General features: G+C 43.0%; 1 protein-coding gene and 1 long non-coding RNA gene across 4 annotated transcripts in view; both read left to right on the top strand.

Moving 5' to 3' along the window:
• The first annotated feature begins 7,840 nt into the window (after nucleotides 1-7,840).
• IYD (iodotyrosine deiodinase) lies at nucleotides 7,841-35,303 on the top strand. Of its 3 annotated transcripts, none has more exons than XM_061130115.1 (5): nucleotides 7,841-8,096; nucleotides 23,187-23,378; nucleotides 26,802-26,961; nucleotides 32,247-32,403; nucleotides 34,851-35,303. In XM_061130115.1, the coding sequence occupies exons 1-5, from the start codon at nucleotides 7,925-7,927 to the stop codon at nucleotides 35,031-35,033; spliced, it is 864 nt and encodes a 287-aa protein (XP_060986098.1). In that variant the 5' UTR covers nucleotides 7,841-7,924; the 3' UTR covers nucleotides 35,034-35,303. The 3 variants fall into 3 exon arrangements, with proteins under 3 accessions (XP_060986098.1, XP_060986099.1, XP_060986100.1); XM_061130116.1 differs by having other exon boundaries at nucleotides 23,187-23,300; XM_061130117.1 differs by lacking the exon at nucleotides 23,187-23,378.
• A 34,946-nt stretch (nucleotides 35,304-70,249) lies between these two features.
• The window catches only part of LOC133047248 (uncharacterized), a 6,425-nt gene continuing 4,585 nt past the window's right edge, over nucleotides 70,250-72,089 (top strand). The window contains exon 1 of the long non-coding RNA XR_009690700.1: nucleotides 70,250-70,346. This is a non-coding gene — a long non-coding RNA (uncharacterized LOC133047248). The remainder of the gene's footprint in view (nucleotides 70,347-72,089) is intronic.

The following is a 72,089-nucleotide window of genomic DNA, read 5'->3' on the forward strand; positions in this document are numbered from 1 at the left end:
ATAGTAACTGATATTTTTTAGTCAGTTTGAGAATTTTGCTTGTTTTTCCCCTGGAAATTGCTGATTTTATTGAGCTTTAAAATGTATCCACACTGAATTGTATGAAGCTTGATGTAATTTAAAATGTCCCTTTGTAACTATTTGAGATACAACCTTAGTTCTAATTTTGTTAAATTGCGTTTTTCTTATTTACATTTGCCTGTGTATGCTGTGTCCTTTTTTCTCTAAAGAATCTGTGCCATTATTTATTTAATAAATAAATTTTTTTAGAGAAATGTTTAAAAATTGAAATACAAGAATTTAAGGGTAACTGTAGTGGTGGTGCTAGGGGTAAAGAATCAGTCTGCCAATGCAGGAGACACAAGAGATGAGGGTTCTATCCCTGGGTCAAAAAGATCCCCTGGAATGGGAAATGGCACCCCACTCCAGTATTTTTGCCTGGAAAATTCCATGGGCAGAGGAGCCTGGCAGAGTACAGTTCATGGGGCCGCAAAAAGTTGGACACGACTGAGCACACACACATTGCTAACTAGGGGGAAAAAGAAATTCCAGAAATTTGTATCATATAGTGCTTCATTAAGAATCAGCCCGATGTGTTCTGGGCAACTCATTTTACAGTTAGTTTGTCAAATTGAATCATCAATAGGGTTAAAAAGAATAACATGGTACAACAATGTTCATAGGTGCATTAATCACAATACCCAAAAGGTAGAAGCAACCCAACAGATCCATCAACAGGTAAATGAATAAATGCAGTGTATACACTCCATGAAATATCATCTGGCTTTAAAAAGCAAAGGAATTCTGACATTAGCCACAATGTTGAGCTATGAAATAAGCCAGACATGAAAGGACAAATATAATTTCAGTTATGTGAGGTACTCAGAGTAGTCAACTCTGTAGAGATAGAAGATAGTATGGTGGTTGCCAGGGACTAGGGCAGGAGGGAAGAGGGAGTTAATGTTTAATGGATATTTTTAATGTTTACTGTTTAACAGACTTCCTGACTGGGATGATAAAAAACCATTCTGCAGGTGGGAGGTGGGAATGGTTGCACAACAACGTGAATGTCCTTCTCACCTTCGTACTGTTCACTTAAAAATGGCTAAAATGGTAACGTTTATGTTTTGCATAAACTTTTACCACCATTTTTTTAAAAAAAGTATATTTTGCAATTAGAATATTATGCAATCAGCTTTAGGCTTAGTTTAGATGAATCATTCATAAAACAAGAGTATAGTAACTCACTTCATCTATTAAGGAATAGAGAAACAGTGATGCCTAGCCTGCAGTATTAAAGAGATTTTAAGTCATTATGTTGCAGAAAAGCACTGAATGCCTTTCTTGGTCTGCAGAAATATTCTTTTATGCTAATATTTCAAGGAAATACTAAAATAGGGAGATCGTCCTGGATTATAGCATGGAGCCCATGGAATCAGAAGAAGAGCTCCTGTCCTCTCTCCCCCTGGTTCTCCCAGTGGACAGAGAGGGGTAGAGGTGGAAGTCAGAGTAATGTAATGGGAGAAAAACTTGACCGGCTGTTGCGAGTTAAATTAATCAACATTAATATCTAATCAAAAACTTAAATATAAGGATAATTAAAAGATATAACCTTTGGACCTCTAGACTTTCCAGAGTCTAGACGTATGAATAAAAGAGGTTTCTGATCTCCCAACATTTGTGTTGAGCAATCTCAGCCTCCCAGCTGGGCAGATGAGTCATTGATTATGAATGGGGTGCTTGGCTTAGAGAGAAATGAGTACAATTTCTCCTGCTCTGCCCACTTTACAATCAGATAGGCTAAAAACTTGGAGACTTACCATGATTTGATTAATGTTTCACAGTGAACTTACTCTCACCAGAAGAGGTGGAAGTATCTTCATTTCCATTTTACCAGGTGTTATGGGTTGAGTGGTGCCCCAAAGGGATATGCTCGTGTCCACCAGGACATACTGTCTTTGCAGGTGTAGTCGAGTTAGGATGAGGTCATAGGGTGGGCCCGAGTCTAAAATGACTGGTATCCTGGTGAGAAAAGGAGAAACATACAGACGCAGATTTACAAGGGGAAGGGGAACTGAAAACACACTGGGAGAATGCCATGTGACTCCACAGGCAGGACTAGAGTGATGTTTAGGAGCATCAACGCTTGCTGGCCTCCACCAGAAATAAAAAGAAAGCCATAGTCAGATTTTCCCCTGGAGCCTTCCGTAGGAACCCCGCCCTGCTGAACCCTTGATTTCAGACTTCTGACCTCCAGCACTGAGAGACAGCATATTTCTGTTCTTTCAAGTCACCCAGTTTGCGGGGCTTTCTTACAGCTGCCTGAGGGCTGCCCCGGTGGCTCAGACAGTGAAACATCTGCCTGCAGTGCAGGAGAGACAGATTCGATCCCTGGATCAGGACGATCCCCTCGAGAAGAGAACAGCAACCCAGTCCAGCATTCTTGCCCAAAGAATTCCATGGACAGAGGAGCCTGGTGGGCTACAGTCAGTGGAGTTACAAAGAGTTGGACATGACTGAGTGACACACACATTAGGGAAGGAACACACCAGACATTCTCTTAAATGCCAAGCAATCAATGCCTCTCCTACAAGTCACCTTGCTTTGTTAACATTCTGCCTCGTAATTTCTTCTTGGAGGAGAAATAAGATGGTGATGATAATTCCATCATCAGATGATAATTTTTTTTTATTGTGCAGAAAAGCAATAATGAATCTTTATTGGAAGCAAACACAGTATCGATAAATGCTAAGGAAAGTGGCTCTGGAACATAACATTTTTCTGTGAAAAACTTTTTCTGACTAATATCACCACAGAGTTTTTGTCTTCTTGTCTAGATTGGATGCCACATCATTTGTGGTTAAGCTCTTTCATAAAACAGCATTGTTTTCAAAAGATAATATAATACAGAGATTGAGGAATTGCTGTCATTTCTCATCTGTGGGCCCCAACCCGTGACCAGGCAGTACTGCTTGGATATTGCTTGAGTGAGAAAAAGAAGCACTCGGGAAATCCCCCAGTCTCAGAAGTCATGTTTTGATAGATGCAGAGCCAGTCTCACTTGATGAATTACGTTCCGGAACAATCCCCAGCTTTGTGAGCGCTGTGTTGTCATTTCAGCTTTTCCCCTGAGAGCTCTTTATAGCAGTCTCACCACTTAAATGCTCGTTGGGTTAAATAACGTGAAGTCCGTGAAATCCCAAAGTCTTTTCCCAAGAGAATGAGACAAAGTACAGACTGGAATATGCTGGGAGAAGGAGGGATGTCATTTCTGATTCCTGCTCTGTAATACCCCCACATCTGGACCTGGTCACTTCCACCATCTCCAAACTTTATGCCACCATTTCCTCCTCCTACTCCCCAAGTTTTCTTCCCCAATGGGTCCTCAGTTAGCTCTCATCTGAACGGCTGCAGTGGTTCTTTTTCGATTATAGTTGATTTACAATGTTGTGTTACTTTCAAGTGTACAACAAAGTGATTCATATACATGTGTGTGTGTGACACACACACACATATCCTTTTAAGATTCTTATTCCATATACATTTTTACAGAATATTGACTATAGTTCCCTGGGCTATGGCTTCCCATAGCAGAGACATTACTTTGCCAACAGAGGTGCATCTAGTCAAAGCTATTTTTCCAGTAGTCATGTATGGATGTGAGAGTCAGACTATAAGGGAAGCTGAGTGCCAAAGAATTGATGCTTTTGAACTGTGGTGTTGGAGAAGACTCTTGAGAGTCCCTTGGACTGTAAGGAGACCCAATCAATCCATCCTAAAGGAGATCAGTCCTGGGTGTTCATTGGAAGGACTGATGCTGAAGCTGAAACTCCAATACTTTGGCCATCTGATGGGAAGAGCTGACTCATTGGAAAAGACCCTGATGCTGGGAAAGATTGAAGGCAGGAGGAGAAGGGGATGACAGAGGATGAGATGGCTCAATGTCATCACCAACTCAATGAACATGAGTTTGAGTAAACTCCGGGAGTTGGTGATGGACAGGGAGTCCTGGCGTGCTGCAGTCCATGGGGTTGCAAAGTGTTGGACATGACCGAGTGACTGAACTGAACTGAACTGAACTGAACTGATGGCTTCTCTGGTGGCTCAGCCATAAAGAATGCATCTGCCAAAGCAGGAGATACGGGTTCGATCCCTGGGTCTAGAAGATCCCCTGGGGAAGGAAATGGTGACCCACTCTAGTATTCTTGCCTGGAGAATTCCATGGACACAGGACCCTGAAGGGCTACAGTGCATGGGGTCACAAAAGAGTCAGACATGACTGAGCAACTAAACAAGGGAATATGAGGAGAGAATCTTTCTTGAGTCCAGTGGTTCTCATACTTCAGCAAGTGTCGGCACCACCTGGAGTGCTTCTTGAAACAGAGTGCTGGGCCCACCTCCAGAGTTTCTGATTCAGTGGATCTGGAGTAGGGCCCAAGAGTTTGCTGTTCTAACAAATCCTCTGGGGATGTGGATGATGGGGATCCAGGACTACCCATTAAGGACCTTGTTTCCACTTGTTCATGGTGCTTTAGCCACTGTGTACAAGCTCTTCATTTTTCCTTCAGGGTAGAGGAGATTTTTTTTTTAATTAAAATATTTTTGGTACAATATATACAACATTAAGGGCTTCCCTGGTGGCTCAGATGATAAAGAATCTGCCCACAATGTGGGAGACCTGGGTTCCATCCAGGATTGGGAAGATCCCCTGCAAGAGGGCATGGCAACCCACTCCAGTCTTCTTGCCTGGAGAATCCCCATGGACAGAGGAGGCTGGCGAACTACAGTCCATAGGGTCATGCAAAGAGGCAGACACGACTGAGCGGCTAAGTACAGCACAGCACACAACACTGAATGTACCATCTTCGCTTTTTTTCAGTGTACTGTTCAATAGCATAAGTCCATTCTCACTGTTGTGTAACCATCACCACTATCCACCACCGTCCAGAGCTCCTTTTGTCTTACAAAACTGGAACTCTGCACCCATTAGGTGATAGCTCTCCTTTTCCCCTCCCCCAGCCACAGTGAACAGTTTATTTTCTGTCTTTATGAATTTGGCTACATTAGATCTCATACACATGATTTATACAAGGTTTATCCTTTTGTGACTGGATGTTTTTCCACTTAGCAGATGGCTTCAAAATTCACTGATGCTGCACCATGGGTCAGAATTTCCCTCTTTTTTAAGGTTGAATAATATTCTAGTGTCTCTACTATATTGTTTATCCATTCATCTGTCCATGGACACTTGGGTAGCTCCCATCTCTTGGCTATGGTGAAAAATAGTACTGTGAATATAAATGTGCAAATATCTCTTTGAGACCCTGCTTTCAATTTTTGTATGTATTAATATATATCTAGTAGTGGAATGGCTGGAACAGTGGAGTTTCTTATCAAGTGCCTGATTCCTGTGGATTATATGGGATAATGTAGATAAAGAATCAACATAGTGATCACACATAGAAACATAAACTTCTGCATCACACAGTCCTCTGGTCATTAGATCTATATAAACTAAATATCCTTTGATGGTGTTGAAGTTATTAGTGAGTAAGGACTGTGTATAGGTGAGGCCAGTTAGATTTAAAAACATTCTGAATTTTTTCCCCTAACTTCATGCTTGAACTGAGATAAGATTTTGGTGCAGACATAGGAATATCTTATTATTTTTGTTTTTTTAGCCATAAGGTTCTTCTTTAAAAAAAAAAAAAAGACAGCTTTTTATTTTGCGTTGGAGCATAGCTGATTAACAATATTGTAACAATTCCATGTGGGGCAGCAAAGGGACTCAGTGTGTACCTGTCCATTCCAAACTCCCTAACTATCCCTTCCCCCACTCCTTCTCCCCATCCTTCCTCCTGGCATCCACAAGTTCATTCTCTAAATCTGTGAGTCTGTTTCTGTTTTGGCCACAGCACACGGCGTGTGGGATCTTAGTTTCCCAACCAGGGTTTGAACATGCCCCTGGTAGTGAACGTGCAGAGCTATAACCAGTGGATCACCAGGGAAGTCCCCAGCTGACAGTGTGAATACTTGATATAACACTTGTTAAATAAGTACTTGATAGAAATGCTTGATGACAGGCTGTTTGTGTGAATCATTAGAAACGGTGCTGCCTCACTCAGTGCTCCGGGAAGTCTCTTTTCTGGAAAGTTCTCTTTCACCTCATTTCACTTACCCTGCAAATACACTTGCAGGGTGTTACTAAAGCAGAAGGATTCAAGGACGGGGATAATTAGATTCACCACCAGCACTGGAAGTAAAGACTCACATGTGTGTCTTGGGAAAATATGTTCTCTAGAGTAAAGATGTTCACAGTGCGGTCTGCAGACTGACCAATCCATCCACTCATGATCACCAGTCAAGAAACGAGACATGAACACACAGTAGAATGGAAATTCAGGCAAAGTAACCATGTCACTACACTACACACTGTCTAGGTCAGCTGACTTTTTTTTTTTTTTTGTAGCAAGAGTTTCTCAAGGAAGGGAAGAGTGTGTAGATTAGATTCTGGCGCAGGCTCCCTGATTTGCACTGTCCCAGGTCACACTGAGTTTGATGAAACAGTAGAAGCTATGTCCTCCGTGGGGTCTTGTCTTGTCTCAGATGAAATAAGGGACCAGGCATACTTGTCTGTTATAGCACTTATTGCACTGTATTGTAATGGTCTTTTTTTAAAATGTCACATTTATTTAGTATCTATTTTTTAGGTATAAAAATACATGTGCTGTGCTGAGCCAGTTGTGTCTGACTCTTTGCAACCCCATAGACTGTAGCCCTCCAGACTCCGCTGTCCATGGGATTTTTCAGGCAAGGATGCTGACATGGATTACCATTTCCTTCTCCAGAGGATCTTCCTGATCCAGGGATCAAACCTGCATCTGCTGCATTGCAGGCAGATTTGTTACCTGCTGAGACATTGGGGAAGCCCCCATAAAAATATATAGAACCTGCTAAACCATGAAAAAGAATGACGTTCTGATCCATATCAAAACATGGATGAATTTTGAAGACTTTTGGCTAAGTGAAACAAGCCATTCACAAAAAGACAAACACTGTATGGGTCCACTTACAGAAGGCTCCTAGGATAGTCAGAATCATGAGGCAGGAAGTGGGTCTGAGGTTACCAGGGCCTGTGGGAAGAGAAAGTGGGGACTTACTGCTTCATGGTTAGAGGGTTCCTATTTGGGATGATGAAGCAGTTTTTGGAAGAGTGGGGGTGGACTTACAACACTGTGAATGTACTTAATGTCATTGAACTGGAGCCTTAAAAAGAGCTAGGATAGTAAATTTTATATTATTATATTTTATCACAATAAAAAAAGTAGAAATAGTAAAAAAAAAATAGTACACACTGGTTGAAAAGAATTCAAATAATATAGATACACATAAGCCAAAATGTGCACGAGAGGCCTGAGATAGACAATCCTTTGCCTAGTCTCTAAAACCACAGGAAAACATCCCAGATTTGGGAACCACTCAAAAGGGCCATGGAGGTTGGTTGAGAAGGGCCAACACTTAGCTACTCCTAGCACCAGGAGACACATCAGTCGAAGACACATTGCTTTCAGCAAAATCTACAGGAGAAAGGTGAAATACCTTCCACCATGGCTGGCAAGATCTAGTGCTTCAAAGTATATCCTCGAATCCTGGCAATGATTGTCTAAGAATATATTGATTGAGTACACAATTTAAAAAAGTGCGCTCACCCATGCATTGCCAGACCCACAGCACACCCTGATGCACGCAGCTGTGATCTTTGCTCCTTGGCAAAATCCTCGTGGAGTCAGCAGGTTCACTGTTCCTTCCCTGGGCAAACCCCTCCCTCTCTTCACTCATCTCCCAGCGTTCCGCACACCTGTCCCTGTTTGTTTAAACCCCAGCCTGGGAAGCATGGACACCCTTCAGGATCAGCCTCACCACCATGTTTCTTCTGACTCCAGTCTTGGTGGCAGTCGTCTGCATTTTGATGGTGTGGATCTTTAAAAATGCTGATGGAGGCACTGAGAGAAGGAACGGGGAGCCTAGGGCTGAGGCCCGTCCCTGGGTGGATGAAGACTTGACAGGAAGCACCGATGTCCACCAGGAGGAAGCAGGTAAAGACACTGACTCTGCTGCTCCAGTTCCACCTTCTGTATTTTTACGATGAGGTCAAGTGGGTGGCGGGGCTTATGGAGAGAAATAAATGCAGGCAGGTCAGTTTCATCATCAATTTCTATTGTGCAAACAAATTAGTGTGTGACAGAGACATCACTTCTCTTGGGTGTCAGCTTGTCATTTGCTGTCACCAAGTAAAAAGCTGGATTGTCAGTAGAAGAACTGTTAAAGGGCTGGCTTTCCCCAGCTCCTGTCCTGACTGGCTGCTAAAATCTTTCTGCAGGGGGCACAGCATGGGCTGGTGTGGCCATGAGTTAAGTAGTCAGGTTTTGATCAAGAACTTTGAAATAAAAGAAGGGGCAGCTGTGTAGGGGCTCACTACTACTCATTACAGCAACCCTGTGGGTTAGAGACAAGAGTGGCTGTGGTCCTCAAAGTTAAGTGTCTGATTCAGTAGACAAGGCAATGAACGGACAACTAAAAGAGAATAATAAAGAGACAGGCGGAACTGATTGATTATAAGGTATTTTGAGAAGGCTCGGGATCTTGGCGAGGCAGTTACAGAAAGACTGAACCAGGCCTGGTGGATTACTAGGATATGAATAGAAAGGATGAGGAGGTTGAGAGGAACAGAAGGAGCCTGAATACAGAACCACTAGGAAAGATGCTAAGAAGACGGAAGGACTATGCTGACCAGCGAAGGGGCTAAAATGAAGTGGGATGTTGAGGATGGGCTGGGGCATGGTTGACCCAAGAGAGACAAGGTGATGAAGGAGGCAGGCAGGAGGGGAGAGGTTTGGGGGAGCTCTGAGTGATCTGTGTTTGGGGAGGGTCTGAGGTGGTTCTGTGGGCTGGATTTGACTCAGAAGAGGCTCAGTGACTCTCAGCTGGAGTAGTAATGGCTCCAGTTTTCAGTCGCTCAGTCGTGTCTGACTCTTTGCAACCCCATGGACTGCAGCACGCCAGGCCTCCCTGTCCATCACCTACTCCTGGAGTTTACTCAAACTCATGTCCATTGAATCGGTGATGCCATCCAACCATCTCATCCTCTGCCGTCCCCTTCTCCTCCTGCCTTCAATCTTTCCCAGCATCAGGGTCTTTCCAAATGAAGCAGTTCTTGGCATCAGGTGGCCAAAGGATTGGAGTTTCAGCTTCAACATCAGTCCTTCCAATGAATATTCAGGACTGATTTCCTTTAGGATGGACTGGTTGGATCTCCTTGCTGTCCAAGGGACTCTCAAGAGTCTTCTCCAACACCACAGTTCAAAAGCATCAATTATTTGGTGCACAGCTTTCTTTATAATCAACTCTCACATCCATACATGACCACTGGAAAAAACAAAGCTTTGACTAGATGGAACTTTGTTGGCAAAGTAATGTCTCTGCTTTTTAATATGCTGTCTAGGTTGGTCATAACTTTTCTTCCAAGGAGCAAGTGTCTTTTAATTTCATGGCTGCAGTCACCATCTGCGGTGATTGTGGAGTGCCCCCCCCCCAAATAAAGCTCCACCCTCCCTCCAAAAGAGGCCACCTGGAAGTATATGTGTGCATGTGTGTGTAAGTGTGTGTGCGTGTTCTGAGTTGTCCTAACCTTAGGATTTGGGGGTGGGGTACACAGCTGGTGCTCCATGCTGGAAGCCATGTACCACTGGCTATACCATGAATGGTACACTGAACATACCACACAGGGTCCAAGCCCAGGCAGCCTCCTAGCAGGGCTGCCTCTTACTCTCCTCCTTGGATGCCAACTATGCCAGCTGAGAAGCACTTCCCTGAATGAGGGGAGATCCACTCTGAAGCTGGGTAAAGATCTGCTCCGGTAACAATGGGCGGGGCAGTGGGGACAGTGCGATGTAGGAGAAGAGGTGGATCAGAGGGACGGTCAAGGAAGAACAGTGGGCTCTGGCAATAAGTTAGATGTTGGAAGAGGAAGAAGAGGGCAACGATTTGGAGACTGGAAGAATTAGAACAACGCTGTCATATGAGGGTGAGGGGAGGGGACCCGGTTTAAAGGGGAAGCTGTTGAGTGTAGTGCAGGGCGTGTTGGACTTTAGAGAACAGTGGCTCATTGAAGTAGAAAGATAGGGAGGTTTCTAGGTGAGAGATCCAGGCCACAGACACTGATTGGAGAGTCACTAGCTTACGGTGATGCTCAGAACTTGGAAAACAAATGAATTCACTAGGGGGTATTGCTAAAGAGAAGGCTGAGGAGAGAACCTGGTGGGGAGCACATTTTTCAGATGAGAGGAACTACCTGGGAGGAATGGACTTGGAAGACAAGATGTAGGGAAGAAGGGCCAGGTTAGTAGTCATAACAAGCCCTCCCAGGTACTTTCTATATCCGAGGTCACTTTTACACAGGGTGAATCACTTAGTCTTCATAATACAGGGAGCAGGCACTATTATCATCCTTATATTACAGATAAGGAAGGTGAGCTCAGATCATCTAAATCATCTGTCCAAGCAGCTAGTGGTGAAGCCAGGACCCAGCGGGGGCTGGTTGCAGAGTTGCAGGCTTACAAGCTAGACATCTTTTCCAAAGAATGACCCAGAACAGAGCAGGCAGGAGATGGCCCACAGGGTTAAACATTCCCTGAGAGATCAGAAGTAGTGTGTGCATTGAGGAAAGCCCACTGGCTCTGAAGACCCAAGGGTTGAAGGGATACAAAGGGGTCAATGTGGCTGGTGGGGAACCAGGGACCTGGGACCAGGGACCTGCGCCTGATGGTTGGGACCAGACACCAAAGCTTTGCAGCCCTGTTCTGCTTCTCTCCCTGTTGATTCACTTTCCATTCTCTATTCTTTACAAAGAGGAATGAAGTGAACGTGTAGCGGCCCTCTCAGCAGCCATGAGCAAATTTTCCCCGAGTATAGAGTTCACAGTCTCTTGTTGGGATTTTTACTGTCTACTTAAGTGATATTTCCTGAGGTCACACGGGCACACAGGTGGTAGTTAGGGCTAATGTTTAAACTCAGTCTCCTCTGCCACCCAAGTTCCTGCTCTTAACCACTGGGTGGGTGGACACAGTCTAAGACAGGATATTCTGCCAGTACCGTGGCTCCAGTGAAGGAGAGGAGAAGGCTACCATTGCCAAGGAAACACGAGATGGCTTTGATAACAGTGAATAGAGACCAGGGGCAAGCCATTTTGAAAATTCACAGAGACAAAACAGTAAAATAAGTTTTGTAGGCCATTCTAGTGTGAGTTAAGGAAAATATGAGCACCCATCCAACCTCTGCCAGCTGTGACTCACCAGATTCCTGTTCCACATTCACAGATCGGGGAGTCAGCCTGTGTGGGGTAGGGGGCGGGTCATAGAGAGGACACGCTGATTAGATGTCAGACACAGATTTTGTCTGGGGACCAGTCACACATGGTGTCCTGATGGTGATTTTCGGTTCCCTCTTCATCTGTGGCAGAGGCCTGAGGAAGAGAAATGACCCATATTTAATCTCAAACAGGAAACCTCAGATTGCTTCCCCAAAATGAACTGAAGATACCACACAAAAACCCTCCAGTCAGTCCCAGATTCATGAAAACTCATGGAACTGGAAGTAGGAGGAAAAGACAGGAAACACATTCAGATGTGTCCATTTTAACGTTAGTGGGGATTTTCTTTACTTGGCTTTGCTAGCCATCCAAAAGCTAGTATTCTAACTGAATTTTTATTGTCCCAGTCACTGCTAATAAAGGCTTTGCCAAAAGTTTTATCTAATGTGCTCAATACCTGAGAATAAAAATGTTCCTCAGACTTAGGAACAGATAGATTTTTATGTACCCATATGCAGCTGTTTCAAACCTGTTCATTGGATCAATGACAGCTCATTTCAGTAAAAGCTTATCAAGTCAACCGATTAGAGATGAATTCATTCTAGTACCAGCTCCTCTGCATGCCAACCAATCAATAACAGTCTCAACCAAGTAACACTGTTCCTACAGATGATATCAACCCTCTTACATGCCTGGAAGTCAACCAATGCCTGAACTCCATGTTTTCCAACCAAGTGGTATGCAAGAACTAGCCTGAGATCTTAGAGGTTCAGGAAATTTATGGGCCATTGTTCACTTGCTAGTAGCTTGAAGTCAGGCCATGATGGAAGTGCTGACTCTATATTATAGCACTGGAAATTGGCCAGTGCTATAATTCAGTGATCTTTTTCTCCCTACTCTCAGAGAGCTGGTTTACCAGCACACCACTGACAAAAACGCTATGTAAGAGCAGCACTCGTGACCCACCTAGCTTTCCTCTGCTATGAGAAGCAAGGAATTCAGCTTCATCTTTGCCTTTCATCATCTTTTGACACCCATGCATACTTCTGCATGACTAATTTTAAAAGGCTGGTTTACCAGGCCTCCTGTAAGACATTATGGTCCTAGGATAAAGGAGAGGTAAATTCGAATTCAAATGAGAGAAGATTAGGGACAGGAAAGGATTTGATGGAGATGTCATCCTTGGGATCAAACCTGGGTGAGTGCTGCTGGGGAGAGTGAAGGTCAACACAGGACACTGGGGACCCCAGAAGAGGCGGAGGGGCTCAGAAAACAAGTTCTGTCCACTTCACCTGGGATAGCATTGCTCTTATCCAGATCTTTCCAGCTGAACATTCCCAGACTCCCCAACCCCCGCCCACCATTGTTGTTGCTAGTGAGTCAGTTTACACTGTAACAAATGGCAGAGAGGCCCACACAGAAAGGAAAGCGATGGCTGAGGAAGTGGGAAGGAGAAGTTCTCTGAGCCAATGTTGAGCCCCAGAGCTGTTCCCATTGTCAACTGCCAGAGCTGCGTCACCCAGAGCCTTATTAACATGGTTGCTCAAGGCTCCTCCAAAATTGCAGGGAGGGAACAAGGATGATACGACACAAATTGGCCTAGCGGTTTCATAGCCGGAAAACATTTGGCCCGTTTGCCAAGATTTGGAAGTGGAACTGCAAAAACACAAAAGCAGTTCACATAGAAAAATGCAGCCAGAAAAATGCCTCCAAGTTAAACATTAAAGGATAAACATGACCTAGAATTACTTGGCCATTAAACCTAATTAGGGAGCAATTTGGTTCCCTGGCATTCAAGCCACGATACAAGGCAAGCTGGTTTTGGTGTCAATAGCAAACTCCATGTGTGATAGCACAGGACTTCTGTTAAAAGCAGACCACAGCGGTGTGCATTTATTTTGGAATATGTGGGCTCCACCACTTGAATGAATCCACCAGAGTGGTTTAGCTGGTCTGGGCTGGAGGCAGAAAAGCCACAGAATGGAGGCTCTTCCCTCTCCTTTGGTGAGGCCACATTCCCTGGGGGCGGGGGCGGAGGGGGGGGGTGGTTAGGAGTTCAAGAGGAAGGAGAGAGCCGTGCCTTTTGTGTCGGTTCACTGCCCTGCAGTCCCTCGGAGCTTCTCTCCATCTGGCTCGGCTGACTGCTTTCCCCAGGTCGAGTGTAGACTTTCTGTCCTGGGAGAGGCTCCAGGAAGAGCAGCCCCCCTGTGCTCTGCTCAGAAAGCCCTTCAGGACAATCCAACCCAGTGGTGGTTGGGACCGTGTGTCTGCCGGCTCAGAGACAAGGCTGCGCTGATAAGGCTTGAGAGGCTGCCCCTTCATTCTGCCCGAGTAGGAGCGCCTACCCTGGACTTCAGTGGCTGCAGAAACTGCCGACTCATGCCCCTTCACTGCCTTTAGCTTCTGCAAATGGTGGATGGACCTGAAGTTAAGGAGGCCTTTCATGCATTCGCTCATTTACCATTGAGTAAATGAGTTTGCTGGACTTTGGACACATGGTGGGGGAGTATCATTGGTGTCGAAAGTCTTTGCTGATGCATTTGATAAAGTTGACCTCATGATATCTGGGTTTGGTTCAGGGTGGAACGTTAGAAAGCTGGTAGGTGTTAGTGGCCACTCCCCTATCACATCTAGTACCTTCTGATTTAGTAACTGGGCCATCTCATTAAATGTGTACGGTGTGGGCCCCCACTGCCCCGAGCTAGTAAAGTGTAAGGAGTTTCTCACTGCTAGCAATGAGCTACCATGATCCCTACTAGTATTGTAGTTGGGTTCTCAATCTCCCCCAAATCCCCTTTTCTCCCTCTTGCCTTCTTTTCCCCATCATCACATACCCAGGAGTGAAATGTGTGGGTGCTCGCTGGGGCGGAGGACTCTCTCCTACCTGAATTCCACCTGGAATACCCCAGACCCTCAGGGCCAGGCCCTGGCTCTTCTTGGATTCTTCTCGATCTTCTGGATCCTCGTTTCGATTGTCATTCTCATCTTTATTTGAGGGATCCCTAAGCAACATCTTACCTCCTGGACATTGACTGCAGTCCCCCCTAATCCTGAGGGGCAACCATCCAAGACCCCAAGTGGATACCTAAAACTGCAGATAGTACTGAACCCTACGTACCCTAACCTTTCCCTATACATACATGCCTATGGTAAAGTTTAAATTCGACACAGTAAGAAAAGGGGATCAGTCCTGGGTGTTCATTGGAAGGACTGATGCTGAAGCTGAAACTCCAATCCTTTGGCCACCTGATGCAAAGAGCTGACTCATTTGAAAAGACCCTGATGCTGGGAAAGATTGAGGTCAGGAGGAGAAGGGGACGACAGAGGATGAGATGGCTGGATGGCATCACCGACTCAGTGGACATGGGTTTGGGCAAACTCCGGGAGTTGGTGATGGACAGGGAGGCTGGCGTGCTGCGGCTCATTGGGTCGCAAAGAGTCGGACGCGACTGAGCGACTGAGCTGAACTGAAGAGAATATCTGAATTGCCAGCATCATTACTCACGTGCTTTGAGGTCACTATTAAGTAAGATCAGGGCTACCTGAGAACAAGCAGCACCCCAGCAGCTGACCCGATACCTGTGCTGTGCTCAGTTGCTCGGTCGCGTCCGACTCTTTCCGTGACCCCACGGACTGTAGCCCACCAGGCTCTGCTGTCCATGGGGATTCTCCAGGCAAGAATACTGGAGTGGGTTTCCATGCATTCCTCCAGGGGATCTTCTCAACCTAGGGATCAAACTCAGGTCTCCAGCACTGCAGGCAGATTCTTTACCATCTGAGCCACCAGGTAAGCCCTAAGGCTACTAAGTGTCTAATTAGGTGGATATATGAACAAAAGGATGATTCATGTGGGTGGGGGGATGGGGCGGGACAGGCATTAGATTTCATCATCTTACTCAGAATGGTGCATAATTTAAAACTTCAGTTCAGTTCAGTCACTCAGTCATGTCTGACTCTTTGCAATCCCATGGACTGCAGCACTCCAGGCTTCCCTCCACCACCAACTCCCAGAGCTTACTCAAACTCATGTCCATCGAGTTGGTGATGCCATCCAATCATCTCATTCTCTGTCATCCCCTTCTCCTCCCGCCTTCAATCTTTCCCAGCATCAGGGTCTTTTCCAATGAGTCAGCTTTTCGCATCAGGTGGCCAAAGTATTGGAGTTTCAGCTTCAGCATCAGTCCTTCCAATGAATAGTCAGGACTGATTTCCTTTAGGATGGACTGGGTGGATCTCCTTGCAGTCCAAGGGACTCTGAAGAGTCTTCAACACCACAGTTCAAAAGCATAAATTCTTTGGCATTCAGCCTTCTTTGTAGTTCAACTCTCATATCCATATATGACTACTGGTATAAATTGCTTATTTCTTGAATTTTCCACTTAATATATTCAGAACACAGTTGAACCTGGGTAACTGAAACCTGCCTCAGAAAGCAAAACCTCTGTACTCGGGGGGGCAGGAAGGGAGGAACATTGATTTAAGAGTTAAGAAACCTAAGCTATAGTTCTGGCTCCATGAGAGATTACTGCATGTTTAGGACAAATTAACTGTATTCATCCATTCCATCTCCTACTTTTGCCCCACCTTCCCCAGATGATTTATCTCTCATCCTTCTGACTCACTTAAGAGACTGTGAAGTGTCTTAACAGTTGTGTTCAGTTGATCTACCCTTGGGGTTTTTTGCGTAATTCATTTCTATGGCTTTCTTATTAAAACAAAACACACACACACACACAAATCCCTTAATTGTGAAGTGTAAGGTAGTGATTGGTTTAGTCACTAAGTCATGTTGAGCTCTTTGCAACCTCATGGACACAGGGATCAAACCCGCATATGCTGCATTGCAGGTGGATTCTTTATCCTGAGCCACCAGAGAAGCCTGTGATATGTAACATGCTGGCTGGAAACGTGTATAAAACATAGATGAATGGCTTAACAAATAATTTGAAAGCAAAAATCCATATAATTATCACTTAGATCAAGAAGTATAAATTTCTAGTACTCCATAAACCCATATATTCCCAGTCACACCTCTTTCATCCCACAGACAAAACTATTATTTTTAATTTTATGGGAATTACTTCTTTGTTTTTCTTTATAGATGTATCCCCTAAATATGCATTCCTAACAGTAGCATTTTATTGCTTATATTCTTTTCACTTTGTTCCTTTGCTTAACAGTTTATTTGTAAAATTCATTCAGGTTAGGCATGTGACTGCAGTTCATTCATTTTTGCTGCTGTATAGTATTCTGTTTCACGAGTATATCACAATTTATTTATTTTACTGTTGAGGAAGATCTGGGCTATTTCCAATTCAGGACTATGATAAACTATGCCTGTAAGAACATTTTAATACTTATTTCCAGGATACACACACATGACTATCTCTGGGGTATGCATGGGATTGCAGAGTTACAGTGTGATGGGCATGGAAATGTATCACCCTTCAAGTAAAGACTTGTTGCTCCTTCTATTAGGAGTGTTGTAAACAAATAGCCTTCAACTGTCTGCATATTCCAGAGTTTACCTTTGCTTTGCCCAAGATTCTGCCTCTCCCAGGGTGGTTTATATGCAGGTGGTTGGCTTAGGGGTATAAAGGCCCAGTCATTTGGGCCTAGTTGCGGACAACTCTGATGGGCTATTTTTCTTCCAAAGATGCCCTATTGTTGGCTAAGCCATCATACAAGGCTTACAATGAAGTATGATGTCTTCTGTCCAATCGTGTTTCTTCCCTCTCCTTTCCACAGGTTTTGTTCCCAAAGGTACTTCCTGTAAACATCCTACACACTAGTTGCAGTTTGAAACTGCTTCATGATCTGTCTGATCATTCCAATATCTTAAGTCTCTGTAGGTCTATTTCTGATGCCTGTGGTTTCTATGGTTATTATTCATGACTTCTTATTTTCTTGAACACAGTTATTTTTTATTGTACACTGGTTATTCTTTTGGAAAATTACTCATAATTCTTTTTGAGACCTAAGATATAGTTAGGGCTTCCCAGGTGGTATAGTTAGGCTTTCCTCAGTGGTAAAGAATCCACCTGTCAAGCAGGAGACAGTGGTTCTAATCCTGGATCAGGAAGATCCCCTGGAGAAAGAAATGGCAACCACTTCAGTAGTCTTGCCTGGGAAATCCCATGGACAGAGGAGACTGATGGGCTATAGTTCATAGGGTCCCAAAAGAGTCAGACATGACTTAGCAACTAAACAACAACAACAACAAGATATTGTTACTTACTCCAGGGAATAGTCACATTTGCACCTACAAGTTGAGCAACTTTGTCACACTAGGACAACTTTAATATGAGGTTAAGACTTACGGTTCCTTGGATCACTCACAGGATATTATCCTAGGCTCTAAGACACAAGGGCTGGATTACTTACATTTTAGTCTTACTGTTGGAATATAAACCTTCAAGCCTTGGGTGGCCCTGGGGTTTTGACTTTTGTCACCATCTCTTTGTCTGAACTCAGCCTCATGGCTGCTTCTTGGCAACTGGAAAATATTCTCTGGACACTGAATTGCTGGTCTACCTCTCCTGGTAGTAACCTTCACCTAGATTTTTAACTATGATGTCCTATAGTCACAGATTGGTAGTGGTGTTTTAGTTGCTCAGTCGTGTCCACCCTTTGCAACACCATGGACCATCGCCTGCCAGGCTCCTCTGTTCATGGGATTTCCCAGGCAAGAATACTGGAGTGGGTTGCCATTTCTTTCTCCAGGGGATCTTCCCAACCCAGGGATCGAACCCAAGTCTCTTGCATTGCAGGTGGATTCTTTACCACTGAGTCACCAGGGAAATTACAGATTAGCTCTTAATATGTAGAAGAAAACGTTCTAAATTATATTTTACTAAGCATTTTAGTTTTTTTTACTTTACAGAGTTGGTTTAAATTATGTAAATAACCATTACTGGCAATGAGAACCCTTTAGTAAATGTCACAACAACTACAATATAATCATAACCCCAACATCAGTTAATCCATGGCATCAAAATGGATTTGTATCTACTCAAGGAAGAAAGTCACAATTAACTGTTTTTTGTCACACAGCTGAAGGCATGGGATATAATATGTCTTATCAGGCAAATATTCATTGGGTTTTGGGTTGTGAATGAGGAAGATATATGATAGCATTATATTCAGTTTTCTAAAGGTACAGTTTAGGTAGTACAGTAATAATTCAGGTAAGCCATGCACAGGCACACAGATAAATTTTGTAGTTTAAAACACTCTAAACATATTACTTTAATGAAAGTAAGTGCTGAGCATTTTTGGGAATTTAATCATAGTGGATTCTGATTACCTGCTGTTATCTAAGTAGGAGTTGCCTTCTACTGGTTATATGGCTTCTCTGCACCAATCCCCATCAGGCTGAAAAATATCAGATCATGTTTAGGAAAGACTTCAGCCTTTGTATAAAAGAACTATCTACTCATTAGATTCCACTGATATTTTCAGTGTCTATTTCCTTGGCAGCCTTCTTGGTGAAGCCTCATTTATCTGATTTAAATCTCCCTGAAGAGTCCAACTCACATCAATTTATTCTGATTTGATGTACAGAAGTCCACTTTCTGTACTGGTCTCTTTTTGGCATCTTCTGTCTCCAAGATTCTAGTAGTTGGTGAAGCCCAACAATAACCAGAAGTCCAAGACTAACTCAAGTTAAGCATATGTATACATGTAGAATATATATATATAATATGGTAGAATATACTATATATATAAAATATGGTAGAATTATTATATATATGTATATAGATATGTTATATGGTAGAATAAATTATATATATATATGTATATATATATATTATATGGAAGAACATGGTAGAAGCAGGCAGGTGTAAAGATAAATTTAGTGTAGGTAAGTGGAACAGATTTTTTCCTTATGGTTAATATTTTTGTGTCTTATTTAAAAAATTCTTCTTCTCTACACAGTCATGAAGATAGTTTCCTACATTCTTTCCTAAAAGCTTCAAAAATTAGTCTTTCATAATTAAAACTCTGGTGAGAATAGGCAATATTAATTGATTTTCAATATCTGATGGAAGAGTTTAAATGTTTCACCATTAACTATGCAGTTGGTTCTGGGGTGTTTTGTTTTCATTTTTTCCCCATAGCTAGACTTTATCAGATTAAGAAAGTTCCTTTATACTTCCAATTTACTAAGAGATGAATGCCTAATTTTATCAAACACCTTTTCCGTATTACAATGAATGTAATAATTGTGAATGTAACAAACATGGTTTTGCTAACGTTGGTAACTTGCATTCCTGGGATAATCCCAACTTGGTCAAAGTGCATTGTTTTTTATATATCATTGAATTCTGTTTACTAATATTTTGGTCAGGACTCTTTGCATCTATATTCACGAGGAAGTTGAATCTGTAGCCTTTCTTTCTTTTAATGTCCTAGTCAGACTTGGTAACAAGGCTGTGTGTGTCATAAAATGAGTTGGGGATGATGTTTCCTCTATTTCTATTCTTGGTAAGAGTTTGAGAAAATTTAGCAATAATTATTTTTTGTGATAAAGAACCAGCTTGCCAATGCAGGAAACTAAGAAATGAGGGCTCGATCCCTAGGTCGGGAAGATCCCCTGGAGGAGGGCATGGCAACCCACTCCAGTATTATTCAGGCTTCCCAGCTGGTGCCAGTGGTAAAAAACTTGCCTGCCAATGCAGGAGACATAAGAGACAAGGGTTCAATCCCTGGGTTGGAAAGATCCCCTGGAGGAAGGCATGGCAACCCACTCCAGTAGTCTTGCCTGGAGAATCCCATGGACAGAGGAGCCTGGAGAGTTGGACACGACCGAAGCGACTCAGTATGCATGCATGCATGTTCTTTGAGTGTTTGGTAGAGCTAACTCCCTTATGAAGCCATCTGGGCCTCTTCCTAAAGGAATCTTTTTTCCCCTCTGGCTGATTTTGAGATTTTATATTTGATTATAAAAGATGTGGGTTTCTTTTCTCTTGTACTGCTGCTGCTGCTGCTGCTAAGTCGCTTCAGTCGTGTCCGACTCTGTGAGACCCCATAGACGGCAGCCCACCAGGCTCCTCTGTCCCTGGGATTCTCCAGGCAAGAACACTGGAGTGGGTTGCCATTTCCTTCTCTTTTACTACCTGGGATTGACTGGGCCTCTCGAATCTGTAGATCTGGCATTTTCCATCAGTTTTTTGTTTGTTTGTTTTTTGTTTTTTTTAAATCAGATGCATGTATCTGTCCCTGGGATTCTCCAGGCAAGAACACTGGAGTGGGTTGCCACGCCCTCCTCCAGAGGATCTTCCACACCCAGGGATTGAACCTGAGTCTCTTGTGTCTCCTGCATTGCAGGTGGCTTTTTTTCTGCTGAGCCACCCTGGAAGCCCTTTTAACAAATAGTCTCCTTCAAATATGGCCTCTGCCTCATCCTCTTTCCCATCTCCTGCTGTGACTATCATCAGACATAAAATAGACATTCTCATTCTGTTTTATTTTTCTTGATCTTTCTTTTATGTTTTCCATCTTTTGGTCTTTCCTTGCTCTATTCAAGATATTTTCTTCTGCGTTATCTACAGTTCATTAACTCTTTCTTTAGGTATGTCTAACCTGCTGTTAAACTCATCCACCAAGTTCTTAGTTCTATTATTTTATTTTTCAATTCTAAAACGTCTATTTTAAAATATTTTCCATGTAACTTTTCATTTTTTCCTATACCCTACAGATTTATAAATGCTTGTCTTTTTTTCCCTCTAAACCTAGCCATCAAAGTTTTTCTACGTTTTGAGTCTGACGATTCCATATTTGGAGACTTCAGGTGTCTGATTCTATTTTTAAAAATCTGCTCTGCTATATTTTGTTTAAGGTGTTTTGGTTTTGTGTAAGTCTGGTTGTCTTTGGTGGGTTGCTGACAATTGTACTTAAAATTATCTCTATGTTGGCATTTGCTTCTGTTCGGTGATGGGGCTATTTTCAGGCAGGACCACATTGTTCGAAGTTCAAGTTTGAGGCATGACTCACAGAAATGCTGTAACCCCTTGGGGGCTGACTTATTTACATTTCTTACTTTTTCTAAGGATGTGGTCTTGGGACCCCAGCTTGTTAGACTTCCCATTGTATATGGGTCTGGGCTTTGATTTCTGTCTCTCTTGATCCCTGAAAATATAAAAATAAACATGTAAATATATAGGGATTGGCAGGTACTAACACGGCAAATGCAGCTTTTGCACTTATTTACCTTCGCACGTTCCTAATTTCCCTTAAGTTTTGGCCTGGGTATATCTTACTATGCTGTTAGCAATTTAATGATTTTACAATAGGTTTTAAAGCAATACTTTTTTTTTTTCAAGATCTTAGTGATGTTCAATGATTCCTAGTGGCTCAGATGGTAAAGAAACTGCCTGCAATATGGGAGACCTGGGTTCAATCCCTGGGCCAGGAAAATCCCCTGGAGAAGGAAATGGCTACTCACTCCAGTATTCATGCCTGGAGAATTCCATGAACAATAGCCTGGTGGGCTACAGTTGATAAGGTCACAAAAGGGTCAGACACGGCTGAGCAACTAACACTTTGGACTTCCCTGGTGGCTCAAACGGTAAAGTGTCTGCCTACAATGTGGGAGACCCGGGTTCAATCCCTGGGTTGGGATCTCCAGAAGGAAATTGCAACCCACTCCAGTATTCTTGCCTGGAAAATCCCATAGACGGAGAAGGCTGGTAGGCTACAGTCCATGGGGTCGCAAAAAGTCGGACACAACTGAGCGACTTCACTTTCACTTTAGTGATTTTCAGCTGGTGGGAGATTGCTTCAATAAGCTAGTTCACCATTAACAGAAATTCATATTTCTCATCTTTGGGGAAGCAAAAATTTTCTTTTTCTTGATTTGTAACCAGTCTAGAGTTTGGAGGACAGTCAAGATCAGAGTTCAGGATTCTCAGACCCTTTTCATATTTTTATGATGTTTTTGAGCTCATATCCTTAGAGATATTTTTGAGAACTTGATTTCCCTTTCCCCACTGGCCACCTTGTGACTCTAAAAGAGAAAAAGACATTTCCCTCTATTCTTCTAGGTTTTTTGCTGAGACATCTCTTCTTCGTAATAAATACAGATTAACAAGAGAAAAACAGAAATTTAACAATAAGTATATTTCTTGTATACATGGGAGAGATCCAGGAAAACTGAGTAACCCCCCTGAAATGGCTCCAGAAAGAAAGTGAAAGTCGCTCAGTCATGTCCAACTCTTTGTGACCCCATGGACTGTAGCCTGCCAGGCTCCTCTGTCCATGGAATTCTCCAGGCAAGAATACTGGAGTGGGTTGCCCTTCCCTTCTCCAGGGAATCTTCCCGAGCCAATAATCAAACACAGGTCTCCTACATTGCAGGCAGATTCTTTACCAGCTGAGCTGCCAGGGAAATGGCCCCAGCCACCACCTTAAATATCAGTTTCAGATAAAAACAAAAGAAAGGTGTTGGGCGCTGGGCAGAGTCAATTATGGGAGGTTATCAGAAAAAGCAGAGTAAATAAGGGTAAAGTTGTTACAGAGATTTACGGCCACACCTTCTCTATTGACAAGAGTTTATTGTGGTTTAGAATCATCCTTCTCTTCCTGGTGCAGAGAGGAAGATACTTCCAAATGGAGAATTTCTTTATAAATGTAAACCTCTGCTTACCAAAGAGTGACTTCTACTCTGGTTTTCAGAGTTTCTCCTGTGTCTTCTGTTTCCTAAAAATAGTCAACTCAAAAGAATTCTTATGCTAATGAGGCATATGGGGGCGGGGAGGGGGCATTCCCTTTCAAAACCAAGAGATCATTTAATTTGCTGTCTTGTTCCTATTTGCAGAGGCTGATGAATGGCAAGAGTCAGAGGAAGAGGTGGAACATATCCCATTCTCCCACACCAGATACCCAGAGAAGGAAATGGTTAAGAGATCCCAAGAGTTTTATGAACTTCTCAGTAAGAGACGGTCTGTTAGATTCATAAGTCACGAGCAGGTCCCAATGGAGGTCATTGATAATGTCATCAAAGCAGCAGGTCTGTACATGCGCAGTGGGTCTTTGAGAATGTCCGCTGCAAGAGATAGTAGTAGAGCAATGTTGACGTTCAAACACAGCAGATAAAGCCTGGAGTGACAGGTTTACCTGCAAAGTCTTGTTAGTGCACAGTGAGGCCAAACACACCAAAATGTAGGAGTTTGGAGCAGAGAAAGGTTTATTGAGGAGAAGGGTGGTTCATTCCCTAAAAGCCCCCTGCGTTCAAAGCTTTTTTTTTTTTTTTTTAGTTTTTCTTTTTTTTATTATTATTATTTTTTTCCATTTATTTTTATTAGTTGGAGGCTAATTACCTTACAACATTCTAGTGGTTTTTGTCATACATTGACATGAATCAGCCATGGATTTACATGTATTCCCCATCCCGATCCCCCCTCCCACCTCCCTCTCCACCCGATTCCTCTGGGTCTTCCCAGTGCACCAGGCCTGAGCACTTGTCTCATGCATCCAGCCTGGGCTGGTGATCTGTTTCACTTTAGATAATATACATGCTGTTCTCTCGAAACATCCCACCCTCACCTTCTCCCACAGAGTCCAAAAGTCTGTTCTGTACATCTGTGTCTTTTTTTCTGTTTTGCATATAGGGTTATTGTTACCATCTTTCTAAATTCCATATATATGCGTTAGTATACTGTATTGGTCTTTATCTTTCTGGCTTATTTCACTCTGTTTTTAAAAACCAGGTGAGGGAGAGAAGTCGAAGGGTATGTGATCCACTCAGGCACAAGTCTCTGACTGGTTGATGGGTGGTGTCATAGTGGTTAACTTCATCAGACCTTAGGCTCCAGGAGGCCTGGGGCTATGAGCTCATGGGGTCAAATAGTTAACACCTTCCATTTGGTGGGGGGTTTCACCTCAGAGAGTAACATGGAAACTTACATTACCATAGGTAAAATACGTAGCCAATGGGAATTTGCTGTTTGTCTCTGGGAAGTCAAACAGGGTCTGTGTATCAACCTAGAGGGGTGGGATGGGGAGGGAGATGGGAAGTAGGTTAGAGGGAAGGAGGGGACATATGTACACCTATGGCTGATTCATGCTAATGTCTGACAGAAAACAACAAAATTCTGTAGAGCAATTATCCTTCAGTTAAAAAATAAATAAACTTAAAAAAAAAAGTGATGTCTGGGGTTAAAAAAAAAAACCAGCTCTGGAAATGTGCATCAGATACTGTTATCTAGGTACTTCAAGAGGAGCTAAAGCAGAGGATATGGGAAAAGCCCATCCTAGAAAGGCCCCATAGGGTCCTTCTTGGTTACAGTCTTACCCACATGTTGACTGACTTCTAGGGACATGATGACTTCCATTTTCTACAAACTTCTAACTATTACAGACTTTCTGGGAGCAGATGTGACAACAGTTCAAAACTTCTAAAATTATTCAACATTATTAAGTGTTATGAAAAATGAAAATTTCTGAACATATTACACAATGGAAGAGAAAAAACATCCTGTTACTTTCCCCTCCCCTTAAAACACATGCATACGTGCATGAGCACACACACACCCAGACACACACTCACACAGACACATACTCACATTTATATATTTCTCTTTTGGGGACCAAATTTCTTATATTACACACCATGATGCTCTGTTCCAATGAACTAGCAAACTTCATGTGAATTCACAAAGTAAATTGAAGCAAGATAAACCCATTTTTAATGTAAAGTAATAAATATCTCCCTAGAGGAAGAAATGAGAATTACAGACAAGGGGAAGGATATATAAGAGAAAGTCCCCTATTTGAGAGTCTCCTCTGACTGGGTTCTTATTCCTACACAAAATCACATTTAAGTTAATTTTCAGAAATTATTGCATGACCATTATAAATCTATTGCCCAAATTAAAAGGAAGTAAGAATGAAAAATTTTATTTCAGTTAAGAACACAAATGTACGAGATTGCTGAGTCCTTTATCTAACTAATAACAGTTACTAAATATCCTCTGTGTGTATATCTGTATTTAACTATGCATGCACATGACATTCAGAGAAGTTTGGCTTAATTGAAAACATTGGGGGGCAACCCATTTCTTGTGTTCAATGGCACCAATATTTAGTGAACAGACAACATGTACAAAGTGAACTGGAATCTCTCTGTTCAGAAATTTGGGCTTTATGTTTGATTCCACTTGCATTTAACATTTCAGTTATGCTCTCTCTATCACGGGAACTGGTGGATGGTGAACTCATGAAGGCTGGCAGGCTTGAGACCCCTTCTATAGAGTTTATGCCATTGAATTACTCATTAGGAAGAAAAAAATACTTGCTTCTGAAATATCCCACACCGTGGTCTGCTTCCAGAAACAGTGAGCAATTTCTAGGACAGAGAGGTGACATCCAGACCAGAACCTGGCTCGCTCCTTAGCTAAAATCCTAAAGAGAACTGAAGCTCCTTGAGTCCACGATGTACTGTGAAGCTTTGTTGGGGATACCGGGACTGATCCAAGTGTGGTCTGAGGTTTCCCAAAGCCTGTGAGAGCTGAAAGACACCACTGTTATGTGTCTGAGCGCCCAGGGCCAAGAAGTTTCATGTATTCACATAGGACCACAACCCCACAGCACCACCCTCAGAACTGTGATATAGACACTAAACAGTTTATAGTTCAGTTGCCTTTCGGCGAGTGCTCTTTTAAAAATCTATTAATTTATTTAGTGGCTATGCTGGGTCTTCGTTCCTGTGTATGCTTTTCTCTAGCTGAGATGTGCAGGCTTCTTGTTGAGGCAGCTTCTCTCGTTGGAGCACAGGCTCCAGGTGCAGGGCTTCAGTTCTTGTGATACATGTGTTCACTAGTTGCAGTCCCTGAGCTCTCAAGCAAAGACTCAATAGCTGTGGCACATGGGTTTAGTGGCTTCTTCATATGTGGGATCTTCCTGGACCAGGGATCAAACCCATGTCCTCTGCAACGGCAGGAGGATTCCTATCCACTGAGCCACCAGGGAAGTCCTGGAGAGTGCTTTTAACCATGTAAAAATTTTAAACGCTTTTTACCATTTAAATTTTTTGAATTCCAATAACCTTCACGACTTAACACTTTTTTTCAAGAATACCAAAACAAATAGGATTTTGGAGGATTTTGCCTGATAGAGCTTGCCCTCTGAGTTTCCTTACTGGTCACTGTATAGTTTTCAAAGGACGTCTTCTCCCACATAATAAGAGAAGCAGTGATAAACTCCCATAGCCCAGGAACTACTGGCCTTGATCTCAGCCTTAGTTGGTTCAAAGACCCTGACAGCGAGGCAGAACAAAACAGGATGTCAGCAAGACCCCGGAGGTTACCACTGGGCACATTGTGCATTAGGTGATCTAACGTTATCTTGAGCAAATATGAATTATAGGAATTCTTAGCTAACAGTCACATTTTCCTGCAGTTTTAATTTCTGATGTTAATTGAATGTGTGATAGGAACAGCCCCAAGTGGGGCCCACACAGAGCCCTGGACATTTGTGGTTGTGAAGGACCCAGACGTGAAGCATAAGATTCGGGAGATCATTGAGGAGGAAGAGGAAATAAACTACCTGAAGAGGATGGGACCTCGGTGGGTCACAGACCTGAAGAAATTCAGGTACAAAAGTGGGAAGAATCAGGCATGTTTGGTTTGGCTTCTTAAAATGAGATAACTAAGATTCAGTTTCCTGGTTTGTTTTAGGGGTTAAAAAGTTTCATTTTACCTGTGAGAGAAATAATGGAAGTGCAGTCAGGCCTCACCTCTGTGTTGCCTTGAGCACACATATTGGGCAGGTATTAGAGATGCTGGCTGGGATCGAATCTCAGTTCATGTCTCAGCTCTGGTTTTTCCAAGTGCAAGACCCTGGGTGTCTGCTTGCTGTCTCCAAGTGCATGAGTCTGGATTCTGCAGAGAAACAGAATCAATGCAGAGACAGAGCCAAAGACAGAGAGAAATAGAAACACACAGAGAAATAAATTTATCATATTATTACATATAATATTATTTATTATAGAGCTTCCCTGGTAGCTCAGCTGGTAAGGAATCCATCTGCAATGCAGGAGACCCTAGTTCAATTTCTGGGTCGGGAAGTTCCCCTGGAGAAGGGATAGGCTACCCACTCCAGTATTCTTGAGTTTCTCTGGTGGCTCAGCTCAGAATCCATCTGCAATGCAGGAAACCTACGTTCGATCCCTGGGTTGGGAAGATCCTGTGGAGGAGGGCATGGGAACCCACTCCAGTATCTTGCCTAGAGAATATCCATGGATGGAGGAGCCTGCAGACTATAGTCCCTGAGGTCACAAAGAGTTGGACACAACTGAGAGACTAAGCACATTTTAGCACATTATTTATTATAATAGACAATTTATTTCTTATTTATAATTGGCTCATAATTACTTGAGCCAACTTATTATATCTGGCTTAAATGATTATAAAGGCTGAGAAATCCCGAGACCTGCACTCAGCAAGCAGGAGGCCCAGCAGAGCTGATGCTGCTATTCCAGTCTGAGTCCAAAGGCCTGGGAATCAGGGGAACTGATGGTATATGTTCCAGTCCAAGTCTGAGTCCAAGGGCAGGAGAAGACTGATGTCCCAACTCAAAGACAGTCAGGCAGAAAATTATCCCTTACTCCACCTGTGTTTTCTCTACTCTGGGCTTCAACAGATTAGATCAGGCCACCAACACTGGGAAGGTTAATCTGCTTTACTCAATCTGCCAATTCACATGTTAATCTCATCCAGAAACATCCTTTCGACACACCCAGAATAATGCTTAACCAACTATCTGTGTTCCTTGTGTCCCAGTCAAGTTGGCACATTAACTTAACCATCACATTAAGCTTCTATTTTTTTCACCCAAAATAATGTTAAAAACTTGGTATCAGGATTAAATAAGAAAGAGGCTAAGAGTAGGGCCCTAGAAGCTGGAGCGCTTGGGTTCAAATATGAGATCTACTATTTATTAAACTCTTTGTACCTCAGTTTCTTCATCTGCAAAATGGGAATAAGTCTAGTGTCTATTTCATTATGAAATCTGGATATGTTTGTAAGCATGCAGAACAGCGATGACACATAGTAAGTCTAGTAAACAAGTAAGCTCTGACCCAAATAATTATTAGCAAACAAAACTTTGAGGATGCACTTTTCTACTATCTGGAACATAAGACTGTGAAATTCTCAGGATCTTGAATGAATAAATGACATCTTGCTATAATGATCACATATTCCACATGATCTCGCTGAGCAGGCTTTAGTTTTAGTACATGCTCAATAAAAGTACAAATTTAGTGCAGGTATAATATCCATTAGGCATTAGTAACTTTGCAGGCTTTCTTAACTCCAGGGAAAGAGGATTGGAATTCAGTGTAACTGGCTTTACCATGAAGCTTCAATGTATTAGAGCAGACACATGTGAAGTTTCATTTTTTTCTAGAATCTGCAACTAACTATGCCTTGTTGAGCCCATTTTCCCCGTTGAGGACCAGTCATCCTACATTATATCTAGGGTGAATTCAGTAATTTCTCAGTCATTTTCACAGTTAAAAACACTCCATTTTTTTTCAGACTAGGCCTTGTTATTTTATTTTTTAATTAAAATGTTTCTTTAGTTTGTTGTTTATCTTTTCAGCTGCACTGGGTCTTTGTTGCAGCACATGAGCTTTCTCAAGATGAGGCACATGGCTTAGCTCGTTGCAGAGAAAGTGAAAGTCGCTCAGTTGTGTCAGACTCTTTTCAACTCCATGGACTGAATTCTCCAGGCCAGAACACTGGATTATGTAGCCTTTCCCTTCTCCAGGGGATCCTCCCAACCCAGGGACTGAACTCAGGTCTCCCGCATTGTAGACAGGTTCTTTACCAGATGAGCCACAAAGGAAGCCCCCATCAGCCTCGTCATTTAGAACACTGGTCGCAGGGTCCTCTTTACAAACCCTGCACTCGTCACAGGCGTTTCGTTTCCCCTCTGAAGTCTTCTCAGGTTGAGCATGAGGAGGGGTGGGGCGCCAACCATAGCCCTTGGTGTGTAGAAGGTAGGAGTTCTCATGCCCCAGGCTGTCAGCTGTGGGCCTTTAGTGGCCACTTTCAGCACCAGCCATTCAACACCCACTGTGACAAGAGGCCTGAGGAAAGGCAATGTGCTCACCATCTTGTGGAGTGAAGCGGGGTTCTCCTCTGGTAGACAAGGCTGGGTGACGAGAAGGCTGGCCTCTTAGACCTGCTCCTTTCATTTCTTTGGCCCCAGAGGACTTTTTTTTTTTTTTCCTGAGATAACATCTAAATGCTATCAAAATGGATGTCTATTGGCAATGTAACTTAGATTGTATTCTGGAATAAGTGCAGGGTATTAATAATAAATACATAAATCTTACAGCACATTCATGAGAAAACACAGACAGGTAAAGTCCAGTCGAGCCCATCCCTCTCAGAGAGACGTTTTGCTCTTGTGTGCGTGCAGTACCTACAACACACTGCCAGCCCCGTCTCTCCTCAGTGAAGGCAGAATCGGCTGCTCTCTTGTCTCCATGCGCAAAGCACTTTATACACACCTTCCATGCATCTGAAATAGCCATTACCACACAGGATTTTGGGCTTCCCTGGTAGCTCAGCTGGTAAAGAATCCACCTGCAATGCAGGAAACCCTGGTTTGATTCCTGGATTGGAAAGATCCCCTGGAGGAGGGCATGGTAACCCACTCCAGCATTTTTGCCTGGAGAATCCTCATGGGCAGAGGAACCTGGTGGACTACAGTCCGTGGGGTCACAGAGTCAGACACGACTGAGTGACTAAGCACAGCACACAGTACTTTAATTGCTGGCTTGCTTTTCTTCTCGTTTTCATTTCTGTATTTTAGAAACCTCTGTTGTACACCAAGATACTCATGAGAGTCCAATGAGCATTACGGACTTTCTCTGCAGACAATATGTACACACAGATATGTTCATAAAAACTCTAGGGCCCAGCCTTGTATCACTTAGCATAGTGCTAATGTATAGTAGGTAACTGAATAAATGTTTGCTAAATTGCAAATGAACACTCACCTCACTCACCTCCTGATATCCAGTTTAGGTCAGTTCTCAAACTCAGGGCTGTCATTAAAGCCTATAATATACAATCTGGTCCAACTTACCTGTCAAGCTTTGTTCTCCTGCTGCTGGTATGAGGCCCTCCGCCCCAGGCAGAAGGTGTTTTCTTAACAGGCGGCGGCATGTGGCAATCTGTATTAGTTCTAATACAATGTCATAATACATTCCTGTAAAATTGAACAAACCAAAATGCTAGCCATCAATGTATGCCCTGGCAGATAAGTACGAAAATTGTAAAAAATTACTACCCTGCCTCCAAAACTAGTAAATTGCTTATTCTTCACCTTATATTTAAAAATTGTTTTGAATTATTCACTGTAAAATAAAATATAGTTGTGATAATAACACTAGCCATCGCAAGCATGGCACGATGTCCTGGGTACTATTCTAAACACTTGATTTATTTGCACTGATTTTACCATCACAAAACCTTTTGAGGTGAGTACATTTTACACATGAGGAAGATGAGCTGTGAGAAAGGGAGAGACTTACCTAACATGGCAAAGCTAGTTGACTCCAGAGTGTTCTGGTAAACTAGTAACAGTCTCCCTCCTTCTAAAGAGGAAAAGCATTGATCCTAGTCAAACGTGAGTAAGCTGGTTGAAGTATGGTGAAGTAGCTTTGAACAAGCAACCTACAGTAGTTAAGTAGGGTAAAAGAAACCATAGAAAAATATACATGATATACATGTGAGTTTAGTGTATTTTAAACAAGGAAGTATTATACTTCCTAGGTTAAAAATGAAATCAATGATTACTATCTCTTGTTTACTGATGACATTATATACCCTAAGGGAAAATTCTAATATATAGCGTTGAATGAGGGTCTTCCCTTTGAATACCTGTGCTAGAATGAAGCATTTGCCAAAATATATGGGCAGGGTAATGAAAGACATGCTCTTAGCTGGAAAACAAAAAGGGAAACTCAGCGTTTATACCTCCCATGAGTTATGTCCCTCTCCCACAACGGTTCCCTTCCTTCTCTCCATAACTGGGCTAAGAGCATCACCATCTGGAGACTCACTTCAGACTCACTGTCACCTTTTCCATCTCCCTTTGCATCCTTGTATCATATCTGCCAGCTCCAGCCTTCACAGCTCCCCAGATTCTCCTGGGCCATGGCCATCATCTCCTCTCTGGTCTCCCTGGAGCTGGTCCACACCAACCTGGCTCTTTCTGAAACAGATCTGATTATGTGATGCTTCTGCTCAGAAACGTGGTCACTTTTCCTGCCCCGCTGAACAAAGCCCTGTGCAAAATCTGTATGAAAACTGCCAGCCCTCCAACACATGCTCCACCACTCACACCATCCTCCAGCCTATCAGGCTTCTGAAATCCCTGGCTGGCCAAGGATTCTCCTTCCGCCTCTGCCCTTTGCTCATCTCTTCACTAGGGTGCCCTCCCCAATGTCCTTTTTCCACTTGGCCTTCAGCATCCCTCCTCAAGAGAAACTTTGGATACATTCTGACAATCTTCTTATTTAAAATTAGCATTTCATTTTTGAGCTCCTAAGGCATTTGGCTTATTTTTCTTTCATAAAACTTACCAAGTTTTTATTTTACTAAATGTGACTTATTACCCTCTGGGTTATAGGATCCTTCTTTGTGTCTTTTCAGTCTTGCCATATGACTTTTTATGAATATTTGTTTATTGACTTTGGCTAGAAAAAGATAAATATGACAAAAGAATAATCCTGGTCTTTTTCAATTTTAACGTAAAAGACAAGTAAATGTTTTTATTTTTCATGTCAGTAAGGTGGTAAGAGGGGAACAAAAGAACCATTAACAGAAAATATTCTTCTGAATCTTTTTCTCTCCTTTAGGACCAATTGGATTAAAGAATACTTGGACACTGCCCCTGTTTTGATTCTCATTTTCAAGCAAGTCCACGGATTTGCTGCAAATGGCAAGAAAAAGATTCACTACTACAATGAGATCAGCGTTTCCATCGCTTGTGGCATCCTCCTGGCTGCCCTCCAGGTATGCCGCCCTCCCTCTCTGTCCAAGAGAGAGAAGTGATATGTGGGGCCGACTGTGGTTTTATTTGCAAATTTCAGCTGAGTTTCTAGTTCAGGGACTAGTACAGTTTCATCTAAAGTTGAATTCCTAAGGCAAGTTACTCTGATGTATAAACTACCTCTGGAAAGCTGGACTGGTGAGGATGATGGTCCAAACAATCCAGAATCCTTCCTGGAAGTTTACTTACAACATCAGTTAAGGGTCAAAAGAATGGTCATTGTGTTTGCCTTCTTTTGTAAGGACAAGAAACTTTAAGGATTTTGGTAAACACACATGAGGAGCTTCGGAACTTGAAAGTTGCAAGGCCTGGCTTCTCAGCTGTGTTCATTGTTGTCTGAGTCAGTGGGATGATTAAAAAGCCATAAGGGGGACTCTATTATGGAGCTCCTATCCCGAGAAGTTGTTTATATATTGCATTAGAAACATGTCCATGACAAAAAAAAAAAGAAGAAGAAACATGTCCATGTGCTTAAAAAAAAATTCCATCTATATAGTAGCTACAGTAACACTAAGCATGAAATTGAGCAGGAATTGAGGTCTGCCTTTCACAAGATTCAAGTCATTCATACACCAGATATTTTCTGAGCTCCTTCTACGTGGCAGATTCCAGAAGGCACCAGAAATAGTTGCCTCCTGTATGAACAGTATACTCTAGTGGGGACTGCGGTCCTGGGAAGGGGTGGAGAGATGGTAAACAAGTGAAATAAACAAAGCAAACAGTATTATAAGAGCGAATGAGCCAGCTTTCAAGGGATCAGGGGACAGTCGACGGCAAAAACCTATGTGCTTCTTCATTATCTCAAAGGAAAACGTGCTTGCTGAAAGCCTGCAAAATAGTCACTGTGGCATAAAAAAGGGGGAAGAAAAACATAAATAAAACATTTTTTTAAAAAAATCAAAAACACTTTAGATGACTTGAAAAATGGTTACAAAGGAGCTGGCATCTCCTTCCTGATTCTGAAACAGATAAATAAAGGAGGTGCTGTACAAACGTCACAAAGGTCAGACCGCCGGGCACCGCCGCTATCCTACATAGGTTCCCGGAAGAAGCAGTTTCGCCTTGTGCCGCTGGCTTCAAGCATCGGCTTCTGCGCGTTTGGCTAGGCAAACCTCTCCACTTTAGCGTGGAGTTTGCTGCCCTCTAGCGTTCTGTAAAGTGTAATGAGTGTGGGTTTTGTGATTAGTCGTTTTGTGAGAGAGGAAGGAATCTTCCGGGAGCCCGCCTGGACAGATTGCTCAGGGACTGTAGATATGCTTGACTCCCAAAGACAATTCCAGAACTTCCTTCTGGCCCAGGCTTCCCGTTGACCATCTAACAGGAAAATCAGGGGGAGGATAGAGAGAGCCAACTGGAAAAGTGGCTTGAAGCTACACGTGATTTTTATCGAATGTTTATTATTCAAGGGGACTGGGCAGAGGTTGGTGGAATATGTCCTCTACCTCTTAATGTACCTCTTGGCCACTGGGTCCTCCATCGCTGGACGTCAAGTATTCTCAGCTGGGGTGATGCTTTGCTTCCACTTGTTGGTTGTACAATCACAGGAACTGCTTTTTGTCATTCCATTTCTTTGGTGTGAGTCACTTCAGTCGCTCAGTTGTGTCTGCGACCCAACAGACTGCAGCACGCCAGCCTTCCCTATCCATCACCAACTCCCAGAGTTTACTCAAACTCATGTCTATTGCGAGTCAGTGATGCCATCCAACCATCTCATCCTCTGTCGTCCCCTTCGCTTCCTGCCTTCAATCTTTCCCAGCATCAGGGTCTTTTCCAATGAGTCGATTCTTTGCATCAGATGGCCAAAGTATTGGGGTTTCAACTTCAGCATCAGTCCTTCCAATGAATATTCAGGACTGATTTCCTTTAGGATTGACATGCTGGATCTCCTTGCAGATCAAGGGACTCTCAAGAGTCTTCTCTAACACCACAGTTCAAAAGCAACAATTCTTTGGCTCTCAGCTTTCTTTACAGTCCAACTCTCATATCCATATATGACTACTGGAAAAAACAGAGCTTTGACTAGACAGACCTTTGTTGGCAAAGTAATGTCTCTGCTTTTTAATATGCTGTCTAGGTATGCTGACATATAATATGCTGTCTTGGTGTGATTAGATACCTCAAATTTCTTTCAATGAAACAACCATTCCCATTTTTTTAAGCACCAGTGAAGAATAAGACTGGTGCTTTCTTCTCTGAGAAGCTTCACACTGTGTGGTTCAGAGATGGGGTCTGGGGAGGTCGAGGAGGGTAGGAAAGATTCAAGACACCATTGCCCAAGCTGGTAGCTTCTTTTCTGCCCAACTATGGGACAAACAGTCTTACAGGGACTAGAACGTGCCCATGCTACAAGCAGAGCTGGGGTTTTGCCTGCTGACTTTAAAATGTTTTTTCTTTTTCTCTCCTGTTGTAGAATGCCGGACTGGTGACTGTCACCACCACGCCTCTCAACTGCGGCCCCCGTCTGAGAGTGCTTCTGAACCGCCCCACCAATGAAAAACTCCTAATGTTGCTCCCTGTGGGGTACCCCAGCGAAGACGCCACGGTGCCCAACCTTGCCCGGAAAACTCTGGATCAGATCATAGTGACTGTGTAGGCAGGACACAGGCAGGCAGACGCTGGAAGATGCCCTGCTCCCCTCTCCGGTTCCTCTTTTCCTGGGCATTCCGTCTCCCTGGCAGTCCACCCTGCGGGGGTGGCCACTATGTAAGTCAAGAAGCCTTTCCACTTTCTCCAGCACTTTGAGTCTGAGAAGGCCTGGTTCCGATAGTGTGATTAGCTGAACATACAGAATAAGGGATGAACAGGTATGTTCCCTTCCATTCCTTATCCACTTTGGAAATGCATTAAATGTTTATTAAGAATATGCCCTGGTTTTTAAGTATTTCTAAATTGTTCCAGAAAAATCATGGGGGATTTTTTTTTTCCTTTGCTCTTTAAAAATTCATAGAGGAAAGAGTTACCAGAAAATTTAGTGTAGTCCCAAGAGTTCAGCTGTGTGATGATTTCTGAATTTAAATTTAGATTGATCAAATCTTTCTGGTGCTTTCTGGTGGCTTTTAAGCAAGGATTATTTTTAAGAGGAAATCTTTCTGAGCTTCATGGATACTCTGCTAGTTTTCAGTAAGTAACCTTCAAAATATTTAAAACCTCACAAGCACAGAACAGAACAGCGTCTGCTTGTGCAGGTGAGTTGAACGGGCCACCATCCGGGCATATAAATGGTTAGTCGCACTGTCCAGCCCAGTGAGTATTGAAGGTGGCTCGCACCAGCTCCTGGAAGCTGATGGTTAAATATTCATGAATTTTTCATGCCAGTTATTAAACCATTTGTAGCTTGAAATTGCCGACGGTGGGAATACACCATGGCAATTGGCAAGACACACAACTCAGGACTTGCTTTCTTTTTCTTAAAGAGCACTGTTTTCCAGACACTAACAGTGTTCCTCGTGTTTTCCACTCTCCTCTATGAAACACACTTATCTTTTTTCTCCAGATGGCAGTCACACTGTTTGGAACCCATGGGGCCACAAGGTGCGGGTGGGGGGTCACTGCCAGCTCCAGCCCTTCACCCGTCACTTCTGTCTCCCTTCAAGGGGTGCGGCTCACATTGGCACAGGAGTAGCTCAGATAATTGCTCATCAAGCAACTGTACTCAGACTTCTCCTGCCTACGTCACTTCTTATGTGAGTCACACAGTGCATTGATAGGATCATCACTGGTGTCACTGATAAGAGTCAGGGCTGGCGACAAATCTGTATCAGAGAAAAGGAAGACTTTTTCCCCCTTTAAAATATAGAGGGGCTCCCTGGCAGTCCATGCTTTCACTGCCGAGGGTGTGGGTTCAATCCCTGGTCGGGAAACTAAGATCCTACAAGCTTTGTGGCTTGGCCAAGAGAAAGAAAGAAAGAAAACTTAAAAAAAAAAAGTATATATATACACACACACACACACACACACACACACACACAGAATTAGGTATTATAAGAACCTGTGCTTTTGACCTTTGAAATCCTTTGAAGTAGCCAGATGTCTCTTTTAGAAGGTCCAAAATCTTCCATCTAAATCTTTTTTTTCTCTAGACGTTCTTTTCCCCAAGTCTACACATTTTACTAAATGCATCCCTTCCTATATTTTGTTTCTATTCTTTTTCAAACAATTATTAGTACTGTGATAGGTGTTTGTCCTGAACTCTTCACTGTAAACGAACATTGTTTTAACTGCATTGCGGCTTTATTAGACCTAATCACAGTACTTCCAGTTGTTTTTAAAAGGGCAGAGATACTCTTGAGTTCCAATGGGAGAACAATAAACACTTTGGTATCACAATGCAAAGAAACTGAAGTTGTATTTATGAGCTTGTGTTTGTTCTGTTTTGAAGCTGTTTGAACCCAGGGGGTTCTTTGCTGGTTTCAATGCACCCTGCTGAAGAGGTGAGGGTACAGGGGAAACTTGCCTCCCGGATGTGGGGTGGAAAGGAATCCACTCCAGTGGTGGGGGTCTGGGTACAGTTGTTCAAGTGCAAAGTCCCTTGAGAGGAAAGGGGAAGTCCAGTCACATGAGTTAGAGTTCCTGAGCAAAGAGCTGATCTGGTTGCCTTCTAACCACGCCGTCCAGAAACACAGCCCTGATGTGTCATGGATGCTGAATTGAGTTGCCAAGGTGCAGCTCTGGGAACTGCTCCCCTAGCTTTCTCTTTGGGGGATAGGATTATTCGTAATTCTTCATCTGGATAGCCCAGCATAGACAGGCCTGGATTCAAGTTCCCCTTTGACTTCTCCCCAGCTGGGTGGCCATGGGGAAATGGATCTTTCTCAGCCTTATTTTCTTCATCTGTGAAATGAGGAGAAGTGTAGTGCTTACCTAGGACTATTTTGATCGAGTGTGATGATTTACATTATAGTTCCTGGCATAGGGTATGTGACACCTGGTGCTAGCTTTTACTGAGGGCTCTTGATATTACTTCCCTGGTGGCTCAGACAGTAAAGCATCTGTCTACAATGCGGGAGACCTGGGTTATATTCCTGGGTCAGGAAGATTCCCTGGAGGAGGAAATGGCAACCCACTCCAGTACTCTTGACTAGAAAATCCCACGGACGGAGGAGCCTGGTGCAGGCTACTGTCCATTGGGTCTCAAAGAGTCGGGCACAACTGAGCGACTTCACTTTCTTTCTTGGTATTATTTAGTTATGACTAACCTAAACAGCATATTAAAAAGCAGAGATATTACTTTGCCAACAAAGGTCGTCTAGTCAAGGCTGTGGTTTTTCCAGTAGTCATGTATGGATGTGAGAGTTGGACTATAAAGAAAGCTGAGTGCAGAAGAATTGATGCTTTTGAACTGTGGTGTTGGAGAAGACTCTTGAGAGTTCCTTGGACTGCAAGGAGATCCGAACAGTCCATCCTAAAGGAGATTAGTCCTGAGTGTTCATTGGAAGGATTGATGTTGAAGCTGAAACTCCAATATATTGGCCATCCAATGCAAAGAGCTGACTCATTTGAAAAGACCCTGATGCTGGGAAAGATTGAAGGCAGCAGGAGAAAGGGACAACAGAAGATGAGATGGTTGGATGGCATCACTGACTCAAAGGACATGAGTTTGAGTAAACTCCGGGAGTTGGTGATGGACAGGGAAGCCTGGCATGCTGCAGTCCATGGGGTTGCAAAGAGTTGGACACGACTGAGTGACTGAACTGAACTGAACTTGATATTATTATGAATGTTAGTATTGCTCTGATTAATACTATGTGCTATGCACATTTGACCATGAAAATTAAAACCATAAAATGACACCCTTCAAGAGTCTTGTCCTTAATTCATTAAATCATCTTAAAACGTGAAAGAACGCTGTCTGCTGTCTCAGCTTGAGCCTGTTTTGAGGATGGAGGTTGATTTGACTATATCTGATGGGTTCTGGGAGCCTCTGGATGGGACTTTGGAATCTCTTTAATAGTAAGATCTATAAACAGAGGTCTATTTTTCTTTGTTTGTTTAATTTTTAATTTTGTATTGACATGTAGCCACTTAACAATGTTGTGATAGTTTGAAGTGCATAGCAAAGGGACTTAGCCATAGACACACATGTATCCATTCTCTCCCAATCTCCCTACTCATCCAGCTGCCACATAACTTTGAGCAGAGTTTCCTGTGCTATATGTAGGACCCGGCTGGTTATCTGTTTTAGATATAGCAGTGTGTACATGTCGATCCCAAACTCCCTTTCTTTTCCCCACATCCTCCCCCGCTACCCCGGTAACCATAAATTCGTTCAATAGAGATCTATTTAATAGTAGGGAAAAGCATCCTTGGAAAACTTTTTTCAGGGAAGAGACAATGAAGACACATAGTAAGATACCACAATGACAATCAGTGTCAGAGAAAAGAAGCAAATCTAAATGCGGTGTAGACAGCTGCTCCCAAGGTATATATTGTCCCTATTTGTTAAAGAATCTGCTTGCAATGTGAGAGACCCAGGTTCGATCCCTGATTGAGAAGATTCCCCTGGAGAAGGGAATGGCAACCCACTCCAGTAATCTTGTCTGGAGAATCCCATGGACAGAGGAGCCTGGAAGGCTATAGTTTATAGGGTCGAAAGAGTAGGACATGACTGAGCAATTAACACATTTGTTAATCATCTCAACATTTTGTCACAGATTCACCCTATGCAGACTTGTATTCCTTGCTCTTATCTGTTGGCTGTGACTATTTTTTCTCTCTCACTTTCACCATTATAAATCCAACTGGCCTTTCTTGTTTCTTCTGTCCTCGCTGCTCCCTCTCCCCCATACATTATTCTGATCCTGGTAATAAAGGCATAACAATGACAGGCGAGGGGAGACCTTTCTTAGTCAGTTGGGGAGAGAGGAGGAGATGCTGCAGCCTCATATGTCAATATCACCATCAAGGTCACGTCCAAGAGTCCATGGTGGCAACGGGTCCAATGGTTGAGCACAAGAGTTACTCAGCCTGGGTTTATTATTTCCCTGCTCTGCCAGGCATCTAAAGGGAAAAGTCCTTGGTTTTGATTAATTGCTTAATCAAGGCTCGTATCTGATGTGTAAAATGGGGTGAGTCATACGTTACCTTGTGGGGTCTGGCATAGTCTCTGGTACACAGCATTTAAAAGTGATAGTGTCTTGATGTGAAGGTGATGGTTGACATCACTGTTGTCTTCAGGCAGCCCTACTTTGGGTTCCAAGTGGGCAAAGATTAGAAGGGTGGGTGAAGGACCCCTTCCTCCCAGATGAGAGACCTGGCTGGGGCTCAGGTGGCAGCTGCAGACCAGGTGAAGGTGGCCCAGGGTGTCAGCTACACCGAATCAGAGAGCTTCCCAGCAGATGTCACCACTGGGAACCTGAAATGCTTTTTTGCCCCTCTGTTGTAGTTAATGTTATCAATTCGATATGCAGTTGGGTAATTACTCTTTACATGCATTTTTAACATTTTTAATTAAAAATTACAGTGGAGGAAGAGAAAATTGGAAGCGCTCACCCTAGAGATTGCATACCTTGGCCCAGGAGTGATTTCCTTACCCCCACAGCCCACTGGTTGGAACTAAGTCATGTGGCCCCGTCAGAAAGCCAGGAAAGGTCACCACCCTGTGTCCAGAAGGAGAGGGAACTGAGATGGGGCTACGCGAGCATTAGAAGTCTTTTCTTCTCAAACAAGTAACTTAGGACTTCAGAAATAAAATTGGATACAAAACAAACGTGTGGAGAGAGAAAGGAAGGCTGAAGAAATGGACAAATTTAGAATTAGGATGGTGCAAGGCATAAAGGTTCTCTTCTGAAAAGTAAACATTAAAATCGGTTGATACTTGTCTGACGCAGCTTTTAAATACAGCATAAATTTAGGCAAAGAAAATTAATATAAATGTATTGAGAAGGAAACTCAAATTCCCTTCTTCCTAAACATTCCTCCCTCTGCCCACAAAATGGAAACTTCTGTCTCAGAAGTGGGCTACACTGGTGGCTCAGACAGTAAAGAATCCGCTTGCAATGCGGGAGATCTGGGTTCGATCCCTGGATTGGGAAGATCCCCTGGAGGAGCACATGGCAACCCAGTCCAGTATTCTTGCCAGGAGAATCCCCGTGGACAGAGGAGCCTAGTGGGCTGCTGTCCACGTGGTCACAAAGAGTCAGACACGACGGAGTGACTAAGCACATCTCAGAAGTACTGAGGGAAGGTCCCTATTTTCATGTCACTTGCTCATCCCTATGAAGGAAGAAGGACTTCTCTGGTTAGTGAAATTGGGGGAAAAACGAGTTACTCTACATGTCCAAACCAAGCCAGGTTGTACTCCATTTTAAGCCAAATGTACAAATTACAAGTGAGTATTCACCTTATAAAGATGATCCGCCAGTTAATTTCTCTAACTGTTGGTGTTTTAAAGAGTATTTGAACTAGCATAATAAAATAAAACAATTTTTTGTAAACATTTTTAAGAGTATCTATAACCCTAAAGAAAACATTTATCAATGAATATTTTGCTAGAGGGATATGAGGAATATAACTGTTATTTTGCCAGATATCAACAGAGTGCTCACCTTAGAATTTCATGTTGTTGCTGTTCAGTCACTAAGTTGTGTCCAACTCTTTGCAACCCCATGGATTCCAGCACACCAGCCTTCCCTGTCCTTCACTGTCTCCCGGAGTTTGCTCAAACTCATGTCCATTGAGTCGGTGATACCATCCAACCATCTCATCCTCTGTTGCCGCCTTCTCCTGCCCCCAATCTTTCCCAGCATCAGGGTCTTTCCCAATGAGTCAGCTCTTCCCATTAGGTGGCCAAAGTATGAATTTCATGAAATGGGAACAATTGTAATGTTTCAAACCACACGGATCAATAAATAATGATAAGTCTAAAACAAATGTGGCCCCAGCTCTGCTGTGGTGGCCTCACTTTCAGACACACACACACACACACACACACAGACACACACACAAAAGGCCAGACATTCAAAAAAGGAGGAACTTCTCTAACTTTTAGAGATAAATGAATGAAGAGAACAGGAGGTGGGGATGGTAAGGAGATCAGACCCCCTGGGCTGGAGTGGACTGAAGGACTGATGCATCTGAGGGTGGACCTGATCAGCGCCCCCTTCAGGTGACTCAGATAACACCCAGGATGCACAGTCTGCAGGGATAACAGTGCCCCCGGTCAGACACCCTGTGGGTTAACTGGTAGTTCTGATGAAAAGTGAGATGCTATAATCCCATGTGGGGAATTCCTGAAAAGTCACAAGGAAGAGGAATGGTTCATGTTATTCTTATGAGTTTAGAATCATGGTGCAGAACCAAAAGTTCAGGATTCAATTCAAGACCATTAAAATGTCCTTAGAGCAATCTGGAAATATCTCAGCAGTGTCTGCATAGAAGCCAATGATGTAATAGAGGAAGTCAGCTAACTCGGGTGGAGGTGGAGTTGACAACTTTTTTCTACTCTAAGAATAAAGAATAATAACTAAGAGGTAACTGGAATGAAGCTTCTAAAATCAAACCCCTCTGAAGGTGTCCCCTGTTGTCATGGTAACCACAGAAAGGGTCAGGGGCCTGGCTCTCCTTCTGATTTTGGCTCCTCAGCACCCTTGAATTATCTGAGATTCCACCATATTGTGGTCATGAGTCCTTGATGAAGTAACTTTGACTCCCTTGAGGTCAAAAATCTGTTCCTTTGTTGAATAAGTGACTTCCCAAGTCTGATAATGTTTAGAATCAATACGGAGATGATGAAATAAATCAGTCCCATAATACTGATATTCCCAAACTTGCTTATGTTTCTTATTAAGCAATTACATTTTTTTTAAACTTATGATTCCAATTTAAAATGTGAAATTGATTTAGGCTTATAATTTTATGTTGAAAGGTCTAAGAAAGTTTACAGTGTAGCTCATTAACAGTATTAAAATAGATTCATTATATTTATCAATTTAACTTATCAGGTTTAGAAGAGCTGTTTAAGTGTATGAGAACATTTTGGCTTAATTAGTAATAAACTTGCCAGGTCAATTACATGAAGTGCTAAAACAGAAAATCAACTATGATTAAGTCTATAGAAGGAGCTTAAAATGTTTAAGAGATTATAATAAATGATTCTGGTAAATGAGACAGATGCTTTAAGGGAGTTTTATTTATTCAACTTGAGTTTTAATCAAGCATTGATCAAAGCCCTTCTTCCCAAAAGTAATTAGTTTTAAATTATTTAAATGCACTGTGCTGTGCTTAGTCACTTAGTTGTGTCTGATTCTTTGCAACCCCAATGGACTGTGTCTGTCAGGCGCCTCTGTCCGTGGGGATTCTCCAGGCAAGAATATTGGAGCAGATTGCCATGCTCTCCTCCAGGGAATCTTCCCAACCCAAGTATCGAACCCAGGTCTCCCGCATTGTGGGTGGATTCTTTACCATCTGAGCCACCAGGGAAGCCCAAGAATCCTGGGGTGGGGAGCCTCTCCCTCCTCCAGGGGATGTTCCCCAGCCCCTGTTACGTTTGTTATGTGTAATGAACAAACAAACAAAACCAACCACAGTGGCTTAAATAAGTAGAGGTGTATCTGTTCCTCATAATGATAAGTTTGGATACAGGTCCAGGGTTCAATGAAATCCATGACAAAATCATTCAGGACTACATCCCACAATTTTCAATCTTGTGAAAGTAAAAGTTGTTCAGTCGTGTCCGACTCTTTGCGACCCCACGGACTGTGGAATTCTCCAGGCCAGAATACTGGAGTGGGTTGCCTTTCCCTTCTCCAGATATCTTCCCAACCGAGGACTTGAATCCAGGTCTCCCGCATTGCAGGCGGATTCTTTACCAGCTAAGCCACAAGGGAAGCCCAAGAATACTGGAGTGGGTAGCCTCTCCCATCTCCAGGGGATCTTCCCCACCCAGGAATTGAACCAGACCATGAACTGAATCTCTTGTGAGCCAGCATTTAAATTCTTTTCTGTTCATTCTTTCTCCTTGTGTAAATGTGAATTTCTTTAGGGTATATACATCAGCAGAAAATTGCTGGGTCAAAGAGCATTCATATTTCAATTAGATATTTCAACTAAATTGTTCTCCCAAGGTTCCCCGGCCCCAGATTTTGAAAACTCACTTATTGAGCATCTCCCATGACAAGACTTGACTTCTAAGACATCTGATCCCCCATGCATGCTCCACCCTGTCTCTGCAGAGCAGTGGCTGTGACATGAATATTTGTTGAATGGCTGAAGATATGATGGCCCAAGGGGGTACAGTGCCTTGTCCAGGGTTACAGACTGTCTTGAGGACAGCGCAAGGATTCAAGCCCAGGCTGCTGACTCCTTGAAACATGAGAGGAAGCAGTTATTGTAAACACAGTCCCTTGGGCTATGGGTCCAAAGTTCTGTCCCCAGGAAGAAAGTCTGGAGTAACTTTATCAGAGAAATGCAAATCAAAACCACAATGAGGTACCATTACACGCCAGTCAGGATGGCTGCTATCCAAAAGTCTACAAGCAATAAATGCTGGAGAGGGTGTGGAGAAAAGGGAACCGTCTTACACTGTTGGTGGGAATGAAAACTAGTACAGCCGCTATGGAGAACAGTGTGGAGATTTCTTAAAATACTGGAAATAGAACTGCCATATGACCCAGCAATCCCACTTCTGGGCATACACACTGAGGAAACCAGATCTGAAAGGGACACGTGCACCCCAGTGTTCATCACAGCACTGTTTATAATAGCCAGGACATGGAAGCAACCTAGATGCCCATCAGCAGACGAATGGATAAGGAAGCTGTGGTACATATACACCATGGCATATTACTCAGCCATTAAAAAGAATTCCTTTGAATCAGTTCTAATGAGATGGATGAAACTGGAGCCCATTATACAGAGTGAAGTAAGCCAGAAAGATAAAGAACATTACAGCATACTAACACATATATATGGGATTTAGAAAGATGGTAATGATAACCCTATATGCAAGACAGAAAAAGAGACACAGATGTACAGAACAGACTTTTGGACTCTATGGGAGAAGGTGAGGGTGAGATGTTTCGAGAGAACAGCATCGAAACATGTATATTATCTATAGTGAAACAGATCACCAGCCCAGGTTGGATGCATGAGACAAGTGCTCGGGACTGGTGCACTGGGAAGACCCAGAGGGATCGGGTAGAGAGGGAGGTGGGGGATCGGGATGGGGAATACATGTAAATCCATGGCTGATTCATGTCAATGTATGACAAAACCCACTACAATATTGTAAAGTAATTAGCCTCCAACTAATAAAAATAAATGGGGAAAAAAAAAAAAAAGAAAGTCTGGAGTGAGTTCACACTGACAGCTCAAGGGCTCTCCTGCGTGGCTGAGCTGGTACAAGCCAAAGACACGTGCCATTGGAGGTGGGAGGTACAGGTCTGAAGATTCTTCAGAAGGTGAGCCTCTGATCCAAGAGTATAGGAACAGAGCTGCCAGGGACCATGAGGGCTATGGTGATGTGGGGGATCTTGGCCAAGGGGACAGAGAAGGGAGGGGGACAGGCCACTACACTGGCAGAGGGAATGCTGACCCAGTGGAGGCTGCCTTTGGAAGCCCTGAGAGCACATCAGTCTTTAAAAGATGAAGAAGGAACGCCTAGAGTTCTTCCCTTCAGCTCCCTGCAAGTCCTCGCAAGGCAGCCATGGGGGCTGCTTTGGGCTGAGCCGCAGAGCCCTGGGGGATGGCTCAGACCCAGGCTCAGCCTTGGGAGCTGTGCGTTTGAGGTCTTAAAGTTTGTGTTTATTCTGGCCTTTCTTCCTACTTGGATTTGCGTTTGGTTTTCATCCCACACTGTCTTGGATCCAAGCTGGAATGTATACATCACTTAGCAAATGAGCCGACAGCAGGGCTACCAAAGGGATGGAAAGTAAAACCCCCAAAGTGGGGGTGAAGGGGAGCAATTGGAGAGAGGGAGTGATCATGGGCTGCAGGCAGAGAGGGATGGGGATGTGAGTCACAGAGGCAGTAACAGGGTCTTCTCGTCCTTGAGAACAGCTCCACCAGACTGGGATACCTAGAGAGAGAGAGAGTGAACTAGACTGAGCATTTGGCCAGAATACATGAAAGAGAACCAGCCCAAGAATCCAGCCTCACAGTGTCCCACTGTCACTCAGATTCCTGCTTAGTCCTATTGGACCATTTTCTGTGCTCCCCAACTCCCCATGGTTGCCCTTCCTGATCAGACCCAGGTAACCTTTCTGTATACTTCTCACAGCTTTATCTCCCATCCTTTAAGGCCCAACTTGCTGCCACTTTGCTGAAGAAGTCCCCCAGATTCTCCAATGAGATTTCCAGAGGCAAAGACCAAGGTCAGACCCTCTCCTTCAAGCATCGGTGGTGTCCCTTCCCAGGGCACTTGCCACCCTCCTTCTAGACCCAAGCTCTCTACTAGACCTTCAGCTCTTAGAGAGCAGGAACCAAGCTTGGTGTCCCCTGGGCACCTGGCACGTGGCCTGGCCCATGGTAGGTGCTTGGTGATTATTGTCTGATTCTATTCACATTGTGCGGAAGCCCTGCAATTTGATATTATCACTCGATGACTGGGAGACCTCACCAAAACCTTTTCTGCATTTTCAGTGGGAAATTCTTGGGGGTAAAAAAAGGAAAACCTGGGTCTGTCAGATTTGCTGGTGAGATAAACCAGTTACCACAAACCCCACGTAATTATGGGCAGAGTAGAGGTAGGTATTTGGAGAGGGGGGTGGTGGGATGGGATTAAACTAAGTGCTGTCTCTTCACTCTTTGGCACTCTGAGTTTATAATTTAATTTCTGGTCATAAACGGGAGCATTGGACTTACTAAACACCATGTTTAATAAAGAGTTTTGGTCTGAAAAAGGAAGTGAAAAAGTGAAAAAGGAAGTGAAAGCCCATTTTCTGCCCTTGGAGAGGGTGGATGCCACCCATGTAGCTGCCTTCCAAGAAAGGTATTATGAAGTGTATCAGTCAGGTCCGGCCTAAATGGAGATCATTTATTTACATAAGAGGATTTAGAAAAAGAAATTGGTTGCAAAGTTGATGGAAGCACAGCCAAACCAAAGTAGATGTTGACAGGGGTGATGGTGAAGGTCTACCCCGAGGGGCCACCTGGAGGAAGCTGGGAACATAGATGGCCTGCCAGGTAGAGACCCCAGAGCTATGCAGCTCAGGACACAGTCTGAGACACACACAGAGAAGTACCCTGACTCCACCCTTCCCCTGATGCTCCAAACTCCCACCAGTGCTTCTCATTGACTGAGACTTCCTTCTTTTCTCCCTTCCTCCTCCTTCCTTTCTTCCCTGGTTTTTTTTTTTTTTTTTAATTTTTTTAGAACAGGGAACCCTTTTTTTCTGGTGCTCACTAATATATCTAGAAAAGAAAAGAGCATATTTAAAATTAAAATAAAAAACTATTGATATATGGTCTTCTTTCTTTACCTCTATAGTATTAATTTCTGAAAGAATAAATATTGAGCTAGTGATCCCAGGAGGCTCTATGGTCTTAGGCTCAGCCTATTAACTATTGAAACAAAAAAGGACCATATCAAGCATGTGAGCGTCAATGATTCAGTTCATAACATTGAAATGGAGAAACTTTCATCAGAAACTCGTGTACCTAGAAGCTAGTGGACTTCTGATCTTCAATTAGGTATTTAAATGTAATTAAATAAACACTTCTGCAATTTCCTTAATTAAGGTCTAAGGGAGTGAAGTGATTTAACTTATGCCAGTTTTTATCCACTGCGTGAATATTTTTTTTTAATGTTGAAGGTCAAACTCAGAGTTTCCTAGCTTAGAGGCAAAAACTAAACCAGAGACAGCGTGAACTCTAGTAGTAACCTATAAAGATATAAAGGTAAAAATTGTGGGGGAGAAGCTGGAGGGAAAATAAAGCTTAAAAGAGGCAGATGTCCACTAATTAAAACTAATATGGGCATGAATATCAAAGCTAATGGATGGTAGCTTTAATTCTTTATGACTTTGTATCCAAACCCTAGTTTTCAAGGCTACATCCATATTTGAGGCAGGTGGTTATTTGTTAAATGCATGAATCTCTTATTTATTGCTTCCCAGGTGGCTCAGTGGTTAAAGAATCCACCTGCCACTGCGGGAGATGCAGGAGACACTGGTTTGACCCCTCGTTCAGGGAGATCCCCTGGAGTAGGAGATGGCAACCCACTCCAGTATTCTTGCCTGGAAAGTTCCATGGGCAGAGGAGCCTGGTGGGTTACAGTCCATGAGCTCACAGAGAGTCAGACATGACTGAACAACTGAGCAGGCATGCATACACGGGTATTTGTTAAATGCATGAATCTCTCTTCCTTATTTTTTAATATATCTACTTTCAATAAAGATTGAAGGCAGCTGACACTACTGAGACTTCTTTTTTAAAAAAGCAAACAATCTGAAAGAGACACATGCACCCCAATGTTCATCGCAGCACTGTTTATAATAGCCAGGACATGGAAGCAACGTAGATGCCCATTAGCAGACGAATGGATAAGGAAGCTGTGGTACATATACACCATGGCATATTACTCAGCCATTAAAAAGAATTCCTTTGAATCAGTTCTAATGAGATGGATGAAACTGGAGCCCATTATACAGAGTGAAGTAAGCCAGAAAGATAAAGAACATTACAGCATACTAACACATATATATGGGATTTAGAAAGATGGTAATGATAACCCTATATGCAAAACAGAAAAAGAGACACAGATGTACAGAACAGACTTTTGGACTCTGTGGGAGAAGGTGAGGGTGGGATGTTTTGAGAGAACAGCATCGAAACATGTATATTATCTATAGTGAAACAGATCACCAGCCCAGGTTGGATGCATGAGACAAGTGCTTGGGCCTGGTGCACTGGGAAGACTCAGAGAGATTGGGTAGAGAGGGAGGTGGGAGGGGGAGATCGGGATGGGGAATACATGTAAATCCATGGCTGATTCATGTCAATGTATGACAAAACCCACTACAATATTGTAAAGTAATTAGCCTCCAACTAATAAAAATAAATGAAAAAATAAAAAATAAAAAAATAAAAAAGCAAACAGAAAATGGGAGCAATAGAGGCAATAAGAAAGGCAATTTCTGTGATATTTTGCTTTTCCCACCATTCTTAGGGTCAAATGACCACATTACATTGTTATCTAAACATAAGACCTTTTGACAATAGTCTGGGTATGGAAAGGCTTTTCTAAAGAATATTTCAGTGTTTGCTCTTCATCACAGAAAACTGAAGTCTTTGACAATTTTAATATGATATATGGCATATTAATCATAGAAGAAGCCACATACCACAGTCATTGAGAAAAATGGCTCACTTCAAAATGATGAATTACATTGAAATATTAAACCAACTCCAAGCCTTACAAACAAATAGGTATGATTTAAAATGCCATTTTCCTTTTTCTAAGCCATATTTCTATGATTGATCATAAAAAGTAAACTCGAATACGTGCCAGCCAATTACCAGAAGATCTGTCCTTCTCAAAGTCAAGGTTAGAAGGAGAGATTCTGAGAAGCTCACTGACATTCTTCTAAAACGTATGTGTGAGATTCACTCTTTCTCATTTGGAATTATTAATTTATAGGATGAAGACTTAACAGTGAGGATTCTTTGTCATAGCTGACAATTAAGAAGCAAATACAGATAAAACTGTTGAGCCAACACAGGCCGGCCAGGATCGTTAGACTGCAGAAAACCAGTCATCTCAGAAGCAGACACTCTCTGCTACCCTGAGCGGTCAGAAGCCGCCTATACCAAGAATCAGGAGACAACCTCTGGGCTCTTCCTCTTTGGAGAGTGGGTAATCACTCCTACTGTTTGGTGTTACAATCAACTGAGATGATTTATATTTTGAGGTTATAAAGTATCGTCTACATACGAGATGCGATAGTCACAGTGAAGACAGAAATGATGGAGATTCATTGCAAACTATTCTTACTCCTAAAGAATAACCCAAAGTATATCCCTCTGAAATGGATCCATTTATCACTGGTCTCTATTTGGACAGACAGCAAGTCAAATAAACACCTTACAGTGGAGTCAAAACAGTTCCCTAATCTCTGAAAATCAAAACTTTTCCCAATGATCTGAAGTCTCAAAACACAATAGATCCAATCATGGGCTTCTGGGGGAAATATAAACAAATGTATAAAATGTATTTTAAACACTCAACAACTACAATGATAATATACTAAAATGGTACTTTTCAAAAATCAGTCTATAATGTCTAATCTCATAGCTTAATCCCAGGGCATAAATTGTTAAGTAGACTTGCTCCAAATAAAGTGTACTAGATTAAAAAAAAAAATCAGAAGGTTGGCACTCTTCATCTAATAAAAAATTAAAATAGAAAAAAGTTTGTAATGTCTTCACAAAGCTCATGTGTCTTTGCTTTGATTTCAAAACACTGTTTTAAGCAGCAAGCAGGTAACTTCTTCCACACACCCTCTAAAGGTAAAAAGGAGATGTGTATAGAGTTTATGCACCTTTCCTGGTGGCTCAGCGGTAAAGAATCCGCCTGCCGATGGAAGAGACTCTGGTTCAATCCCTGGGTTGGAAGCTCCCCTGGAGAAGGAAATGGCAACCCACTCCAGTATTCTTGCCTGGAGAATCCAACTGACAGAGGAGCCCCGAGGGTTACAGTCCATGGGTCTCTAAGAGTCAGACACGACTTAGCGACTAAACAACAACAAAAAAATAGAGTTTATATCAAGTATGGAAATGACTCACTTGACAGATGTTTGGATTTATTAAAAATCTCAACCCTCTGGTTCACAAGTTGAAATCCAGAGGGCAACATTCCCCACCTCTAAAGGCCTTCACCAGCTGTCACAAACCCACCCTAAAGATCCAGAGCAGTCCTCCACAACAAAGGTCTTCAGACCTTTACTCAGGTCTATTTACTCTACAAACAGGTCTAAAAATCATATTTGTTTAATTCCCTAGGATACAGTGAACGAAATAGGAACCTGGAAGGTGACAAAAAACGGAAGAAGCAACATTAAGAAAGATGTGACCGTTTACCAGTGAGGCAACAGACAGATAGAAGCCTCAATGCACTTAGCTGCTAGCAATCTGGGGACAGTTAATTATCTAAAGTGCTTACAACTTCAGTAGTGTTTAACAGTATCACTGTTTCAGAGCATATAAACCTCTAGATGAATATTAAAACATTGGAAGACAAAACATTAAAGTTTTATTTTTTCCTGTGGAAAATTGGCACATGTATAAAGAATATGAAAAAAAATCTTCCATTGATCTTATGACTTAGAAATAATCTTTGGGAACCTTTTATTTCTTCCTAGTTGCCAACATGTGCAATAAATTTGCAGCACTAAGAATGCATATTAGTTCATTTTCTAAAGGCCTAGCCTAGCTCTTCAAACAGAAGCTTAACTGTTGGGACTCCAGCAAGGAGTCCACAGAGCCAAGAGGATTCTGGGTATTCCCTCTCTCCTCTAGTGCTGGGAGGTGAATTGCTCTTCTAGAAGAAATTATATACATTCAGCTAAACAGCCTGAAGTGATTTTTAAATTATGTTTTCACTGATGTACATTAAACTTGTTGTGATGAAACAGGAAAATCTGTGACCCACCTCATTTAGCCACGTCAAAAGGAACTGTGGCATCAGCAGTTTCACATGTATCAGAATTTCCATGTATCTATAGATTTTTGTTTTGAAATGTTATTTTGGTAATTTGGAAAATGCAGGCAAGTATTGAGAACATAAAAACACACATGAATCCAGCACTTTATATTAGTGAGTATTTGCATTGTGTAATTTTGTATTCTTTATTTTAAAATACAAGAAACAAAGCATTAGAAATGCATGTTAAGATCTCATTAGACCCTCTATGGTCTCAAGGTCTCAAGTTTTTCCTTTCTTTTTCCGAGGCAACCATTCTCTGTGGGTCACTTTGAATGGAAGGTATTAATCACCAGCAGGAATCTGTGGATGCCGATAAGGAAATGGATGTTCTCAGTAACACATTATAATAACATTTCATCTCTTTTCTGGGTGAAAGTCATGACTTCATAAAAGGTGACAAGGTGCATAGCGATTGGCTTTCTGGCTCCATAGTAGACTTGACTTGAGTTTCGATGCTTGCTTGGCTAGTTATTAGACACGTGACCCTGAATGATTTACTTAAATTACGCCTGTGCCACAGCTTCCTCATCTCTAGGAGATGGGAGATAATTGTACCTGATAGGTTTGCTTTAAGGATGAGATTTATCTCATCTCACCTATGTAAAATACTTAGTACAGATCCTAGCACATAGAAAAACACAGATCCTAGCACATATCATTACAAGAACTTAGCAGATGAAGGATGATGCATTAGAAAATGAGTTATTAACTAAGCAGAAGGTATAATGAACAGCTTTTTCCTTCCCCTTGACCATAGTTTAACATAACTAATTAGTGAGATTTTAGCAAGACAGGAGATGTTCTCATGTGTTTGGCAAGTGGTCCTATCAAAAAAATTCTAAGCTGGCATTCGAAAAGGAGATTCAGTCCAACTCGATTCAACAAAACTTCCTGAGTGATGAGTACTTAAAAGAACAATGAGAGTCCAATCTAATAGGGAGACACGTGAACAGGTGTTTGAACTGCATAGTGGTGCTGCCTGTGAGAACAGATGCCGTCCAGGAGAGCAGGCTGGATGTATGGTTCATAACCATGAATTGATCAAAGACCAACAAGAATGTCTTTCTAATTTGTGATGGGCACAAAACCTGAGAGAGGTAGTGAAGTAGAAACAGACTCAGGAGTCCAAAAGATTGTCACAATCTTTGGAATTAGAGACTAAAATTTGAAAGATGAGATTTAAAAAGGATAGGGTCCTACATGCTTTGGAAACCAACTGCCCAAGAATAGGGCAGTGAGAGCAGGTCATTCTAAAAAGTTTGAGGGGTTTTAGCTGATTGGCTCAAACACAGTTTGAGCAAACATATGACACAGTTGCAGAAAGGCATGCAGTCTCAGACTACGTCATTAGAGGAAGCACAGCATCACAGCCAAATAATGCTCTCACCGTATTCCCCACTGTCCAGAGCGTGCTGGGCTCATGCCTCAGTGATGCATGTTTAGCGGGATATAGACCCATTTTAATATCTAGAGGAAGACATTGGAGATGGTGAAGGAGTGGAATCCATGACTTTATAGGACGGGTAACAATCTGAAGATAGTTAGCTTGATGCAGAGAAATATTGAGGACAAGAACATGCTACTGCTGTTAAGTCACTTTAGTCGTGTCCAACTCTGTGGGACTCCATAGACGGCAGCCCACAAGGCTCTTCTGTCCCTGGGATTCTCCAGGCAAGAATACTGGAGTGGGTTGCCATTTCCTTCTCCCACAAGGACATGACAGGTGGTTTAACGGAGTTCAAGATTTTTCATGTGGTCTCAAAATCTACATGATGTTACAAGAAGGCAAGCTGGTCTAGAAATTATAAATAAAATGGGAAGCCTTGTGAAGAAAAGAGTTCCCTGTCATTGCATGAGTGAAATGAAATGATTAACTGTCAGGTAAATTGTAGAGAAATTTCTGCAATTTAGAAACTGTAGCATCAGTTGAGGAATCTTCTCTATGGCAGTTTTCACTCCAAGACTCTGTGATTCTATAAACACCCTGGTAGCAGAATACTTAGGTAAACAAGCTGGGTAATTATTCTCATCTGGGTTAGATGAGGGCCAAGTATGTAGTTGACCTTAATATAGAAACATAAAGTTCTTTTCTATGCCCAAGATCATCTCCTTTGTTTTCTAGTCTGTATTTGCATTAACGTGTGTTGAGTGTGCGCTCAGTCACTTAGTCTTGTCTGACTCTTTGCAACCCCACGGACTGTAGCCTGCCAGGCTCCTCTGCCCTTGGAGTTCTCCAGGCAAGAGTACTGGAGAATATATTTCCTTTTCTAGGGGAGCTTCCTGATCCGGGGATCGAAACTGTGTCTCTTGCACCTCCTGCATTGGCAGGCAGATTCCTTACCATTGCACCACCTGAAATACTCACTCTTAAAAATCAATGGTCACTTCACACCCAGTAGGATGGCAATAATAATAATGGTAATTTTAAAACAGAAAATTACTAGTCTTAGTGAGGATACAGAGAAATTAGAACACTCATACATTTTTTTGGGACTATAAAATGGTACAGCCACAGTGAAAAGCAGCTTGGTAGTTCTTCAAAGAGTTAAACATACAATTACCATGTGACCCATCAATTCCACTCATATATATAAATATACACTCAAGGGCATTGAAAATGTATATTTATATAAAAATTTGTATATGAATGTTCATAGCAGCATTATTCACAATAAAGCCAACAGTAGAAATAATCCAGATGTCCATTAACTACTGAATGTATGAAAAATGATGGGTTATATACTCATACAATGGACTATAATGCTATAAAATGGATGAACTTTGAATGTGCTAAGCCAAGAAGCTAAATACCAAAGACCTCTTACTATATGCTACCATTTACACAGAGTATGTAGAATAGGCAAATCTGTAGAGATAAAAAGTAGATTGATTACTGGTTGCCAGAGGCTGGTATGAGAAGAGGGAACAGGGAGTAAGGTATGGGGTGTGGGGTTTTTCTGGGGAGTAATGGAAATGTTCTAAGATTGGTTTGATGTGATGGTTGCACAAGTTTGTGAATGAAAAATAAAACTTTGAACTATATACTTTAAAATGGTAAATTTTATGTTATATGAATTATGTCTCAATGACAACAAAACAGTAAATAAACCAACAAACATCATCAACTATTTAAAATATTCTAGTTTCGTGTTTTAAAAATCCATGTTTTAAAAATTTGGCACGTTTCCACTTTTCCAGTATTTCCAAAAGTTGCTGAGATGTTTTCCCCAGTCTTGCTTCTTTCTCATGTTGGCTATTTTACCTTTCTGTACATTTCTATGCTTTTGTAGATTCCATATAAAATGTGCAATCATTTCAAAGCAACTTGCAAAAAAAACCCTGGATATTTTCTATTCTTTCTTCCCTGAGTTCCTTCTGACTGTTTCCTTGTGGGTGGTACAGTTGAGAGTGTTTAAGTGGCTGATCAGAGAATTGCGCAGAAGTAGGGAAATTTGAGGGCTGGGGACAACTTTAGGTGGATATTGATGACATTCAGAACACAAGTCAGAGAGAGCAGGAGACCCCAAGTAAATAGCGAATCAGATACAGAATGAAGTAAGTCAGAAAGAGAAAAACACATACCATATATTAATACATACATGCAGAATCTAGAAATCCTATTTGCAAAGCAGAAGTAGAGATACAGACATAGAGGAAAAAAATACGGGCACCAAGGGAGAATGTTGGGGGTGGGATGAATTGGGACACTGGGATTGACATATATGTGCTAGTATGTATAAAAGTATAAAATAGATAGCTAATGAGAACCTAGTGTACAGCATAGGGAACGCTATCCAGTGCTCTGGGGTGACCTAAATCAGAAGGCAATCCAGAAAAGATATATATATACACATACAGCTGTTTCACTTTGCTGTTCAGTATAAACTAACATCGTTTTGTAACACAGCATTGTAAAGCAACCATATGCCAATAAAAATTTAATTTAAAAAATGGTTTAAAGAAAGAGAGAGTCAGAGTTGGTGTGGGAAGGCTTCACATTTAGAACAAATATTTGCAAAAAAAAAAAATCACAATTTCAGAGCAAAAGATTCGGTAGGTCAAGCTTATTGCTTTATGGCAAACATCAGCCTTGGGTTATTTGAAGGATGGCTACTGAGTTTAGGGATTCTTCTTCTCTATCTTTATTAGCTGCCTCTAGTACTATCACTCCCTCTTAGCACCTTGAAAACAGAAGGGAGAAGTCTGCTTTGGAAGGCAGGAACCATCTGCAGAGCTGGTGGGTGTCTTTGATGTCCAGACTCAATACACACTTTGACATTGAATGGATGTCTTTAGATGATGAAATCAGGCATTTGTGTGAAGTTCCTAAGTTTTCACTTACCATTGGCTTACATAATTTGGAAATACCCTACATGTGGTTGCCACAGAAATACTTTTTCAATCCCCTTTCATTGCAGTTGATGGGAAATTCAAAGCATCTTGCTGAACTGAATCCATTTCCAAGTGAAGGTAGATATTGTGACTCCACCAGATGGCGCACGCATGCTAGATCAGGATTTCATAAAGATAAGACCAAAGATTCACCAATGGAATCAGATACTCTCTTTTCTCTCTCTCCGGGCAACCCCCGAATTTTCCTGTGTGTTCGTAATTTACGTTTCCAGATCATGTAAATACAGATGTGCTAGAGTTAGTCACCCAAATCAACTGTTCAATGTCTAAGGCGAGGCTGTAAAAATGATCACTCTCCTTTGTTTTCAGTTCAAGTATTCTGACTATTCCTTTGCCACACATTATTTTACTTTTCATCCACTTACATCAGTGGTCTGGGTCTCTTTTCTTACACACACATACTGATGGAGAGGAAAACTATGCTCTTGAACATTCTGGAATTTTTCTTGTATAGTACATCAATTCCCCAACCCTCTTAAAGATGCCACTCATTTTATTTTGCATGTAAGGGGCTCAGCTTTTGGAAAGATGTTAGAGAAATGTCCCAAGATACAAAACAAATGATTGTTCTCTTTATTCAGGTTTATTTGCCTTTGCCTTTTGAAAGAAGAGGAAGTGGGGAGAAGAGGAAATATTCAGTCTGAAGCTGAACCAGCGAGACCAGCTATGTTATGAGCCTGTCCTGTGGTCACTGAGATTTGCCATCTCCTAGTCTAACCCCTGCGCCAGCCAGAACTCCCTCTAAAGCAAGACACAGGCCCCCAGAGGAAAAGTTTGGTAGGACATCATGTGGAATAAGTCCAGAGCCAATAAAGGGAACTAACAGAGAGACTTAGAGGCCGGAAGAGAGAAATGAGAGTTAGCTAGTCTGACATCACCAAGCCACAAATGTGGCCACAAAGAGGCTACCTGTGTGGAAGTGGAAAGCTGGACAGCCTGGGGGCTGGCAGGCCCACCTCTTGGCTGGGGCCCTGCTGCTGAGCCAAGAAATAGAAGGAGAGGCCCCTTGAGGTGTTGGTGGCCCCTGGAGTAGGTGGTGTGAAGGGACAGTAGACTCAAGAGAGTGAACGATGGATGGAATACAGGGGACACACTGACCATGCTTTCCTCAATTCCCTTGTGGAGCGCGGTTTCCACGAGGAGAAGACAGAAAATCATAGTCTAAATCTCAAAACAAGGGTGTGATCTAGTTTTTTATAGGGCAGGATTGAGAAATAGTCCTTGATTATGCAGACAACATTTTAGGAACTGTTAGTATTTATAAGTCTGTTATAAACCTTTTCAGAGCTGACCTTTAATTCTAGAAGTATATGGTTAAAGTTTTGTTTTGTTTTTATTGGTTCGGTCCTTGGGATATAAAAAGAACTTTGTGGTCCTCTGACATTTATGAAGAAGTAGAGTTATTTTAATTTTTGAATATACTGGATCAATTTGTATACAGGATATCATTTTTTAATAACCCCTATTTACTTTTATTTTTAATCCCTACTTTCTTTTTTTTGATCCAGATGTCATGTCATATGTTGTGACATTATAGAATACATTTGTACTTCATAAGCTATAACCCAGAAGGCAACACTTTTTCCCCCTAAAGGCCTTCAACAGCTGTTACAAACCCATCATAAAGATCCAGAACAGTCTGGGGCTTTGGTGCTGTTATTAGTTTAAAAACGAAATATATTATGAGAAAGCACAAACATGAAAGAAAGGAGGCAGAGATTCAGTTTTGTAAAAATTCAATTCAATTCTAGGATGGCAAAGATTTACATAAGATTTATACTTTGCATGAGTCATAACAAGCAGTGCTGGCTCCACTAACAAAGACCTGAAAGTTTCAGTGGTTTAACAAAGCAGAGGTTTATTTCTCACTTTCTTCACAGCTTAACATGGGTCTCTCAGGAGAAAGGAAGGGAGCCCGGCTCCAGGCATTCAGGGATCCAGGCCTTTTCCAATTAGTGGGCTGCCAATTTTTAGTGCTTTGGTTTCCTCTATCAGTGCTTTGCATTTGATCAGCAGCCAGGAGAGGAGGAGGATGGGTAAATCCTATTTCATTTAACTGCCTCAGTGTGGAGGTAATGTACACCACTTCTGCTTACCTTCCATCAATAAGAACTAGTTTCAGGAATCCTGCCAGGAAGAGGAGAACTTGGATATCGATGTAAAATAGTCCAGTGTTTACTACACAAGCGTGTGTGTGTGCCAAGTTGCGTCAGTCATGTCCAACTCTTTGCGACCCCATGGACTGTAGCCCATCAGGCTCCTCTGTCCAGGGGATTCTCCAGGCAAGAGTACTGAAGTGGGTAGCTGTTCCCTTATCCAGGGAATCTTCCCAATCCAAGGACTGAACTCAGGTCTCCCACATTGCAGGAGGATTCTTTACCACCTGAGTCACGAGGGAAGCCCATTTACTATACATACACACCAGCAATACAGATTTTCATAAGATATAAAACTATTGTTAAAACTATTTGTTTCAGGGTGAGAAATGTCATGTTCCACTCCCCCAAACCCAGTCCACTCATACCAGACCCAGTCAGCCACAAGCAAACTCTAGCCTTGGGAAATAGCTTCCTGTTTTTAGCATTTGCCTAGATTAAAGAATCTTGATGAAGTTTGGATCAAGGAAGTTTTTCTATAAAACAGCATACATAATTTTTTTTTAAGTTGTTTTAATCTAGCCCTTAAGAAAACAGGCTCTAAGTCCTTTGTTACCATGTCCAGTCTACAAGATGGCACCAGTGATTCCTGCCTCCTGACGAGTTACACCCTGGTACCATTTCCTGCCATGCTGGGATGGGGCTGACTTGGGTAACCACAGACATTGTGAAAATGAAAGAATGTGACACTGAGGTCCATTGCAGCTTCCATCTTGTTATCTCTTGGAGCAATCCAGCTGCCATGTTGTTAAGGACATCCAAGAAGCCCTGGTGGAGGAAGCTACCAGGCATGGAGCTGAGTGCTTGTGGTGAATGGGTGAAAAACAATCCCTTGTGAAGAAGAAAGATCCTAAGCAACATAATGGATTCAGATGCTCATGAAAAGAGGCCACCAATCCTAACATCTTCAAAATCAGATCTATCCCACCATATTACAAACACTGGTAAAATGAAGCAGTAAAAAGAAAAGAAAAAAAAAACATGGAGAGATCCACCTGAGGAGGAAAGGAGGTCGTCTGCTAACCACCAGCACCAACTTGTGAACCACTGGGTGTACCGTTTGAATCAAATCCTCCAACTCCAGTTGGGACTTCAGGTGATCACAGCCTTGGTTGACCTCTTGGCCACCATCTTCCGAGAGAGCCACAGACAGAACCATTCAGCTAAGTGAAGCGAAAGCGAAAGTCACTCAGTTGTGTCTGACTCTTTATGACCCCATGGACTGTAGCCTACCAGGCTCCTCTGTCCATAGAATTCTCCAGGCCAGAATACTGGAGTGGGTAGCCATTCCCTTCTCCAGGAGATCTTCCCAACCCAGGGATCGAATCCAGGTCTCCCGCATTGAAGGTGAATTCTTTACCAGCTGAGCCACCAGGGAAGCCCAAGAATACTGGAATGGGTAGCCTATCCCTTCCCCAGTGGATCTTCCCAATCTAGGAATTGAATTGGGGTCTCTTGCACTGCAGACAGATTCTTTACCAGCTGAACTATGAGCTAAGCCACTCTCCAATTCTTGATTTATAGCAATGGAGTGAGATGATAAATGGTTACTTTTATTTTGAACCACTAAAATTTAGGAGCAATTTGTTCTGTATCAATAGCTAACTAAAATGCAGATCCCCAAGCTCCCCTAGCCATTCTGAGCTGTAGACTTGAGATGAGGCTGGTGATTCTGAGGCAGAAGGGCAACTTTGGCTCTCAGGAGAGTTCAGTGGCAGGGAAATGCCCTCCCCTTCACAGGCCCCATGTTTTGAGAGTCCCTCTCCTTTCCAGAGCTCTCATATGTTCCAAGTACATGGCGCTTCTTTTTTTCCCATAATCACTGCTTCCTTCTGTCTGGATCAAGTAACTGTCTGGTTCACAGTGTAGGCTATACACTGCTTTCTTATTTACAGTGGTCTGTCTCCCTGCATGTGTGTGTTCTAAGTCACTTCAGTCATGTCCAACTCTTTGCAACTGCATGGACTGTAGCCTACCGGGCTCCTCTGTCCACAGGATTCTCCAGGCATGGTTACTGGAGTGGGTTGCCATGCCCTCCTCCAGGGGGTCTTCTCGACCCAGGAATCAAACCCATCTCTCAGGTCTCCTGCATTGGCCAGTGAGTTCTTTACCCCACTAGTGCCACCTGAGTAGCCCATTGCCCTTCAAGGCCCAGGCAAACCAGGGGAGATGGCTCAGATACCACCCCAGAATGCTCAGCTCCACCTAGGCCACTCAGAGCCTAGGCCCTGACCCAGCTGGGAGTACAAGGCCAGGCCTGGAGCTCAGGAGCAGGCAGGCTCCAGCTCTGCTTTGGGGGACTGAGCTGTTAGCAGGAAGTCAGGCACAAAAGCAGGTCATTGCCAAATGCTTTGGGCATGGAGCTGCATCTCAATGGCAGGGCACTTGACTGGAAAATCCTATGGGAAGAGATGAAAAAATGTGAACTGGTCCCACAGGAGCACAGACAAAGAATTTTTTTTTTTTTTTTTTTTTTTTTTTGCCAAACTTGCCCAACATTCAGAGAAGTTTCCTGAAGACTCCACCTGACATGGCTGTGAAGAGCTAATACTAGTCTAGATCAAGGAATTGTCAAACGACATACCATGAGCCAAATTCAGACAGCTCCTGGTTTTCATACAACCCATGACCTGAGAGCAATTTTTACATTTTTAAATGATTGGGGGGAAAAATCAAGAGAAGAAAACTGTCTTACAACATGTGAACATGATATGAAATTCCAGATCTTCATGTCTCAAAATCAAGTTTTGGTGGAACCCAGAATGCTTAATTATGTATTGTGTATGACTGTTTCCAGAGACCCTGTGGCAGGTAAATCCTCAAATGTTTACTCTCAAGCCCTTGAGAGTGACCTTCTTCTGAGCAGAAAGTGCTGACTTCCTTCCCAGATAGAAGGGACACTGTGGGAAAGGCTCCAGGTGAGAAAATCCTGGTGTACATGGAGAGCTGCCTGCTGTGGATAGTGTGATCTGGGCATGGAGGTGAGGAAGAGAGAGGAGGAAATGAGGCCAGGGCCACATCATGGAGTGGTCAAGGCTTTCACTTGGACAGTGCCCTGCATGGAATGGGGAGGAAGCTTTGGAACCAGGAAGATGTGGCAATGGGAACCAAGGTCCAGGTGGGGACGGGTGCAAGTCAGTCATGGAACAGACTGAGATTGGCGCCTAAAGGTGGAAGAAGAGTACAGAAAGCAGGGGAAAGGAGCCAAGAAGGATGAAGGAAACCCACCCATTAGGCAGTTTTGCAGAACAGCAACCGCAATAACCCAGGCATTACTGTCAAGTCATCACTGCCCCTTCAGATGCTTGTAAGTGAAAGCAGAAGCGTCTCTTTGTGACCCCACACACTATACAGTCCATGGAATTCTCTAGGCCAGAATACTGGAGTGGGCAGCCATTCCCTTCTCCAGGGGATCTTCCCAATCCAGGGATCAAACCCAAGTCTCCCTCATTGCAGGCAGATTCTTTACCATCTGAGCCACCAGGGAAGCCCAAGAATACTGGAGTGGGTAGGCTATCCCTTCTCCAGGGGATCTTCCTGACCCAGGAATCAAACCAGGGTCTCCCACATTGCAGGAGGATTCTTTACCAGCTGAGCTACCAGGGAAGGCCGTCAGATGCTTAGTTGAAATGAATAAAGGGCTTGTCTTCATTATTTATTTTCCAGGTCTGTAATGAGTTTCTCCAGTGGGAAGTTACCCTTTTGCATGTTCTCAGATCAGGGACTTGAAGATATGATAATATACCCAAAGGCATTTTATAATCAGTAGGAACCTACATCAATGTCAGCTGCTATTGATCAGTTGAGCCTAGATTAGAGCCAGGTCACAGAGGGACAGTTCAGATGGTTAAATATTGTCTTTCCTTCAATATTTCTCACAACTGGCAGTTTAGCCTAAAGGTGCTTATTCTCCATTCATCTTATGTTGCTCTTTCAGTGACCCTCAGGAGGTAGTCGAGTCTACCAGTTATCAGTTTGGCAAACAGGTTAATCACCTCTTGCCATTTGTCTCTGTTGGAGAAGAACCAGCATAACCATCATCCACAAGATGAACTGTCTTGATAATTATACCGAATATTTGGGGTAGGGGAGGTTAAAGATCCAGGACTAGTCTAATCTCTCTTTGGTAATTTGTCATTTAGATGATCTTCCTGTAAAAGGTGAAGGACAAGAACTGTGGGAGGAGGGCAAGAAAAGATGGTGTGCTTCAGAGAATCTTTTTAACCTCAAGGACACCCGAGGAGCATTGAGTCTCGGGCATTAAACAGGCAAAATGACTCGGAAACCATTGGAGATGCTTTCTCAGCGTTATTTTGCCTTTATTTACCTTTGGGGGAGGGGGGAAATGAAGTCAGAATTATTTTTAAATAAGAAAGATGCTAAAAACAAACCCATTAAAAGGCACAAATTAAATATTCATATGCACAATCCCACATCCTTAGCAGGCACTCTTCCAGGAGGAGGTGGGCTGCCTGCCTCTTCTTTAAGGGACATTCATCTCCCTCAGAGCCACCTGCTGGTGGCCACCTCCCGTCCTCCCTCCATACCCACATTGCAAGTTGACAGTGCTTTGAATCTCTGCACTGCCTACCATGTTCTTTTTGGGGGGCGGTTTCCTTTTTAAACCATTGCCACAAGCACAAACAAACTTATGATGGCTGAACTGGCCACTTTTCCCTAAAGAGCAAATTCTCACCGTTTATTTCTGGGAAGAAGGCAGGCATCAGAAAAGCAGGCTTGGGGACAGTGAACATAAAGCAAACGGTGTGTTTTGAATTGATGAGGGAATGTGATATTTCCACTGGCCATTAAACCAGTGACATCAGACCCACTCCCATGACCCTTTCAGCCACGATTAAAAGAGGTGAAAGATGGTTTCTAGAAGTTCAGTCTACTGTGGAAGAGGGTTTCAGTCACCAAAGTAGATGCCAAGAATACACGTGGATTAACAAACAATAAGGGAACAAAAAATACCAAAGGACTATTTGGAACCTCTCTCTTTCTCACAGGGACCTGAAAGTAGGGTCAGTTACATGATTTGTGGGGCCCAGTACAGACTGAAAAATGCAGGCCTCTGTTCGATGATTATTAAGAATTCCAAGACTCCTAGCGCAGGAGCAGGCTCTTTCGGAGTGCAGGCCCTGGGTAACCGAACAGGCGGCATGCCTGTAAGGGTTTAAGGCAGTTTTCAAAATGTGTCTTAATTTACTCCGAGAGAGTTAATTCACTCACTAAGAATTTGCCTTATAGAGCAAGATTAAACAGTCCTGGAATAATTTTTCTATGATCCTGCAAAGGAATGAATTTTCCTCTGACATATATATTGAATTGGCACACGTGGACTTTTGCCTGTGAGATGCTTATGCTGGGGAAGAGCTGTCCAGGCCTGCCTGAGTACCACACACGTGTCTGCAAATGTCCCCAGGCTGTCAGGATTTAACACACTTTGGAACTGTGTCACTTTCGTATTTAAAAAAAATTAAAAATCTTTGATATAATGAGTTTTGAAAATACACTTAAATTTAGAAATCCCATTTCCTTTGTTGCTTTCACCTTTAATAGAAATGTGCTCACTGCCCTCTGCTATTATACTCAAAAGTGTGGTCTCTTTAAGTGCTTTATTGGAAAACTGTCTCACTGATGTTATTTGACAAGTTAGTAGGAGAAGCAATTAGTGATTTGAGCTATAAGACAAAGGGTCAGTTGATGACACAAATCGTTCAAGTTTTGAGAGCCAAAGCGAAAGTGGGATCAGATTAAAGGATGTAGCAGCCCTAGACGTAGTAGAGGAACCTGCAGAGACATCTTTCACAAGAGACAGAAAAACCAAGGAGGTCGTGGTAAAGGCCAGAGCAGGAGGGTCCTGGAGCACCCGAACACGGGTTAAGCGGAGGTACTAGGTGGGCAAAGAGGCTGATCACTCCTCGTCACTCTCCAGGTTCCCACATCTATCTCTACGCCCGAGCCAGGTAATGAGAACACAGATAGGCGCCCGGCAACGACCACATTGATAGGCGCCAGGCAAAAACCGCCCTCAGGATGGAGTAAGGCGGACCTACGACGAGAGGATGAGCCAAAGCTCGCGAGAACATCGAAGGAAGTTGCCCGAGTGGGTGGTGCCTCCTCACATTTCATTGGTTGAAGTCGTTCATGTGGCCACGCCCAAAGCCGCAGGGGAAGGACACTTTGCCTCAGCGAGTACACTAAGTGGTCATGTAGCGAAAGGGGAAAAGAATCGAGAACAATCCGTCTTGATGATCAGGGAGGCAGGAACGTTCCCATCAGAGATTCCCCCTTCTTTCCCCAACTTATTTTCACAAACTTGGCCATGAATGTGGCACATGTAAGCCCGACAGTGGGAGAAAGGGCGGGAGGGCCTCCGGTTGGGGTGCGTATCTCTGGGCTTGGAAGAGGTGAAGCCACGTGGTGAAGCTGAAGGCGCCATTTTGGTGGGTTCTCATCTCCAGCCGCAGTTCCTGCAGCTGCAGTTAGACTCTGAACACCGCACCCGAAAGACCTGTTCTATTGCTCAGAACAGTGAAGGGCAAGAGAAGGGTCTCCTTCCTGACACACTGCATCCTGATGGGGCACCAGAGGTAGCCGCAGGACCAGCCCCGAGGGCACACGGAGCGAGGATGTCTGGGGACAGGCTGGAGCCTCCGGGAGTCTGGAGTGTGAGGCGTTCATGGTCATCCAACCCTCAGACCCATGAAGGTGGGTCTGGACTTTGACCTGGCTCCTGGAGTCAGAGTGGAAATAGGCCTGGGTGAAGAAGGGCCTTTTTCGCTCATAAAGCTGAGGTGTCGGGTGGATTTTAAGGCGAAGTTTGGCCACAGAGAAGATGCAAGGGAGTTGGAGAGGTGTAGCTTGCAAATATCCCAGGAGTGAAGAGCCCTGGGGCAGGAAGGTGCTTTTGGAACTTCTGTGCCAAGCCCAGGGGTGAAGAGGCAGCTGTGTGGGGCACCCAACCCATTGAGACAATGACTCCGTTTACCCATGAGAATCATAGGGTTTGTTAAGAATCAGTAACAGGGCAACTTCTGCAATGCTGTTAGGATTATGCAATCCATTCAGTTGGATTATTTTTAACTAGATGACCAGTTGATGCCCTGGTCCCTTAATCAATAATGTTTGGATAAAAGGGTTTCTACTTTACGAATTAAGAACCAGGATCTATGGCTCTAAAATTTTTTTCCAAAGAGCAGATAACCAATTTATGTATGTGCCTGGTGCCTTTAAATATTTGCATTAATTTGTGCAGAGTTAGGGGATTCCTGCAGCCCTGTCCTTGTGGACTGTCTTGCAGGAAGAGGTCACGGCTTCAACAGTGACAAGAAGAATGGTTGCTGCTCCAGCCTTGTGCTGTTACGGTGTTGCTCAGCCAGCTGCTAGGGGTGCAAGGTTGGGTGAAGGGACTGGCCCTGCCTAGATTCCTGCCCCGCATTGGCCCCACCAGCCACGCACGATGCAGAGGAAGATAATGCAGAGTGAGTCAGGGGTTATCAAGCTACCCAGGCCTACCTGGTAGGTAGTGCTTATGTATGCATGACATCTGGCTCTCCCACCTCGGTCATCCCCACTCCCTTCTGAGCACTGATGTGCAAAAGGCTAGTTCTTTCATCCTGGATTTTTTTTTTCTACAAAAAAATATAGAAAAGAAGGAGGAGCAAACAGTACGTATATGATATGTAGGTTCTTTGGGATATATGATAAGAGTTGACAATTTTGAAAATGTTTAAAGAGAGATGAGGGTCATGGGATTTTTACAGCAATCCCCGAGAGCAGGTTTCTCATTTTCCTCCCCGAGGCTGCCTTCTGGGGAGGCTTCAGCCTCAGTCCTGTGGAAGGAGGGGCTCTGCTGGATAATTTCTGAGGGTGCCCACCACCACCCCGCCCCCCCCCCCCCCCCCCCCAGCTCTAGACTCCTCCAAGTCTACACTTCTGGCCCTCTTTCCATAATGGAACACTTTTGTTTTTTTTCTTTTTGCTTGGGTTTTCAATCTATTCCTGAATCAGTTCAGTTCAGTTTAGTTCAGTGGCTCAGTCGTGTCTGACTCTTTGCAACCCTATGGACTGCAGCACGCCAGGCTTCCCTGTCTATCACCAACTCTCGGAGTTTACTCAAACTCATGTCCATTGAATCAGTGATGCCATCTAACCATCTAACCTCTGTCGTTCCCTTCTCCTCTTGCCTTCAATCTTTGCCAGCATCGAGGTCTTTTCAAATGAGTTGGTTCTTCACATCAGGTGGCCAAAGGATTGGAGTTTCAGCTTCAGCGTCACTCCTTCCAATGAATATTCAGGACTGGTTTCCTTTCAGATGGACTTATTGGATCTCCTTGCAGTCCAAGGGACTCTCAAGAGTCTTCTCCAAAATCAAAGTTCAAAAGCATCAATTCTTCAGCGCTCAGCCTTCTTTATACTCCAACTCTCACATCCATACATGACTACTGGAAAAACCAGAGCTCTGACGACAGACCTTTGTTGGCAAAGTAATGTCTCTGCTTTTTAATATGCTGTCTAGGTTGGTCATAACTTTTCTTCCAAGGAGCAAGCGTCTTTTAATTTCATGGCTGCAGTCACCATCTGCAGTGATTTTGGAGCCCCCAAAAATAAAGTCTGTCACTGTTTCCACTGTTTCCCCATCTATTTTCCATGAAGTGATGGGACCAGATGCCATGATCTTAGTTTCCTGATTGTTGAGTTTTAAGCCAACTTTTTCACTCTCCTCTTTCGTGTTCATCAAGAGGCTTGTTAGTTCTTCTTCGCTTTCTGCCATAAGACGACTTAGGTTTATTCTAATGGAACCAAAAGTGAGAAAGGCATTTCACTTATTTGTCTTTCATTCAACCATGTTCATATAAAAGGTGTGGGGCTGGTGGGTTTGGGGGGGGCATGCACACCCCATGGTGGCCCTTTGGTGGAGGTTACTATCACGTGTCCAAGAGCCTTGTCCCTCCAAACCTGCTCGTGTCACTAGGGCTTGCTTCCTCATCCACAGGAGGACAGCACTTCCTAAAGCTGTAACTCACCTGCAATGCAATTGCAGGGTCTTTAGGGCTCTACTTTCCTATCCCGAAGAGTAATGCACAGCTAGAATTTTCCCTTTTAGAAGATAAAATCTATAGCCTAACTGTATGTTTTGGCACTGTATTTAACTCAGATTTCTACCTCAAACTGAATTTAGAAAAGAAAATATTCAAACCACATAAAATCTGGCTTGTTGACAACAACAATGTTGAAATAAATCCAACTCTGTTTTACCTTAGGCCCTGTCACAAGAAACATGAAGTGATTCAAAGTCAAAACCTGCAGCCAGGAGGGGTGATGAACAAATAGCTTTATTCAGGAAAACCACAGTGTTCTGATTTCTGTCTCCAGTGGGATTCATTGTTTAGTTGGCACCCAACCTGGAAGATACCCACCAACAGGAGAGGCGTTTAAGAGTGCCTTACCCTGGACTGTGGTACAAACAGAACAAGAGGGAACTGGTTTAAGAAAGCAGCCGCTCAATATGGATGGCCCTAGAGATTGTCATACTGAATGAAGTAAGTCAAACAGAGAAGGATAAATATCAAAGGGCATCCCTTATATGTGGAATCTAAAAAGAAATGATATAAATGAACTTACAAAATGGAAAGAGACTCAGAACGAATTTATGGTTGCTGGGGTGAGGGATGAAGGGAAGGGATAGTTAAGGAGGTTGGGATGCACATGTGCATACTGCTGTATTTAGAATGGATGGCCAACAAGGACTTACTGTATAGCACAGGGAATCCTGCTTAATGTTATATGGCAGCCTGGATGGGAGGGGAGTTTGGGGGAGAAGGGATACATGTATATGTGTGGCTGAATCCCTTTGCTCTTCACCTGAAGCTGTCACAACATTGTTAATCAGCATTACCCCAGTACAAAATAAAAATAAAAAAAACAAACAAAAGCAGCTGCTCAAATTAGAGGGGACAATTGAAGGATCAACCCTTGTAAAAGACACCTGTCTCTTAGAGGTAGTTTCTGCTTGCTTTACAGCAGAATTTCTTAAAAGAATCATCCATACTTGATGTTTCCAGCACTCCATCTCTCATTCACTTCTCAACCCCATCAGATTTTCACCTGCACCTCTCCATGGACACGACCCTTGAAGTCTTCTGTACCATTTTTATCTGACCAGGTTCAGTGGACAGTTCTCCGTTGACATTCACTTGATCTCTCAGCAGCATCAAACCAGGTAAGTACGTCTCCTTAAACACCTGACTTCCAGGCCACCACACTTACCTTATTTTCCTTTGACCTCTCTGGTCTCTTCTTCCTAGTCATTGTTGGAATGCTCTCGAACTCAGTCCTCAGCCTTCCCAAGGCTGTTCAACCATTGCCATGGGTTTACATGTCACATATGTACTAGTGGTTCTCAAGCTTGTATCTGTACTTCTTCCTTGACCTTAGGTAACTGCCAACTTGACTTCACTTCTTGGATGTCTTAACAGGCATCTTGAGTTGAATATGGCAGAACCAGAACTCTTGATTTCCTTCCGCATAGCCATCCTTACCCCAGCCTCCTCCATGTCCCTGCAGCACAGACATTACTCTCAAAAGGGATTAAGAGGGATGTGAAATCCTTCATGGAGCTTTGTGTGTAGATGTCCTGAAATTTCCATTTCATTGCTAGTAAGAGAGTCAAAAGGTAGTCTATTTCAGAGGAAAGAGTTTTTCTTAATTTTAGAAAATTCTGAACTATAGATGCCTGATTAGCATATAATGAATGAATGAGAAGTAGGGAACTTAAATAGCCACCGACGGGATTTACAGCTTTGTATATCTGGGTGGAGATTTACCAAAATGTCAGTTTTCAGAGATTTAAGAACCTCTCTGTCTGGTCTGGTGCTCTGGATACTTCTCTGCCTAAACACACACATTAACAACTGGTCTGTTAAAGTATGATATTGAATCGCTGCTGCTGCTGCTAAATCACTTCAGTCATGTCCGACTCTGTGCAACCCCATAGATGGCAGCCCACGAGGTTCCCCCATCCCTGGGATTCTCCAGGCAAGAACACTGGAGTGGGTTGCCATTGCCTTCTCCAGATATTGAATACCAGCTTAAGTTTAATATTACAGGTAGATTGCCTTAGGCCTAGCATATACCAGTTTTCCCTGTATCAATTCAAAACCCTTAAAATTGATCACTTGGTTCGGCTGCTTTTCACATGGCTTGAAAGTGACCTCTGATGGATGTTTGGGAAAGAGTGGAGATTGCATGCTGTCAGTTTCCCCCTCCCCATAAAACTGCATTAGAAGGGTAAGGCCATATGTGGAAAGATCAATTTATGTCACCTCTAAATAAGACTGAGCGACTTCACTTTCACTTTTCATTTTCATGCATTGGAGAAGGAAATGGCAACCCACTCCAGTATTCTTACCTGGAGAATCCCAGGGACAGAGGAGCCTGGTGGGCTGCCACCTATGGAGTCACACAGAGTCGGACACAACTGAAGTAACTTAGTAGCAGCAAATAAGCTTAAGAAATAACATGGACAGTAGCAATGTCAGACAGATATTCTCTTTTTGCTTCTAACGTTTCAGTTACTTGTGACCTTGATGTCATCTTCCTTCAGGTCATAATCCTTCTGTTGTTGTTCAGTCACCCAGTCATGTCTGACTCTTTGAGACCCCATGGACTGCAGCATGCCAGGCCTCCCTGTCCCTCACCGTCTCCCAGAGTTTGCCCAAGTTCATGGGCAATCTTTCATAGTCCTTTTGAACAATCCAAAACTAGATCTTAATGATAAAAATATTGGTGATCATGGAATGAGGCAGAGAAACCAATAATGAAGGGGCAGTGTGAAGTCATTAAAGCATAAAGTCATTGCGTTAAATGAAACTCTCATTGTAGACTAGGGAGCTATAGGTTCCTTTCTGAAACATAAAAAAGGGCTGGTGACCCATGAGTCAGGCTCTGTTGATGATCCATGAGGGAGGAAGTCAATTGCTCTCCTTTCTTGGGCCTACTTGGGGCCAGTGAGAGGCCAGAACATGACAGGAAGTGATGAAGAAGAGCCAAGGACACAGGCAGCACCCCTAATCTCTACTTACATATATAGTATGTGTGCATACTTTTATACTACGTGCATAGTATGTGTACATGTGTGTATATACACTTTCACATTTATATACCTAGTATATATGTACACATGCACATATACATGCATATATGTATGTACACACACCATAGTTTTACATTTCAGAAACATTGCAGGATTTCTGAGGACTGTCTAGGAGCAAGTCATCATTTATTCCAAGAAGTGCCACATGTACAGGAGACAACTCAATATATAGTTAAGTATCTGCATTATTTAATATTTGCACTTAATTCCATTTGATTGGCATTTGATTCCAGTGTCACATTTGATTCCCGTTTGGTTGGAGTCACATTGAAATCACATCTGATTCCATTTTGATTGGCATTTGATTCCTTTGCTGTTACTGTGTTTTGTTTTTCCTGAGAATTTGATTTCATTTGATTGGCATTTGTTCCTCTGCTTCTATTGTGTTTTGTTTTTCCTGAGAATTCAATTTCATTTAATTTGCATTTGTTCCTCTGTTCCTATTGTGTTTTCTTTTTCCTGAGAATGTACATCAAGTTGGAGGAACTGTACATGCATGTGGCCTCCTGAACTTAGGAAAAGAGAAGAATTCAACAGAAGGTAAGTCAAGGAGGAAAATGAGTGGGTGGCACTGGCAAGTGTGGCGTGGACTGCTTGCAAGGTCCAGCTGAATTCTGACGATTTCATTTTTGAGAACAGATTCTATTTTAGAGAGGTCTCACCGCAGGATGTCTGGGCCACAGGAGACTGCAGTCTGATCAATACTTTCTCCTCTTACTCTCTTCTGTATTACCTCATTTTAATCATGAGACATCAAGGCAAAGGTCATTTCTCTTTTTTTTTCAATTTTTTTTAATTGAAGCATTGTTGATTTACAATGTTATGTTAATCTCTACTGTACAGCGAAGTGATTCAGTTACATATATGTGTGTGTGTATATATATACATTCTTTTTTACTATTCTTTTCCATTATGGTTTATCACAGGATATTGAATATAGTTCCCTTTGCTCTACAGTAGGGCTTTGTTGTTTAACCATTCTGTATATAAAAACTTACATCTGCTAACCCCAACCTCCCACTCCAACCCTGCCCCAAACCCCCTCCCCATTGGCACCCACCAGTCTGTTCTTTATGTCCTTGGTTCTGCTTCTGTTTCATTTGGACACAGAGACACACACGCAACAGGGGAAAGACAGTGGGAAGAGATGGAGACAGAGGATGGCTGTGGACAGTCCAAGAAGAGAGGCCTGGGATGGAGGCTCCCTCTCAGCCCTCAGAAAGAACCAACCTGTTGACACCTAGATTTCAGCCGGCCGGCCTCCAGAACTGGGAGAGAATCCAGTGCTGGCGCTGGTGCTTAAGCCACTCAGCCTGTGGTCCTTTGTCGTGGCATCCCTGGGGCCTGAACGTAGTGTGTTCTGGTCCATGTGCTCAGTGAGGACATGTCCCCCTAATAATGAAAAGAGAGGGCTGTGAGGAGTGGCCTTCCCTCTTGCTGCCTGGCACATGGTGTGTGAAGCCTTGGGACTTGGAGCTCTGGAGCCATCCTGTGATGTGCGAGACTCGCCCTGGACAGAGGCGTATCTCATGAGGGTGTCAGAGTAGAGCAAAAGAGCCTGGGGCCTGTAGGACACCAAGGTAACCCGATTCATCGACTTGCAGACTTGGGCTTTATGATACAATTACACATCTTTATTGCACGAGCCCTTCTTCGATATTGAGAAACAGTCATTTAATTGCCAACACAATATGATTCTAATTGTTTATCCTTGGATGCCCCCAAAGCTGATCTTTGTATCTTAGTAAGTTATATGACTAAAAGGAAAAGAGAAGTTATTAGTTTTAATTGTATGTTTCCTGTCAATGGAGCTCTTTTTTTTTTTTTTTTTTTTTTTGGTGTGGTGTAGAGACTACACACAAAAGATATTAAAATCAGAGTGGCATATACTACATTTCCATTTGAATTTTTAAATGAGTCATAGCTGGCTAATCATCACTCAGTCGTATCTGACTGTTTGCAACCCCATGGACTGTACAGTCCATGGAATTCTCCAGTCCAAGATATCGGAGTGTAGCCATTCCCTTCTCCAGGGGATCTTCCAAACCCAGGGACCAATCCCAGGTCTCCCACATTGCAGGTGGATTCTTTACCAGCTGAGCCACCAGGGAAGCCCAAGAATACTGGGATGGGTAGCCTCTCCCTTCTCCAGGGGATCTTCCTGACCCAGGAATCAAACCGGGGTCTCCTGCATTGCAGGTGGATTCTTTACCAGCTGAGCTATCAGGGAAACCCTTAAATGAGTCACACAAGATGCTGAATGTAAGAAATTGAAACTTGCAC

The sequence above is a fragment of the Dama dama genome, chromosome 26 (assembly GCF_033118175.1).
Source record: "Dama dama isolate Ldn47 chromosome 26, ASM3311817v1, whole genome shotgun sequence".
NCBI classification, from domain to species: Eukaryota; Metazoa; Chordata; class Mammalia; order Artiodactyla; family Cervidae; genus Dama; species Dama dama.

What these genes read in the sequence shown, in the direction of transcription:
- IYD (XM_061130115.1), top strand. Translation starts at nt 7,925, where the DNA reads ATGTTTCTTCTGACTCCAGTCTTGGTGGCAGTCGTCTGCATTTTGATG. An exon ending in ACAGACCTGAAGAAATTCAG is followed by an intron (nt 26,962 to 32,246) that starts GTACAAAAGTGG and finishes TCTCTCCTTTAG; the next exon opens with GACCAATTGGATTAAAGAAT. An exon ending in TCCTCCTGGCTGCCCTCCAG is followed by an intron (nt 32,404 to 34,850) that starts GTATGCCGCCCT and finishes CTCCTGTTGTAG; the next exon opens with AATGCCGGACTGGTGACTGT.